This window comes from Alnus glutinosa, chromosome 3, assembly GCF_958979055.1.
Source record: "Alnus glutinosa chromosome 3, dhAlnGlut1.1, whole genome shotgun sequence".
Classification (NCBI taxonomy): Eukaryota; Viridiplantae; Streptophyta; class Magnoliopsida; order Fagales; family Betulaceae; genus Alnus; species Alnus glutinosa.
The window spans coordinates 20,437,844-20,498,791 of record NC_084888.1 but is presented as its reverse complement, the minus strand read 5'-3'; the positions used below and the strand labels follow the sequence as shown (position 1 = coordinate 20,498,791).

The following is a 60,948-nucleotide window of genomic DNA, read 5'->3' as shown; positions in this document are numbered from 1 at the left end:
GGCTTTCTATGGATTCCTTTACCTTAGGGCCCCTCCTTAAGATAGACTTCAATAAACGAGCACAGCAACAGCACAACGCAATAGCTTGAGAACTAATGGATCAGCACAATATCTCCCTAAAATATACTCTCTAAGCTCTAAAGAATTCAATACCGAATTCTGTAAATTGTAGATGCCTAGATGCCTCTATTTATACACTCAGCAGACCAGACGGACAACTGTGCAACCGACTTTCCATAACGCATTTCATACAATTCCATATCAGGGCCGCCGCGTCCGGACAGTGTTGTCCTAGCGTCTAGACCGTTGCACTTCTGCTGCAAGTAATTTTCATAATAAGGACTGGCATCCAGACGATGTTTCCCTGACGTCCAGACGGTTGCAATTCTTCTCCATATCTTGCCTTATCAAGGATAGTGTCCAGACGGTGTAGACCTGTCGTCCGAACGGTTGCAGCTATCTTCCCATATCTGTGCCTGCGAAGGAAATCCATTTACTTGTTGAACACTGACCGGTGTCCGGACGGTATTGCCACGTCGTTCGGATGGATACACTTTGAACGCTGGATTCTTTTCAAATTTTGAAGAGCGTCCAGACGGATGCAAGCTTGAACAGTTTGAATCTTCTAGACACTGATGGGCATCCGGACGCATGTATGGGCTGTTTGGACAGAAGCTTGGGATCCGATTTTTCTGACTAGGAATCTGCACAGAATCTTCTTTGAATTTCTTGAAGCACATTACTGAAATGAAGACTCTGAAATAAGTAATCCCTGATTATGTAGCAACTTTACATGAAAGTAATTTTGCCAAACAGAACAATCTTGTTGTTTTTCAGTTTATTTTCTGTTTTGTATTGCTAAGGGACTAACAATATATAAGTTTAGGGGTGTGATAAGTGTCGAATGATGCACATTCTAGTCGCTTAACTCGCATATGTTAATTTCTTAGCGTTGTTATCTATTTAATTTTGTTTTGTTTTCATGTTTTAGGGCTTTATAAGATAGATGCAAGAATTCGAGTGGAAATTGGACTTAAAAGACATTTTGGAAGCATGCTAACGACCTTGGGATTGAGCGCACCAGAAAAAGTGCTCGAGCGCACCTACGCTCAAGCGCCCCACTAGCAAGGCTCGAGCGCACATCTATATGGGCTTGGGCACACCAGGGTGTACTGTACACGGCAGGAATCCTTTTCCACTTTGGATGGAATTTCATAAAAGGAAAAGAATTTTACTTATTCTACTCAGACTAGGAGACCTATTTACCATTTTTCTAGGATTGCTAGGGCTTCTAGAGTTCCTTTAATTCCTATAAATAGGCCTCTAACCATTGAAGAAAAAACACACAAGCTTTGGGAAAGAATCAAAGGCTACTTTAAGAATGAGGTTTTCTCTAGTATTTATTTTCCTTTATTATTTTCTTATGAGGATGATTTTCATCCAAATTATGTGTAACTAATACTTTAGTTATGGCTCAATTGAAGTCCTAATCATGTCTCTTTAAGTTTTTCAATCTGTCTTGCTACAATTCATATATTGATGCTTAACTTGATTAATTATAGTTTCTTGAATTCTTCGCATGTTTATGTTAGGCTAGCATATTCTTGTGGTATAGATTTGTTATTTATGTCAATTTGGATGACCGAGTCTTGGACATAAATAGAGTAACGAAAGAACCCCGTCACAAGTTCTTGGATTAATCAACATAAAGCCAGCTGGAATAGATACCATGCTCCAATCTGAGTATGTTTATTGATTTCCATAGTTTTATGCTTGAAGAACAACTTAGTAGATACCATGCTAAATCCTTCAAGGAAGAAAATAGTTAGAGTAGATACCATGCCTAACTTATTGCTTAGGGAAATCAATAGCTTTAGGAAAAGATACTATTCCCTTGTGGCTGATAAACATTAAGCATCATGTTATAATTGTAGTATTGTGCATATTGTGAATCTTATTTGAGTCTGATTAGCAGTGGATATCGAAGCCCTACCTTTTCTTCTTAATATTTTAATTTAATATTTTATCTCATCTTATTGAAGATCTTTATTTAGGAAAATCTCTTTAAGCATAGTAAATGATCTCATATTTGCGTGCTATACTTTTGTTTTGATCTTGTGCACTTGCGAGTAAAGCGTACAAGTATTTACCTATTTATTTAGGTAGATATTTGCACAACACTCCTGATTTAATTACATGATATATCATTTCTATACCTTGTGAGTTTTTCATCTCACCTTGCACAAAACAAAGTTTCAGTACATACCACTGAAACACTCAAGCTCGAGCTTTAGGATAATCAATCCCATTAAATCTACATCCAAGGAAATACTCCCTATTGCTTTGTTCCATGACAAAGAATTTAGATTCCTTCTTGAAGAAGGTGTTCCCACAATCCTACTTGCGATCACCCAATGCACAGAAGTGTTGGCCAGCGATTTGATCTCATTCTTGCAAAGTGACCTACACTTTACATTTGAGTTTGCAATCTTCTCAGGATTTAGAGTAATTGTTATAAATCGTCGTGCACGTACATCATTCTTAATCACAGTGCTAAAAGAATGATGACTCACGTAATCTGTTTGGTGCATAGTTCGTTCCATTTATGACTACGAACAGTCTTTTATAAATTGCAAAGACATATGACTATGATGGTCTGTGTGATAATCTCATTACTCACACCTTAGTCAAATGCAATGTAACTTAAGGACCTTACATGTATATCATATGAAATACTCAAACATATATGTTCATGTAAAACAATAATATTAATTAATATATATATATATGTCAAATGTTCAATACTATACAATTTATTGAAAAACAACATTAATGCAATTAGAGTTTTGGACACCAGTCCCAACAAATCAATGCTATGTAAAATCTAGTTGGTAATCCAACAAAGTCTGACTACTTGTAGAAGCACCTAATGCCATTAAAACTCAGATTTTGTAATTGAGTTTAGAAGTAAAGGTTGAATAGATAGAAATGATAAAACCTTCGAAGAAATGGTGGTAAAGAATGATTCTTAGAAAGAAAGGAATCTACTATGAGAAAATTCTTAACCTATAACCTTGTTTGACCTCTATTTTAAGATTAAAGTCTAAGGTTGATTATTTTAAGATAATCACCACGACAGATGTATATGAATGATTCAGTCAAACAAATGTTTTTACAAGGATCTAGAGGCATGTATTATGCTAGATGCAAATGTACTTTGTTGAACTTCTGCATGCACAAGTATTGAAATATCAAGTTTGATCCAAGAAGTCGAATGTTGGATCAAGTACTTGGATATAGCCATGAGTTTAAGAGATATTAAGTAAAATTTTAATATATAGAATTAATAAGACCTTAATCATTGATGATGATGATGTAAGAGTACTATCTGCAGTCAAAATCCAGACATATGATGAATGGATTATTGCCAAGTCTCATAAAGTTTTGTCTAAAAAGTAAATGTGGTTACTTTTGTAGATAGGTCAATTAGTTGGAGAGGTATAGCAACAAATGATTGTTAATTCATAACTAGGCCAAGAATGTTTTGCGATGCAAAAGTTATCTCGCGTGAGAAGATGTCTCTTAAGGAGAGTCTCTCAGGGAGGTAATGAGGAGGCATGATTCTATTGTGATTAAGTTTTGTTATATCTTATTCACAAGTTATTTTCTTTGGTGAAACATTGGATGTTTCATTTCGTGAATAAGGATTACAGATAAGTGGCCAATTGGAATTAAGGACAAGTGGAAGAATGTTGGGACTGGTGTCTAAAACTCCAATTAAATTGATTTTGCTTTTCTATAATTGTATAATATTGAACACTGGATATATATATTATTGTTTTACATGTACATATATGTTTAAATATTTTCATATGATATATGTGTAAGGTCCCTAAGTTACATTGTATTTGACTAAAGTATGAGTAATGAGATTATCACACAGAATATCATAGTCATAAGTCCTTGTAATTTATAAAAGATTGTTCATAGTCATAAATGGAACTTGAAAATCCATTTAGACTATAACATGTCAACCTTAATGACCTATCTTGATTAAAAGAACTAAGAAAGGCTTTGAGTTAATATGTTGGTGTAAGTGCAAGGTAGTGCCATGCATCGAACAAACTATTTGAGTCATCATTCTTTCAGCACTGTAATAAAGAATGATGTACATGCACAACGACTTATAACAGTAACTCTAAATCCTGAGAAGATTGTGAGTTCAGATATAAAGTGTTTGTCACTTTGATATACGAGAATGAGATCAAATCGCTGGTCAACACTTTTATGCGTTGAGTGATCACATGTAGCATTGTGGGAACACCTTCTTAAAAAAGGAATCCAAATCCTTTGTCATGGAATAAAGCGATAAGGAATATTCCCCTTAATGTAAATTTAATGAGAATGATTATCCTAAAGCTCAGGCCTCGGTGTTTCAGTGGTATTTACTAAAACTTTATTTTGTGTAAGGTGAGATGAAATCTCACAAGGTACAAAAAGGACATCATATAATTAAATCAAGAATATCAGGGAAAAGAGGTAGTGAACTAAGTAACGGTGTATTGACTTTGGTTTGACTACGGAATGATTCCATGGAGGGTAATATGTAATAAATAGGTACGCCGCATGATTGATTCATTAATTTGAAAATACATATTAGAGTGTAGTAAATAGGTACGCCGCAGGATTGATTCATTAATTTGAAAATACATATTAGAGTGTAGTCATATTTTTTTTAGTGGAATCAATTTTGATTTAATAGGGTCGTGTGATATTGTCACAGACATATTTAAAGCTAGTTGTATTTTTTTTTCCTTTTGGTCCCTCTTTGAGCTGATGTAAATTGACCATATGCTATTAGTCTCGGTTATGTATTTATTTATTTAGATTTTTTTATTTAATAAAACATGGGCTTAAGCATTTAAGAGTTATGGGCTCGTGAAATTAATTCCAAAATGCTTAAGTAGAGATAAAGAAGCATTGGGTCTAAAGAATAAAACCCAAGCACATGCTGAAAAATTGGTAGCAATGGGCTAGGGTTTAGACGCATGGGGAGATAATTATCTCCCCATGGCCGTACCCCCTATATAATAGAGATTGAAATTTTAGTTAATCTATGACTCCTATTCTATCTATGTTATAGCTTTATCTTATCCCCTAACCATATCATAAGTGTAAATCCAAGTCTATAAATAGAGAACCATGGTGAAGTATTAGTTACTAATTTCCTACTTCCAACATTCACCATCATATTCGGTCATTAGAGAAAAGATATGAAGGTTGAGTCAAGAACACAAAGAACACGTTCTTCACCATTCAACATGCAAGGAGCAAATCAACCAAAATCAATTGGTCGTAGTAGCCTAGGAGAGGCCGATTTTGATTGTAAGTACCCTGAACATTTTTGTTTAATTAATCTAGTCGTGTTTATTTTGAAGAAATTTTTTTGGAATCGGTATTCCGTTGCACATACTTTGATTAGTACATGATCCCCAACATCAGCAATACTACACTTAATGCCACACTATAAAAACTTTTCTTCAACCTTTGTCAAGAATGTCTTCCCTCTTTAACCCTTATTCTCTCCTCAACCTCTAAATTCTCAAATACAATGTAATGCATAAAGAATGGAAGTTCTATGTGAAGATAAAGTTGTGAGAAATGCAATAGTTCATTGTATTTTGAGAAATAATTATTATAAGAGATTGATGGTTTCTAGCATCTCATCTTAAAAGACAAAAAAATAAAAAAAATACACACATTATGAAAGCATATAAAATGGTATATATGTAATTCTTAAAATTTTTTTGAAAGTAAATAATTTGACATTAAACATGTCATTTCTAGTATAAATTAGAAAATATTAGGAATACCACTATATTTTTACATTTTATTATTAATTTATCTGTAATGTCCCGCCTTTTACAAAAAACGTAAGTGGTTATATCTAATAAGCTACGTGACATTACTACTTCAGAGATGATAAATCTGATAGCGGAATATACTTTTTTTTTTTTTTTTTTCAAAAACTTTGGAATATAACCTCTAAACATTTATTAGAAGTTATTAAATTTTTCTTTACACTAGTTACATCAAAACAAGTGCCCACAATAGTCACATAAGCATATATAGAAAGCCTACCTAATACAAACATATCTCTAAACATGTTACATCCAATCATTACTGTAAACACAAATGGTTACAAATAAATACAACCAGCTACAAATAAAAACTCTGACTTTATCCCCACGTCTTTTTCTTCATTGGTGTTGTAGGACTTTAACCCTTAGTCTTTTTCTTCATTTGTGCCGCGGGACTTTAACCCTTGGTCTTTTTCTTCATTCGTGCCTTGGCACTTTAACTCCCGCTCTTTTTATTTATTTATAAAATCAGAGTTTTTATAAAATAATAAGACTAAAGAATTTTTATTTTTATAAATATTAATGTAATCTCATAAATTCCTTAGGGATTAATATTACATCTGAAGACAGTTAATCTTATTAGTTGCTGCCCGATTGCCACATTTTGTGGATCGATTGTCAACTTAGATCAAGCGCCAACTTGTGAATCGATCGCCACCTTGGATCGATCGCTAGAAGCTGAGGATCAAGTGCCAGGTCTAGTCTAGACGTTTTATTTCTATTTTGATTTATAATCATAAACGTACTTCAAATACTAATGAATATTTAATCTTATAAATATTCATATTAAATATTAAGGAATATTTATTCTTGTAAATATTCATATATTGGTTTGTATTATCATTAGGTCTTAAATTCCAATTTAAGATGTTATATTTTATGTCTTAAAATCTAGGCCACTACATTATCATTTTAAACTATGGCACATAAAATGAGATAAAGCATGTTTGACATTGCGATTTCACGAATTACAAGTGGAATTTTAAATCAAATTGCAAAAAAAAAAAAAAAAAAAAAAAATCATTTGAGAGTGTTTTTAAAAAATTACGTTTTTAAAAAATAGAAAAAACTGATTTTTTTCTTTTTATCGTAGGCAAGGGGTGCGTTTTTAAAAACGCACGATTTTAAATACTAAACTACGAATTTAAGGGCCAAACTGCTATTTTACTAAACGCTTAACTGTGTTTTTAAAAATTGCATTTTCAAATCACACGTTTTGAAAACATTATTTTTAAACAGCATGTTTTAAAATCGCAAACATAAACGGACCTAATAATAAATCTATTCATCACACCGGTGTAAGTTGAATGGTCACTTGAGAAACAAAACTTTTTACTTCAATTCAGCTTATGCCATGTGAACTGTATAAAGTGGATGTGACAAAATGAGTATGAAGTGTATCTTTACTCTTATTTTATTTTATTTTATTTTTTTTAAAAAAAAAACTAAAAATTAGTGAAGACACATCACATTAGAACATTCCTAGTAGCCTCATCAAAATAACTTTTTAGTTATTTTGGTGAGCCAATTTAATGACAACACTAAAAAACCAGTTCCAGCAGCCTCACCATTTTAATCAAAAAGTTTTGGTGAGTGAAAATACTCACCAATTTTGATGAGTAATATTCACTCACCAATTTTATTTCTCATTTCTCTCTCACATGATCAACACACTTTTTTTTTTCTTCCCTTTTTCTCTCATTTTCTTCTCCCATCTCCCATATCTCTCATACGATGATATTCTTATTTCATGGACATGAAGGTTTTTTTTGTCCCTGCCATAAACTTTGTGGTTATTTCATTTATCTTTTCTTTCTTTTTTTCTTGAATTTGGTTGAGAAGCAAATAAAAACTTCTGTGAATTTATTTGCAATGGTCTAATCTCACGATGAATGTGTATGGTAGCTTGTTGTATAAAAAGATTAAATATAGAAATAATAAAGAAATCTGAAAAAAAAAAATTATTTAAATGGAATAGTGATAAAAAATAGTTAAAATAGTGAGGTTGCTGGGAGAATTTTAAAAAAGTAACTCACCAAAATAGAGAAAAATAATTTTTAACTACTTTGACGAGACTAATAGAAATGATCTCAAGAAGTAAATTTGCAAATAGACTGAAGCAGAGAGAGAGAGAGAGAGAGAGAGGGAGAAAAAAAAAGAAAAAAAAAGAAGAAGAAATTCCCTCAGGCAGAAAAAATGAGGGTTCTCGCCTTATAATGTAAAACCCTCCCGAGTACTGAGTCCTGAGTCCTGAGGGTGTTCCACAGTGAGTGACTAGCACGGCCCTTGGTTGGTGATAGCAGGTAAATTCCTACGCACGCAATTCTTTGATCGGCTTTGTGGGTTATGAAGCATGATATTCAATTGGGTGGGTGTGTATGTTTGTTTGCTTGTATGAAAGGAAGGAAAGAAAGATGAACAAGGACAAAATATTTAAGCTTGCAAAGGGGTTCAGGGGCAGGGCCAAGAACTGCATAAGAATAGCGACAGAGAGAGTGGAGAAGGCCTTGCAGTACTCCTACAGAGACCGCCGCAACAAGAAGCGTGACATGCGCTCCCTCTGGATCCAACGCATCAACGCCGGCACCCGCCAACACGGCGTATGTTTTTCTTTTTCTGGTTATATACATGATTCTTTTCGTATACTCGCTGCTTCTGGCTTATCAAAATCTTGCTCACTACTATTAAAAGCCTTAGAAGTTGTTTGCGGCTACTTGCTGTTTCATATTCCTTTGTGGGCTAATCATGGTGTGTCTTTTTCTTTATTTATTGATCCAATGAATTAGAGAATACCCATTTTTATGTGGAATGGGAACTTTGTATACCATTTATCCTGATGATGGAGATAGGCTTACAGACAGCTTATATAGATTGTTTCATTCAAAGTTTTTGATAAGTATATGATAAGGTAGTCTTCAAATAAATTCTTTACCATTGTAGCTTGTAAGTTTTTGTGTTGAACTTGGATGAAAGTGTACAACATTTTGAACGATCTAGGATTGTGGTTCGCTAGGGTGGTAGAATTGGACAACTTTTATTGAGCTCCTACATTTGTTTAATTGGTTTAATCAGTGGAATGAAAAATTCTAGAGTTTAATGCAGAATGTTTTGACCTGTTTTCATATCTCCAATTTGTTTTGAGTTCTGCTATAGGCTGGAAATACAGCTTTTTAGATGTAAGATGGTTAACAATTTAAGATGAAGAGAAATCACCAAAATCCCATTTTCAATACCCCAATTACAAAAGATATCTGTGTTTCCTTTTGTTCCCTAAAATTTACCTTTCACTAGAATCCTAGCTCTAACTTCCCATTGAATTTTCTGCAAGAGCTGATGTTCTATTTTTGGCTGACCACCATGCCGAAGCTCATTCTTATTTCTCCATACATTGTATGCTGTTATCCATGACCAGTCTACAAAGATAAGCCTGCAAAGTCTTCTTTTGCCACTTCTGCATTCCCATACGGATAACATCCTCCCAGTTTGTAGGAGGGTCCATTATATTGCACTTAGGCATGACACATCTCCAAATTCTTCTGCTATATCCACAAAGGAAAAGCAGGTGATCTCTATCCTCAATTCCACTTCTAAAAAATACACATTTCACTTCCCCTTTATAGCCCCATTGTAACAACTTATCACTTGTGGTCGAAGCTTCCCTCACAACCAGCCAAGTGATGAAGGCTTGTTTTGGAATAGCTCATGGAAACCAAATCAGCTTCCACCAAGCTACTGGACTCTATTTTTCTCAGATTGCATTCCAAGTTTCTGAGCTCGTGTATTTACCTGATTTAGAAATCACCGGGTGTGTTTGGTTAATGGTTGTGTTGTGGAATTTTTGTTTGAATGGTAATAAGAAGTGATTGATGTGATATAAAGTATAAAAAAGTTTGGAATTGTTTTATAGAAAAGTGAAAAAGTTTTGTTTTGTAGTGGGTTTTTTTATTTGAATAGTAATAAAAAATAATTGATGTGATATAAAAAGTGAAAAAATGTTAGAATGTTTTGGATATGATTTTTTTGGGAGAAGTGAAAAAAAAAATAGAGAGGGAGATAAGAGTGTTGCCAAACACTCTCACCCACTTCGGCTTATCTTCTTCTCCAAGCTTGATAAAAAATAAGTTGCTTTGGATTCCTACTAGTGCTGTGCTGGCCCCCAGTTCCAGTTATCATCCTTAATAACAGTAGATAACCAAGCCTTTGGTTTGCTACATGCATCATAAACCACACGATGGCCATATTTTTCATAAAGCACACCACTTGGGTGCCAATGATCAAACCATAAATGAATATTCCGTCCATCACCCACTTCAAACTGCATAAAACTTTTGGCTTCATCCCAGTTTGAGTAATTTCCTCTAGCTCCAAGTACAAAAGTTGAGGGATTTTGAATTGCCAAAAGCTCATTCCCTTCAATAAAATTTCTTTCACCCAAGCAACCCATAAAGAGCATGCTTTGACAAAAAGGCTCCAAATGTGCCTCATCATAGCAGCATGGTTCCACTCCTCCAGCTTCTTTATCCCTAAGCCTCCTTCTTGTTTAGGAACACACAACATTCTCCAAGAGAATTTAGCTTTTGCAGCACTGCCATCCTTACCTTTTTTTAAGAACCTACTAAATTTTTGTTCAATTGCTCAGCTTTGTTTGCCTTTTCTAGAATAACAACAAAAAAGAAACTGAGAAAAATCATATGTGGGTGATACAGGATAAAGATTGTTACCTAATTCTATGAGAAAAATGAAATAATATAAGTGGTCTATTATGGACTCAAGGCAAGTTTCCAACAGTACCTAGATTGTGATGTTGCCAAATAGTCAGAGTTGGAAAAAATTTAAGGTGGTAAGCCTATGGTGACAAATCTGTGAGGATGGTACAGGCTAATTGCCATGGTGGTCATAACATTTTTCCCAAAAATCAAATGGTGCTGCAGCAATGGTTTCATGGAGGCAATTTTGTATTGTTTATATATCATTGAGAATGCCACTCCTGATTTTTTTTTCCTCCCCAAGGAATAAACTATCAATCGACTGCCATATTTGAGTTCTCAACTACAAAGATATTGTTGGGGATATCAATGTGAATTTCAAATATGAATATTTATTTGAAGAAGCAGAGGAAATTTGTGGTAAAATCAGTATAGGCTAATCACTATGGAGGTCATAACATCTTTGCCAAACATCAATTATGTTGCAGTGATGTTTTCATGGAGGCAAGTTTACATTGTTTATTTATCATTGAAAAATTTGACTGTTTATTTTTTCCTCTCCAAGGAATAAAATATCAATATTAATTTCCATATTTAGGTTCTCAAGTTCAAAGATATTAATGAAATATATATTATAATTTCAAATACTTATATTTATTTAAAGAAACAATGGACATTTGTGGTAAAACATTGAGATTATTACTAAACCATTTTGTCGACTAGTAATGAATAGAAGGACTATGTTTATAATGTAATGCATTGATGACTGATGTGTTTAAGGTGTACACATCAAGTGCAGATTAAAAGAAAATATAATCTAACAATTCTTTTCCCCATGGTAGTTACTATGTTATTTTTTTAATGGATAGGTAGTGACCAATAGTTTGCCAGTACCAAAAGTGTTTGTAAATTAGTTGCTATTTTGCTTAAACAAATACACACACACACACACAAATTAGTTGCCAATAGTTTTGCTACTCAGTATTGCCTTTTTCGTTTTTTTTTTTGTTTTTTTTTTAATGTTGGTTGGGTTAAGATGAAAGCTCTTCTCAATGTGTGTATCTCCTTTTCTGTTTATTAAATTTGTTTTATTTTAAGACTCTTGCGGACACTCACACATGCACAACTAATGAGGAGTGATGATGCAGTACAAGCTAAAGTTTCATGATGTTTTATGAGACAAAGGCTCGAAAGGATGTAGATTGAGGTAGTAAATAGGGACATAAAAACTAGGAGTAATTACTTTTTTCCCCATGAACTACCGACCATTGTCAATATGCCACTACGAACTGACACCTTAACCAAAAGAGAGCATTGAACTACCATTTACATATCAAAACTCCCATTCCGTTAGGTAATCTCGTTAAATTGAACAGAATATTCTATTTTTAGATGTTAAATTTTGTTTAAAGACAGAAATGCCCTCAAACAGTAATTTAATAAAAAATATTAAACCTAATATATATATATATTGAAAAAAGGACAAAGAAAGCGGTGGCAGCCACCCCCCTTAGGGGGAGGGGGGTGGCCTGTGAGCCACCCCCTAGGGCCGGTGGGTGATTGATGATCCATTTGCTTTGCGTTAGTAATCACTTTTTTCTTGATCAAAGCCCTCACGATCACGAACACAAAAGTCGAAATCGACGCTCGAATTACTCAAATTGGAGGAGTTTGATCGGAGAGGATGGTGTTCAACAGGGACGATATCGGATTGGCAAAAATCATGAGAAAATGAAATTCTAGGACTCGTACCCAAACTCGAACTTTCCGAGAAGAGATCAATAACCATTTCTTGAACCTTAAACAAAGCTAAAATGATTGACAGTTGAAACCCAATACCCTAAATTTCGAAGGGTATCCGAAAAAAAAAAAGAAAAAGAAAGAAAGAAAGAAAGATTTGGAGGAGAAAAAAAGTTACTGACAAGTTTGACGTTTTTATTTGCAACAAAGAAGCAATAAAGATTCAAACCTAACAAAGCCAATAAATTGAATGTCACAGCAGTCAAAAAAGAACACCATAAACAACTTTGAATTCTAGAAAACGATTGATATCCAAGGTGAGCGACAAAGGGTGGGAGAGGAAACTGTTATATGGGTTTCGAGGAGATTGGTAGATTGGTAAACTGATTTAGAAAAGATTCAAAGACCCATTTTCATGTGTGTGAGGAAGAAGAAGATAAAATGTGCGGAGAGTTTTGAGCACCAAAGGGGCCACCCCCCTCCCCCTTTGGTACCCACCCCCTTTCTTTCTTTTCAAAGGTGCTAATTATCTTCATTTAAATACATGAGATTAATCTCATATTCACCAGAGATGGTGCAATTTTAAGGGGTTGGAAAGGGTTATCTCTCCTTGCTTAAACTTGTGACCCCATTATAGTGGACCAAAACAAAAATTATATAAATAAGTATATAACATGGTTATGAAAAAAGTTTGATGGCAAGTGTCGGTTTTCTGACTTAACAAAGCTTTTTCTCCTTTATTTATAACATTGGATATAAATCCACCATTAGTTGTAAGTTTTCAGATGATGAACTATTCTTTTGTTTCAATCATATCCTTAGCTGAATTACTGTTTTGTGATATTGGTCATGCATACCTATACTTTTCAACATGGTGTGGGCTAGTATGGTCTCATTTGTATCAGCATTAATCCAGTATACCCCTTAACAAGGTCTAACCATTGATCTAAAATCCTTAGGATTTTTAGATACTGATTTGGTTAAACCCTTAATCCCTATGATTGTAATATTCCATCATGCTTCCAAATTCAACGTTTACGGCGACCCACTCTATCGGCATTCACATGATTATAAACCTTTCTCTTTTGGTAGTTCCACCCACCTATCAGCATTCAATGACTTAACATTATGGCCATACATAATACGACGATATTTTAATCTAGCCTATAGGTCGCTACCTCCATTCCTTGAACCCATAATGCGGTGCCTGCCCTGATACTAATTGTTAATGGTCTAACCATTGATCCAAAAACCTTAGGATTATGAGATACTGATTTGGTTAAACTTTTTTTTTTTTTTTTTGAACATCACCTTCATTAGAAGACAACAGCCCCAAAAGGGGAATACAACAACAGCCCCAAAAGGGGAATACAATCCTCCAGAGGACTTTACAAACCCAGCATAAAACAGAAGGTGAAAACTGACACCCGAAGGGGAAAGCACAGCTCAAAGGCCATCTTAGTGACTAGAGATAAAGAATCTCCACCCACTATGTAAGGATAAAACCTGACTTAAAGCAGCTATCAAATACAATAGACTAATAAGATATGAACCTACAATTTTTAAAGCACAACCCACCCAAAGATAAAGTCCATACAAAATCAGCCTATTGCAAAAGATAAACTGTGAAAAGAAGGAATATACAAAGACCAAACAGAAAACAGCCACTGCCATCGCCAGAAAAAGAACCAACCATTGCTTGAGTCGGCACGTACAACGCACACACCATCTCCCAAGACACCCAGCAGCCTCCAACCACCACAAACCACCATCAGTATCCACAAACCAGGTCTGAGAAGCGAGGCACAACCCTCACGCGCTGATCCGGGAGGCAAGTTCCCCTGCGCGTACGGGCCACGCGCCGGTCAGGGAATAGAGACACGACCGTAGCTTGAAACAGTCAGACCGGAAAGCGGTGGCGAAGACAGCTATGCGGCGCGTGATGGGAGATCTCCAATGAAAACGCATAGATCTGGCTCAAAAATAAAACTTTACCAAGCACTGCCAAACAAAGCGAAAAAACTAGGGACTCAAAGAACAGACTGTTCGAAAACCAACAAAGCCACTGAAGATTTCCTGCTGGAGAAAAGAAAAACTAAACAAACAACACAAAACAATAAACTAAAGAACTCCACAACCCCGAAGGATCAGGAGAACACCAGCCACTAGCGGAACTGGTCCGAGTGGAACAAAACACCCTACCCTAATGGTAAGGACCCAAAAATCCTCCACTGGTTAAACCATGGAGGGACAAAAACTCCAAGCTTAAGAGCTTGGAAGACAAAAGCCCGGGAGGAGGGAGGCGTGAGACCTCCTTCCCCCGGCAAGCAGATTCCTAAAGAAAACTCTCTCTCTAGAAAGTTGGGAGCTTCTCTCTCTAGCAATTACCTTTTTTATTTTTCTAATTGAAGTGATTTGGTTAAACTTTTAACCCTTAGGATCGTAACAATCCCTCTTAGTAATAAATATTTATGTTTTGCGTAATCATTAAATGTTTAATTTTAATAGTTTCGGTGCATAACTAATATAGATTATGATAAATAATTTGGATCCAATTTTTTTCTTCATATAAATTACCACTCACCTCCTTTATAAATGGTTCTTCCTTTTGCATAGATAATCATATATCTACAAACCAAAACAATTAAGTTTACATGAATTGTGATATTTCACTTCCTGTAATGAGCTTGAGAAATATCATGCAGCTTCGTGGGCAATTCCAATTTTCACAAGTTCATGAAGTTGATTCTCCACTGTCATTGGGATGCAGATTCAACCCCTAACCTCCCCTCCTCCTGTAGTGGATTACTTTTTTTTTTTCTTTCTTTTTTTTTTTTTTTTTTTTGTCCTGCACGTAGGGCTGTATTCAAGTCGAGCCGAGCCAAGCTTGGGGCTGCCGGACTTGGCTCGAATACATTACTAGGGAGCTTGGGCTCCGCTCGAGCTCAAGCTGAGTTTGGGATCTATGTTCGAATTTGGCTTGTCAAGAACCTAGCTAAGTTCGAGCTGGGCTCGAACTCGGCTAGGTTCACGAGTTTTGTAAATTTTTAACTTAAAAAATAGTAAAATAAAACTTCTCCAACACCCAACCAATACAAAACCACTATACAAAGGCCTGTGACTGTGCAAGACAACTACCTTGACATGCTTCGTGACCAAAGACCACCCAACGATGGCCACGCCACCAAAGCCAGTACTAAAGACCCACCAACAACCTCCCTCAAATTCATGCTCACCCCGTCGATCCATAGCAGTGACTGCATGCCGACATTGCCCTAGGCCAAAGACAACGACCTATTGCCACCACGTGGCCCGGTGGCCACCGACGCGCCAACATTACTACCCACGGGGCACATCAATGAGCTCTCTCTCTCTCTGTGTGTGTGTGTGTGTTTCCTTTCTTCTCTTTATTTTCTTCTTTTTGTTTTGTTTTGACAGACACATCTTTTATGTCATTATGTGTATTGTCTCTCGTCTCATGCAACAAAGGAGGGAGAAGAAATAATTCAGCCACAACCACACACGTGGCTGTGGCATTATCTAATTTCAAATTGTTCCAAAGAAATGAAATTTTTAGATAAATTATGAATTTAAATGAAAATTTTAGAACCAAAAAGGCTACGTAGGTTAGATGATTTCTCTTATTATATTCTAATTTAGTATTTTATACACTATATTTTCATAAAATATTGTCAAAAAGTAATTAATATAAGATACTAATTAAATAATTTAGTTCATTGAGCATATATTTCTTTTATTATTGGGGTACTTTCAAGTAACATGATCGACAAACTACATATTTTATTTTTATTATATTATTTTAAAAAGCCCATTAAAGCTTCTGTCCTGTGTCAAAAGTTCAATCCAATGAGAAACAACTCCCATGCCAACTACAATGCTCATTGCTATAGGAAAAAAAGTGCAAGCATCTATGAAGAACATTCACCAACAAGTGTGTTTGTGCTGAAAAAAAGGATCTAGGAAACTCTCCGTTGTCTCTCCTCTTTTCCCCGCTCTCTTTTTCTTTCCCGTGCTAGAGGTGGCGCTTGTAGGCGCGTCACGCTAGTTCTAGTTTCTGGCTTGTTTGTGCTGGGTGCGACAGAAGTGGTCTCCTCTTCGATTGGTGCTGGTCTTTGGCTGGTGGTGCTGAGGGGTTGGTTTGTGGGTATGGCTCCATGGGGCATTGTCTTGTAATCTTTCAGGATCGGCTTAGATGGAGCGTTGCTTCACCGTGGAAGCGAAATGCTTCTCTTTTTCAACGAAGGCAGGAGAGCCTGAGCTTCGTTTGGAAGAGAGGAGGAAGGCGTTTAGTGGGTTCATTGTTTTGGGTGTCCAGGGCTCAGCGTGGTTGATGGCCACGGTCGAGAAGTCTTTGAAGGATCCAGATTTGGATTTCGTCAAGTACTTTCGGGAGGATACAAAAGCTCTGATGGTTCGAGGGAATGGGAACAAGGCCGGTCGCTTCCTAAAGGTGGTAGCCTACGCTGAGGGTGGTCGGAAATGGGCTATTTGGCTCCCTGAAGGCCGTGGTGGGTGGGGTTGGTCTTGGGTGGTGGGTGAGTTGAGGAAGCTGCTTTCTTTTCTCGGTTTGAAGGCTCGATCGCTGGGTGGTGAGATGTATTCTTCGGAGGGGACTCAGAAGGGGGGGGGGGGGGAGTTGAGCAAAGTTGTGGATCTTCTGGGAGCCACAGATGGGTCTCCAACAGGTGTTAAGATGGGAAAGGGAACAGGTACTCCGTCGTTCGCGGAGGTGGTGCGCTCGGGAGCTACCGCCTCAGTCTTGGGTTGCCGGTCTGCGGTGCTGAATTCGGGTTGGTGCGATTTGGAGAAGAAGCCGCCACCAGTGGGCTGCTCCGCCATGGAGAAGCAAGCAACTGGTCCTCTGGGTAAAGACCGTTGTGTTGATGAGCGTCTCAGCTCTAGAGATTGCGTCTATTGTTCGGCTTGCATGTCTGGGGTAGCCGATGATGAGGGCGACTCTTCTCTACAAAGGGATAGCGTGTCTGGAGTGTTCGGGCAGATTCTAGAGATCCTTGGGCGCCTTTCCAAGGCTTTAATTTGGGCTTGTGGGTCTTCACATAGAATGGGCTTGAAGTCCTCTGTTGGGCTTAAAAGCAGGTTGGGTTTTGTGGCGGGCCGGATGCTTAAGAGGTGCAAGTGTGCTTTCAAAGGGTCTTGGTTTCGGGCTAGGGCTAAGGTGATTAAGCCCATTGTGAGAGTTGCTGAGTCGGTTTCGAGGTGGGTCTCGGGTCCGGGCTCGAGTCCAAGTCTAGGTTTGGTTCAGCTTTCTTCCTCCCAGAAGGCGTCGTCTTCGGCGGCCATCTCCATTGAGAGGCCTTTGGCGGCGGTTCCAGGTCCTGTCGTTCAGCGCTCTCTCATCCCGGAGGCTTTGTCTCCAGCGCCTTCTGTTGAGCGGCCTTCGGCGGCAGTTCCTGCAGGTCCCGTCTAGTCGCTCTCTGCTCCGGTATCTTTTCCGGCGTCTTCTGGGTGGGCCTCCTTTTCCTCGGCGTTTTCTGTTCTTGTTTCTCCGGTGTCTTCTGCACCGACGGAGGAGGTCTTTCAGTCCCTGGGTTCTTTGAAGGGCTCAAACCTAGCAGAGTTTGGCAAGGCTCTTTCCTTCTCGTTGGCTGCTCCTCTGAATCCGGCTGGGCTGTTAGTGAGTTCGGAATTTTCCAGTAGCTCGTGTGGTTCAGGGCCTTCCGTTTCTGCTGCTGCTCCTCCTCTCTCAGGGGCTTCTAAGCTGGGAGTGAAGATTCGTTCTTCTCCCCCCCCACTTTGCTGCAAATTCAACATTTTCAGCATTATATCAGGAGGGCTAGGGAGTTTAGGGTAGGTAACTCAGTGCAATGGAATGATGAGTTATTATCGGACTCTCTGGAAGCTTCGAAGTTGTCTGCTAGCCTTGTTGTCAATAAGGTGTTGATGCCAGAGCCTCCTGCGGTTAAGGTTGTAAAGCCTCCAGTGAAGCAGGGTATTCTTAAGAAGGGGTTTCTCAACCCTCGCCCGATTGTTTTAGCCCCTTCCGCTTCGCCTCCGGAAGTCATCGATGTCGGGGTGGTAGGACCTTCCTCCCCTCCGAGTGGTTGCATCATTCCTTTCTCTGTGGAGGGAAATGGATTCTCCCAATCCAAGAATTGGCCTGTCGGTTTTGATCATAACAGGGAGATTGTGGTTTTGGAGGAAGAAGATGATTTTTGGGATGGTTTGCCCTTGGATTGGGCGTTGGATGGGGATTTTGCGTTGGATAGGGACTTTGGGGAGGAGGCTATGGCAATTCGAGATGCCATGGAAGAAGAATTTCAGCGGGATAAGATGACTGCGTGCCAGAAGTCCAAAGGAAAGAGAGAGCTCCTGAATCTGCATAGCTCCATCAATTATGGCGACGATTTGGTTCCTTTTAGGCGTAGGAAAGGCAAGGCTCACGTGAAGTAGGTCTTGGCGAGTTGTGGGTTGTTTTTTCTGTTGTTTTTTAGGTTTGCTTTGTAGTCAGGCCTCGGTCGGCTTGGATTTTGGGTCTCTTGTGGTTTCAGTTGGCTTCAGTGGGCTTCAGTAGGCTTGGTCTTTGGGTGCCTCTGGATTTTGGTTGTAGTGGGTGTTTTTTTTTGGCGTTTCGGGTTTTGTGGGTGTTGTTGGGGCTTTCTGCTGTTTTTGGGCATGTTATTGGGTTTTGGGTTTTGGGTTTGTAAGTGCTCGTTGTATACTGCCTGTGTACTGGGGCGCGTTACGCTTTCTAAATAAAATTGTTGTTTACTTATAAAATAAAAAATAGTTGATTTTGTTCAATTTAAGATCTTATTGCAGACACATACACAAAATACACATTTTTTTTTTTTTTTAATAAGTAAGAAAATTTCATTAAAAAAGCATAAGGTGCCCTAAGTACACATGAGCAACTCAGCTTAACCACATGAAAAACCCAAGAAAACCCATAAGAAACTACATACCCACAACACCCAAAACCCACATGAAACCCAAGATACAATAGAAACCCCCCAACAAACACTCAAGATACAAAGTAACCCCATAATAAAATAAAACCCAAAAGAACCCCCCATCTAACACCCAAGATACAAAGTAATCCCCCATAATACAATAAAATCCAAGGTTCAAAAGAAACCCCCCATCAAACACCCAAGATACAAAAGAACCCTCCATGATACAATAAAACCACTAAGATACAAAGTAACCCCCTCATACAAGAAAACCCCCAAACAATACCCCCAAAACCCACACAACAATACCCCAAATACAAGAAAGCAAACCCAAAAAACAAAGAAAAGCCAGAGCTACAGGAGGAAGAAAAAAAAAGAAAAAGCAGTGGTGCGTGGAGCTACAAGCACCGGTGCGCCACCGGCGATACACACATATATAATACATATTACTTTAATATATATGCATATTTAACATTACTTTTGTTTTCTTATAACTTCCATCCTTTAATCATTTGAAAACGCTCTTGCCTCTCTCCTCTTTTCTTTCTAGACTCTTTCACCCCAACGATGGTGCATATAGGCGCGTCCTGCTAGGGTTCCATTCTCTCTCTCCACTTTGAAGCTCGAACGACACATTAGATCGCAGAGTTTCTCGGGTGGTGGGTTTTCACATAGTGCTCTGTTTTTGGTTGTGTGTTCTGGTTTGGTTTTGGCTTGTCAGTTCTGAGCTAGGCTGGTGCTGGAGCAGGGTTGCACATGGAGATACCATGTGGTGTTGATATGGAGAGGCGTTCTCTATGGAAGCAAAAAAATTCTTCTTTTCGGTGAGAGTTGATAAGGCAGACTTTCATTTGGAGGAAAGGAGGAAGGATTTTGTAGGGCATGGGTGGGTGTCAAATGCTCTGTTTGGCTGGTGGATACGGTTGAAGAGGTGCAGAAGTCTCTGGGTAAAGAAGATTTCATCAAGTCTTACCGTGAGGATGAGAAGGTGCTGATGGTCCATGGGGGTGGTAATAAGGCTGGTCGTTACCTGGAGGTGGCCATTTATGCAAAGTGTGGTCGGAAAGGTATCATCTGGCTTCCCGAGGGTCGTGGAGGTGGGATATGGCGACGATTTGTGGGAGAGCTATGTCAGTTATTGGTACCTTTTGAAGCCAAATCTCGGTTGCCGGGTTCTGTTGAGATTTCATGGAGGGGAACCAAATGGGAGTAGGCGCGAAGGCTTCTTTGTCTGGGTGCTCCTTTGCAGAAGTGGTGCGAGCAACAACCAGTTCTGCCACGGTCTCTGGTGAGTTAAAGAAACTGCCTTTGGGTCATCTTGATTTCTTTCCAGTGGCTGATTGTTGAGTGGACGAATGCAGGTGAGAATCTGAGATTGGCGATGGATTGCTCTGAGTTTGAGAAGAATCTGAAGAGGGCGGAGGCTGACTCAATGGGGATTGTAGGGTCAGTGAAGAAGGCGAAAAAGAAGAAGGGCACTCTTGTCAATCACTCGAAGAAAAAAGATTCTAGGGTATGCGTGGAGAAAGATGTGCGATCGAATAAAGGCTGAAGTGGGTTGAGTGGTTGGTTTTGGGCTGGACCAATTACCCTCTCCGGGTTTTAGAGGTGTTCGTTTGGGCCGGTTCTTGTCTAAGCCCAAACCGGTTTGTGAGATGATGGGCTCTGGTTTTGTTGAGGGCGACACGGGTATGGATGTTGGTCTGGGTTTGAGACTCAGTTGCGGGTCCTAGGCTCTCTTCAGATCCCGGGTTCGCACTGTCGCTTGAAGTTGCTATTTCTTCGTTGTCGACGATCATGGCGCTGTGTCTTCATTTGCAACCGAGGATTTGGAAGTTTGCCAGAGTGGGTCTTCTCAGGTGAGGCCTGCTTTTGCCGGTAGGTGTGATTCTGCTTTGGTGGTTGCAAAAGATACCTTCATTGTGTCGGCGATGGAGGACATAGCTCAATCTTCTCAGGTGTTCGAGAACCTTGCTACTCTACTCCAAGGTTTGTCTTTCCTCCCTTCCCGACATCCTCTTCTTATCCTTTGCTTGCTGCTGCTGGGTTCTCTGCTTCGGCAAAAGGAATGATGTCTTCAGCGTCACTGGAAGGTTCCCTCAAGTTTGAGGGGCCAGCTCTGGCATCGGTTAGCAATGGTGTTGGGTCTCTTAAGCTCCGGATTCAGCCCACCTCCACCAGGCAGAACTCGCTTTTATTCGGCAAGTTATACTCAGGGGCGACAAAATTGGGAGAAAGGATACGTCTCTCTATTCCAACGTCGTCGGCATCTAAGCCTTTCTAGAGTTACCATAGGAAGTGCTAGAGAAGGCATAGCAGTGCATTTGGATGAGAGTTTAGTTGCAGAGTCTGTGGCGGCAATGAGGATAGATATTGACAGTGAGACTAGGTCTCTGCAATGCTCAAAGGGGGTGGATTCTCTGCCTGTCGAGGAAGCCTCGGTGGCTGCGGCGCAACCATTACTGGATTCTGGTGGAGTGGCAGTTTCCTTGAAGGTTGTTAAGCAATCTATTCCGGTGAGGGGTATCCTTCGAAGGGGGTTCCTCAATCCCAGTCTGTCTGTGCAACCCCTACTCTCACTATAGTGTTGGTCGCATCGTCATCTTCTCTTGTTGCTAAGGAAGTTGGGGTGGAAGGGATTCCAACCTTTTTGGGTGGTTGCAGCACTCTAAACGATGAAAAGGGTTAGGATTCCAGGATTAATGGCCTGATACAGTCTTAGAAGTGGCCGATAGGCATTGGCCTGGATGGTGAGATCGTGGTGTGTGGGATCATGAAGACGAGATTTGGAATGGGGAGGATGGAGAAATCCCCTTTCCCTTTGGGTATTTTACACCCCGACATGCCCTTGGATTGGGCGATGGATGGTGTTCATGGCAAAGATCCGTCATTGGCAATCCTAGATGCCATTGAAGAGGAGTTTCATCGGGAAAAAATGATAGCGCGCTAAAAGACCAAAGGCTGAAGGGAGCTGTTAAACTTGAAAAGCTCCATTAACTACAGCGATGCAAGTGCACCATCTAGGCGTTGAAAGGCAAGGCTCACATGATATAGTGTTATGTGCCTTTTGTGGGTCTTGAGGTTTTAGGGTTTAGTGGGTTTTTTTTTTTTTTTTTTTTTGTTTTTTTTTTTGGGTTGGTTTGGTAGTTCCTGTGTACTTAGAGGCGTCTTACGCTTTGTTTTAATAAAAGTTTTATTACTTATAAAAAAAAAAAAAAAAAAAATTAACATTACAATATAATCATATATGTTTAATCATTTTTTTTCCCTTAACAAGTAAAGTTTAACATGTGAAATATTTTAATTGAAATGGAGTATACTATGACTATTTTTTCTCTGACATCATACTAAATTATCAGTTATTCTAAAAGCTTAACTTTAAAGAAAATGGTAACATATTCACTAGTAACATACATATTAACTATTAAATAGCAACATATTAACTAGTGACATATAAGTCTAACATATTATAGTTATTAATTACTAACATATTAACTAATAAAGTGTCACATATTCACTAGTAACATAATAACTAGTATGTACATGATAACTAGTAACATGTAAGTTTAACATATTATAATTAGTAACTAGTAACATATAAGTCTAACATGTTATAATTATTAACTAGTAAATAGATCAACTAATAAATAGTAACATATAAATCTAACATATTACAGTTTTTAACTAGTACTAACATATTAAGTATTAACTAATAACTAGTAACATATTAACTAATAAGTTATAACTATAAAATATAGTATATGTCTACACGACTATGTAAGTAACTAATGCTAGTATATTATTATATGTAACTATAGTATAAATATATAACATGTAACCATATAATGCATATTATATAATATAGTATATAACTCTTGTCTATAGGTAACAATATGTTAATATATAGAACTAGAGAGTAGAAACCTATTTTTAGCTGTGTGTGTTATATTTATAAAACACACACACACACACACACACACACACACACACACACACACACACACACACACACATATATATATATATATATATATATATATATATATATATATATATATATATATATATATATATATATATATAAATATATACATATGTATATAAATATATACATATGAGGGAGCTAACGATTCAATCCTAATGAGTCGAATCAAACTTATACAAGCCGAGCTCACGAGCTTTATACGAGTATGTCTCGTTTAATATTCGAGCAGATTATTGTGTTTACGAACGACTTATTTATTATTCAACCTGAGACCGAATCGAATTTAACCGAGCCAAGCCGAGTCGAGTTGACGAGCAGTTAGGCTCATCTAACACCCCCTACTAGGAAGTGAATATCTATGCATAGAAACGTACCCAAGGGAAAAAGAGAAATATTTGCATTGACATGTTTTACCAGCTTCCCTTATTCTATATGTTTTCAGGAGAGAGTGATGTTTTTGTTGCTTCTGTTTATCAGGTTAATTATGGCAACTTCATGCATGGGCTGATGAAAGAGAACATCCAACTGAACAGGAAAGTTTTGTCAGAACTATCTATGCACGAACCATATAGTTTCAAGGCCCTGGTAGAAGTCTCTCGCAATGCATTCCCTGGAAATAAGAATGTGGTGATCCCTCCCAAAAAGGAAGGCATTTCAATTGTTGTGTAATTGGTGATTTAGATCACTCATTCTCTCATTGCCCTTTCAAAGAAAACTGAAAACTGAACCGTTAAGAGTTAGTGCCTTTTTGTTTTGTTTTGTTTTTTGGAACACTACTCGGTGATTTTATTTACCTTTTAAAAAATAAATCGACTGTTTTTTCTCCTCTGTTAATATGAAGTTTGCATTACTGTTCTAGAAGAGCTCCAGGTAGTAGTAGCTTACTAAATTTTTCGCATACCAACACCTTGACTGTCTAATATGAACTTTTGTTCCTTGTTTCTTTAGATGGTTTTTTAGTTGCCTTATCAAACTTGGTTGGAATGTCCCCCACCCCCTATGAAATTGCTCGTGCATTAGAAGCAAAAATCAATGTTCAATTTAGGATATACGCGGAGCATGTTGGATCAATCATATACAAAAGAATTTATATGGAGTAAGATGATGAAAAGATTTGAGAATCATTAAAAATAAAAAGGTGAACTTTTGTCAAAACCTAGTATACTTAGTTGTTGGGATTTCTATTGGAAAATCAACAAGATTCCTTCAATGATTCTTGATTTGTTATTGATATTGAAAACTCCAAGGTCTAGCTTAAATCTTGAACCAACAATGAAGAGAAAAAGAGAGCAAGAAAAAACACGCTGGTTCAAGTTTAGTGCTTTGGAGGGAGCGTTCTCCATTGAGAAATGTGTCTTACTTTTTTTTTTTGTTCTTCTTTTTTTTTTCTTTCTTTCTTTCTTTTTGTGTGTGTGTTGGGGGTTGTAGTGTGATGATGTTTATGGTTGTGTGTGTGTGTGTGTGTGTGTGTGAAACACGCTGGTTCAAGTTTAGTGCTTTGGAGGGAGCGTTATCCATTGAGAAACGTGTCATACTTTTTTTTTTTGTTCTTTTTTTTTTTTTTGTTCTTCTTTCTTTTTGTGTGTGTGTTGGGGGTTGTAGTGTGATGATGTTTATGGTTGTGTGTGTTGATGTTTATGGTCCGTTTGTGTTTAAGTTTGTGATTTTAAAATTTACGATTTAAAATTAAAATGTGTGATTTGAAAAAATATAATTTTTAAAATTACGCGTTTTTAATAACGCATCTCTTTACCTACCATTTGAAAATGGATAATTTTAAGTTTTCAAATTGCAATTTTTTAAAAATGTAATCTTAAACAACTCAATTTTTGCGATTTGATATAAAAATATATTTTTAGTACGTAAAATTGTCGTAGCAAACGCACTCATGTCTTGTTGGAACTCACTTAGATATTGGTTATTTTGAATTTCATCGGTAGGAACAGGAGGCCAAAAGCTTGGTTAACTCCAATATCTCACCTAACTCAACCCTTACCCGTTGGTTCTCCTAAGGCATAGGAAACTTTAGTGGGGTTCTTCTCCCATTTTCTCTCTCTTCAACGATATAATGGGATAGGAAAGTAATTCCCTTACAACCTCTCACACACAACCCCTCTTATATTGTGTTGGACTAATGTATGTGCGTCCCACACATTGTGAGAGGGGATTGTGTGAGAGTTGTAAGAGAATCATTTTCAATGAAAAAAGATGCAAGACACTATATGTACTTCATAACAACCAGAACATTATGACCTCTCTAGTGAATGCAATTTGTATCACAATAGTTATGATTATTGCAATGGACCTTCAATCCCATTCCCGTTGGCCCACACCCGTGGCACAACGGAATGGGAGGTTGCTAAAATGGACCTTCACTCTCATTTCCATTGGCCGATACCCGTGGCCCAAGAGAATGGGGGGCTGCTAGAATAGACGGCCTCAAACCCTAGATGGCTCAGACCCAAACACAACTTCAATACTTACAACGGCCCAAGTGTGCTGACCATGCCCTAGTCCAATCCCGCTAGGACTGTGTAATGCTACACAAATTACTAGGGAATATCACCCCAAAAAGGAAAATGATCTCAGAAGGAAAGGATCATAGAGAATCATAACGCTTGAGAAGAAAGTTATTCAGCCCTAACGATTGACTGCACGCCCCCCACCAAGAATTAAGAAAGGTCATACAAATGTGAAAAACTCGGGAGATACCATAGAGAATCTAGCCGGAAATCACTCCCTTAGACTTTGAGGGAGAAAGGGGTTGTTCTATAAAACCTTAGGCAGAGCCCCAACCCAAGGTACATACTCTATTACACTCGAATACGTTGTTTACTCTTATTTATTGTGTTCTCTTTATTGCTATTTTAATTTACTTGTTCATTGACTTTAACATTGAAGGTGGTGTTGCCGCAGCCATCCCCCTTGCACGACATACCACGCCTGATTTTCAATCTTGTAGGATCCCGAGACCGCTGGCTACTAAGCGTGACAGCTACATTAGTAGTTGGTGCCGTCATTCACAATACGACAAAAGTCACAAATGATGGCCACACGATCCTGGAACCTCGCATGACGTAGCAGGGAACGATGAACGACTAGTTGAATCTGACACTCGATCAGCCAAAGCCAGGCTAGAACGAACAACATGCAATACCAGAAAACATGGCCACATCTCAGAATATCCCCGTCATTGGGATACCAGACAACCAAGCCTTACACTCCCATCTGCATACGGAGGACGCTGATCTTGGTGGAGAGAATCTACCCCCTCCTCCACCGGGAGGCCCCAACAACACACTTGAGACACGCCTCAACGTTCTCGAGGCACGACAGGAACACATCTCCAAAACAATGGAATTATTTCTTCAGCAAAATTATAAGATGATGTGCCGTCAGAACAACCCCAGGCCCAATAGGGATTGTTCTCAGCGGCCCCCCTGAAGACACCCAATATGACAGAAATAAAGATTCGGCATACCATCTGGAGACCTACCTAGCTTACTGGCACTACAAGGGTCTTCAGACGAGATCATGTGCAGAGCCTTCCCGCTCACTCTGAAGGGGATCGCCAGGCGTTGTTTTAGCAGCTTGCCCCCATGGTCCATAGGGACCTTCACTGAGCTAGGTACAAGTTTTTTGTCACATTTTAGTGGTAGCCGCCGACGGTGAAGGCCAATTGCATATTTGCTCACTGTGAAACAACTAGAACATGAATCACTGAAGGACTTCATGGCTCGCTTGAACAGTGAGAAGCTGATGGCCGATGATCTGAACGAAAGGGTGGTGTTGTCGGCCTTGTCAGGAGGTATCTGGCCCCACAACCCATTCATATCGAAACCATCCCAGAGGACCCCAACGAGCATCTCAGACTTCATCACCAAAGTATAAGAGTTCATCGATGTTGACGAGACTATCAGAGCTTTTGTGGAACAAGCCAACCGAGCAAAATGATCAGACTAGAGGAGGAAGGAGTTGCCATGAGTGGACAAAGAAGCCCGACCTTGGAGGATAGAGGAATGCTAACCCGCCCAACAATAGACCTTTGATCTCCTCAAGTACAAGCTGCCAATGTTTTAATGCAAGCCCACAACGAGCTAGGCTTTTAGTGGTCCATTAAACTTTGCCACTCCCCCAACAAGTTTAGAACCAACAAATATTTCTAGTACCATCAAGAGAACAAGCATCACATAGAAGATTGCTACCAGCTGCGGAGTTTGATAGAACAAATGATACAAGAAGGGAAACTGCATAAACGAGAGGCGAAACCTCAAAACCCTTAGCCAGAAGATCAACGGGACATGCCTCGACCAGTTTAAGATCCTGGACCCCAGTGAGAGATTCAGAATATTGCTGGGGGATATGTCAGAGGGGGTCTTTCCAACGCATTGAGAAAAGCCTATGCTCGACAGATATCTAATGGTGAGGTGTGCACATTGGAAAGACCACTGAAGTCCCCCAAGGTTGCCGCCCATACAATCACCTTCACCGAGTGTCTTAGAGGGATACAGCACCCCCACGACGATCCCCTAGTAGTGACACTGTCTATAGCCAACTTCACCACCCGCCGGGTATTGGTCGAAAATGGGAGGTCGGTGGACATTTTGAACTTTATGTTTAAACACCGAAACATAGCATAGTGCTCTTGGTGACATAATGTTTAAACCTAAACCTTTAGGTTAAAGTACTTTATAAGTATTTTAGAGCAATTTATGATTATCCATAAGAATTGTAAGTTAAATAAAGAGAATAATATGAGAATATAAATAATACCATGATTCATGTTTAAGCATCAAAACATTGCAACATAATACTTAAACATGAACCCTAACGAAATATATATAAATATAAGTACTACAATGATTCATATTTAAGCATCGAAACATAGGCGACATAATACTTAAATATGAATCCTAACAATACATATATATCAATTATCTATCAAACAAATCATTGTTTATAGACCCTCATCTCTTTATATTCATTATTATCCATCACTTCATTATGCTGAGACAATCACTTATAACAATCTTAACCTGGATTTATGATTTGATGACGAGGCTATATGACCAATACCACCAAATATGAACTTGAATGATTAAAATATGTCATAAAGATAATAAGAGTAAATACAATCAACTCATGAAAGTCATGAGGGCAATGAAATATAAATACGATCTACTCATAAAAGTTATAAGATCAATCATGAAGACAATGAAATATAAATACGATCTACTCAAGAAAGTCATAAGATCAGTTAGTCATGAGGACAATAAATGTAAAAGTAGTTTATATTACATTTTACTTTAATTCTTTTATCTCTTAAGTTTATTGGGTCTTAAACAATTCATAAAACAAGTAATGAAATCAAATAGTAAGAAAGAGATGCTAAGTGGTTCATAAGATATTTGTTTAAAAGTTTTACGTTCAAACCATATCTTTTGAGTTTTTAAACTCGATATTGTAGAAGTGCATCAAACGCTTTTTTAGGAATATTTAAAAAGTCAATCTATGCATCAAGATCACTTACCAAGTTGATTTGGAAAGAAAAACTTTCACGAACACTAAAGTGGCCGTGTGGTAGAAGTAAGGAAAAAGGAAGAGAAAACCAAAGCAAAAACTTTCATGAAAGTTGTCTATGATTTATGTGTAAAAACCAAGAACATTGCTTGCTTATTTATAGAAGACATGTAGGGATATGAGGTGAAAAATATAATAAAAGTATTAACTTGCTTGATAAGTTTTTGCAAACTAGTCCTTATTTTATTATCTATTTGAATTAGGATTTTTGTCCAAATAGAAAGCAGTCTACTCCGAGCAACTTTTTGATGCTCAAACGTACTCCGATTTACATGAAATTTTGATGGTAGATGAAGGACTTCAAGACAAACACTTTTTTCTTTTTAGTTCGACTCATTTCGAGTTCGTTTTGACTCAGTTTCGGTCCAGTCAAAGTTTCAGTCTACTTTGACAAGTTAAACCAAAATATCTTTAAACTATTTTCTACGCTTGCACTTGTTTGACTGATTTTTCTTTCTTTTCATGATTACACTAATGATATTCTTGAGATTTTTTATTCCTTCATCATTACTCTTGACTTCTACACTCAAAAAATGTTCTAGAAGCATTGTGATATTTTTTTTTACAGTTTTTTGTTTAATTCGACAATTTTATCATTTTAAGCACCGGTTTCGAGTCAAAAAGTCAACTGTTACCAAATTGAATTTTGACTTCATAGGATTCAAGTATTAACTATATATATATTGAATCATTATAAGCTCTAAAAACATATTTATCATGTCCAAATTTAGAAATTAAATGTCAACAAAAAGTATCATTTGGCAACTAAATAGTCAACTCTAAGTCTAAAAAGTCAACCGGTGGACTTTTCACAACGTTTTACCATATGATAGATATTTCTATTGTGAGTATAACGGGCTTTGATTCGACTAAATATGAGTTCGTTTGACCTGTTTTTGGTCAAGTCAAAGTTTTAAGCTAAAAAATTTAACATAAACTTTAAAAGGGTTTAAGACTTAATCTTTAAGCTAAAAACAACTCTAGGCTTAGTTATAGAAATTTATTGATATTGTCTCCTCAACAATATCAATGAGTTTTTTAAGAGCTAGAATTTTTCGGGTGTTACATCATAGCTGTGACAACCCTCAGAAGTGGGAAGACCATTGACAATAAGGTGGGAATTGATGCGACAATACCAGCATCTCCAACTGAAGCCATAACTTCCAAGGTAAGTGAAAAGGAAAAGGTAAATGCACCACCCTTCCCACAAAGGTTAGTAAAGCCAAAGAAAGAAAAGCAACCTTTGGATATTTTTAAGACTTTTAGAAAAGTTCAAATAAACATTCCTTTATTTGATGCTATTCAGCAAATTCCTTCTTATGCTAAATTTTTAAAGGACTATTGCACTCATAAAATGAAGTTTCAGGCTCATGAAAAAGTTACTTTAACAGAAGAGGTAAGTGCGGTGCTATTGAGAAAGTTGCCACCAAAGCTAAAAGATCTAGGTAGTTTCACTATTCCTTGCAAGATTGGCGACCAACTTTTTGATCTTACATTGCTGGATTTGGGAGCAGGTATCAATCTGCTACCATACACTTTGTATGAGACATTGGGTTTGGGGGAGCTTCAACCAACCTCAATCACTTTACAATTGGCAGAGAGAAGCATTAAAAGACTGAGAAGTATCTTGGAGGATGTTTTGGTAAAAGTAGATAAATTTATCGTACTTGTTGATTTCACTATTTTGGAGATGGAAGAACCACTTATGTCATTGCCTTTACTTGTTATTTTGGGAAGACCCTATATAAGAACTACAGATACTAAAATTTGTGTGAAAAAGGGTATTGTGAGTATGAAGGTGAATGGGGAGAAAATTGAGTTCAAAGTTTTTGATGCGTTGCAATTACCCAAGACAATCTTGATTGCTTTAATGACTTATAATTCAAAATGTTGTAGAGGAAATTTTTCAGGTCCATTGATCAAATGGAGGCCACATCCTGCACTGAAGGAGCCATATCCTTTACAATTTTCTATTGGTTTTTTATTTTTGTTTTATTTTCTTTTAATTTCATATTTGTCGTTTTCCTGTTTGGCTGAAGACGTTAAACTTAGCATTCATGGAAGATAACTCATCTTGTAATTTTTTCTTTCTTTCTTTCTCTCTGTTTCTGGTTTCAAATTAGAATTCCTCTCTAGGATCGAGTGTATTTCATCTGCGCTCGAGCAACATCTTCCAAGATAAGTATATTTGGTTTCTCAGGGACAAGTATTCTTATATTCAAGTTTGGGGGTATGCTATGTGCCATGTCTCATTCAGATTTCCTATCTCCGTGGTATGATCTTTCCATTTTCTCTACGCATTGAGGAAAATGTGTAATTCAAGTCTGGGGGTATGGAAAAAACACACATACTTTGTCCAATATTTTTTGAAATTGCATGTTCATGTTATTTTTATGACTTTGGTTGATCTAACAATTGTGATTTGAAATTCATTGGTGAGCTTAGAATGTTGAACACATGATCATTTGAAAAAAATTCTAAAATCCTGCTACTTACTTTTGGCAATTGAGAATCACTTGTTTTGATTTGATTTACCACAAGCACATTAGTACATTTGTGAGGTATGACATGTAAACTTGATTGTGTATGTTTCAATGTCTTGGGTGAAGCTGAGTGACTTATTAGATGAATACCTTGGCATATATTAAAAAAAAAAACAATTTTTTAAGCTTTTACTGAGTAACTGGATTTCTTACCTCATTAAGTAATGAGTGTTCACGTCAAAAGGTGAAAAATTTGGATTGGTTAAAGTCATGGTTAGTTCAATTATTTAGCCTTTTTAATTCGAGTTAGTAAGCTTTTAGAGGTGTTTTCACATCTAGTACCCTAAAACCATCTGGTTTGGGAACATTGGCCTAACACTCGTTACATGGGTCAATTAGAAAGCTTAAGGGAACTAAGCATTGTACAACCTGACTAACCGAGGGCTCGAATGATAGTTATTTTCCCTGGGTAACCGTTTCCTTGCACAAGGGGCGTATTTTTTGGGTACAAGGGTTGCTTCAGGTGTGCTCGTGGGGGCGAATTTGCCGAGAATTTGGGTTTGGATTCTTCTAGATGGTTTGATGGCGTGGCCCCAATTTTGTTCCGGCTTTGTCGTTGTTCCCTGTTGTTTTTGTTTCAGCCTTGTTGTACTATTGTAAGGAAGTTGCTCTGTATTTTTAGATCAAACCTGGTTTGTAAAAGTTATTATATAGCTCAAAATGTGCGTCCTCTCTTCGATCAAGTAGAGGCTTGTATACGTAGATGCATATTCTGTTATTTAGGTTATTTTGTAGCAGCTGTGGTCTGTATTGGTGGTCTAATTCTGACCTTGTCTGGGTAGATGATATTCTGTCCTTGTGCCTTTGACTTAATTTACTAAGAAATTTTTATAACCGTGAACATTAGACTGATTTGGTCTCGGTTCAATCCGGTGAACGAGATTTTTCACTTAAAAAAAAAAAAAAGCGCAAAGCGCGGAAAGCGTCAAACCCCACCAACTAAAACCAAAAGACCAACTCTGGCCGAAGAAGAAAGATAAAAAGAAAAATGAAAAATGAAAAGGAAGACCAACAACAGAGACCTCGTCCTTCTTAAAAGCCCAACAAACTCTGAATCTGATCAGACAAAACTCCTTTCCAACTTTGGAAACTTATCTTACGAATAACAACCGTTTTACCCTCTCTATCCAAGCCTTTTGAACTTCAGTCTTACTAAGAAGAAGAAGAAGAAGAAGAAGAAGAAGAAGATCCCAGTTTTTTACGAGGTTCATTTTTGTTCTCTCCAATTCTATATTGCGTTCTGGGATTTCATTATTACATACTTGCGCTGTTTTCAAATTTTTATTTTTTTTTATTTTTTTATGTTTTAGAAAATTTAATAGATATGAGTGTTTGAAGAAATAGCTCCCTAATAAATAATCCAGGCATGTAAAACTGGATTTGACCAAATACAAACTTGATCATCTGACTACTCAATGCTGCCTTTTTTTTTTTTTTTTTTTGAGGTATCCCAGGGTGTCCATTGGTGGACGGTACCGCGGACTACTCAATGCTACATTTGGAGCTAATGCCTGCTTCTCTTCTTAGTATTTATTGAAAACAAAAAGGAGAACTTTCTTCTCCCTAATGTATAGCACGCACGCACGCACGCACAATCCTTCATGACTAGTTATTATTGTAATTTGCATTCCTACAATGCTGGAAGTGGGCAACACGGAGATTTTTGATTGACTTAAAGACTTGAACCGATGCAAATACTACTTAAAATTTTGAAGACAGTCACTTCTATTTTTTTTTCCTGTAGTAATAAAAGAAATTATTGGTGTTTGCTTTGTTCGGCATGTTCTATCTCATGCACAAACCCATGCAGAACTTTTGGAATGTAGCCCTACTATGTTGATGTGGTGCATTTGGGACGAGGGAAATGATTGAGCTTTTAAGGGGATGGAGCTTTCTCCCACTAACTTATTATGATTATGTTTTTTAGATCTTTATATTCTCAGCTCTCAGCACCCAAGATTTGGAAGTGGCTTTTGTGTACCTGCTCTACACTAGGCCCTTGCCCATTTGCTTTAGCAAAGCTTTTCACATTAATGAAAAGAAAGGATAAAAAGAAAATGTAAATAAGCTCCATAAACAACCTGAGGGGAAAAAACATGAGCGAAACAAGGGAGACAAAACTCTTGCGGCTGGAAAGAAACTTTATTTGGCATCTTCTTTTATTTTTCTTCCAGTTCACTGAAGTTAAACAAATTAAAGTTTAACTTGTTAGATATGAGGTGTAGGATTGGTCCAAGATAAGGTTTTGGGATGATTTGTAGTGTGGACAAGCTGCTAAAGGTAGCTTTTCCAGAACTGTTTAGTATTGCACTGTGTAAGGAGGCATGGGTGCCAGATCATATGCAATTCTTTAATGGAAATCTTCAGTGGAATATATCTTTTTCCAAACCAGTTGATGGAGATCAAGGCACCGCTTCGAAGGATCTCGTTCAAGTACCAATTGAGCCGGTTACGAGAGCACGAGCAAAGAAGTTCAAGGATGTACTCAACGGACTCATCCAAGAGTTATGGGCTCAAGCAAATTCGTGGAGGCCCATTGAGCATGATCCACGTGGGCAACAAAGAATCATCACCTTGATTCAAGTTCTAGAAGGATCCGGTCAAGGCTAAGAATTGGCAAGAATTATTTTGGGTCTATTCTAGAAGGATCGGATTGCATGGCTATTCTAGGCGCCACTTTCTTTCCTTTTATGTTGTCTTTTGTTTCCTTCTATATGACTCTAGGCGTCCAGCTCTTCTTTCCTATTTTAACGTATCTTTTTTTAGGCAAGTAGGGCTTTATTTTAGCTTTGATTAGGAGGGTGGGCGTCCAGCCTTTATTGCCTTATATGTCTTGTGTGTTTTAGGAAGGTAAGAATTTCTTTCCTTACCCATTTTCGGCTTTAATTAGGTTTTCTATGTTAGGGTTTTTTTCTTGTAATATTCAGCCCTTTAAATAGGTGCATAAGCAATGGAAAACGCAGACATTGATTATTCATAAAACTTGTGAGGTTTATTCTCTTTGGTTCTTTGAAGAACTACGCGAACTTATCGGGATTTCCCGTGGTGTTCATCTCGACTTATCAAACGGAGTTTCCACCACCGTTTGTGGCGTCTTCCTTATACCGAGGTTCTTGTTTGTCATAAACAACGGGTCGAGGTCTTCCATTCGAATCTGTCCATAGAACGATCTTGGGTTCCCTTTCGTTGTTGGGTCTCGTTATTCTTGACAGGGTTCACATCACCAGTGCATGATTGGGAGGTGGACTTGGTCATTTCTTTCTTTGATCTTTTGTACTCTATCAAATTGAGACAAGGTAGTCATAAAATACGTTGAATCCCGTCCAAAAAGAGGAAGCTTGAAGGAAGGACCTTTTATCATGCGTTATCCATTCCCGTCAGATGAAGGTTCCTCTGAAAGTGGCGTTCTTTGGGTAGACGTTGGTGTACTTAGGAAGATCTTGACATTAGATAATCTGAGGAAGAGGAATGTCATAGTGGTAAAGTGGTGTTGTGCAAGAGGAGTGGGGAGTCTATAGATTATCTTTTTCTTCCTTGTGAAGTGGCAAGAAAATTATGGGTTTCAATTTTCCGTCTTCTTGGTGTCGAGTGGATCATGCGTAGAAAGGTAATTGAGTTAATGGCAAGTTGGAGAGGTCAGATGGAAAGCCATAACATTTTAGAAGTTTGGAGAATGACATCTTTATGTTTAATGTGGTGCATTCGAAGAGAGTGGAATGTAAGGAGCTTTGAAGATCATGAAATTTTGGTGGTAGAACTAAAGAACATTATGCTTAAATCCCTTTATACATAGACAGCGGCGTACAGAGTCCGCATTTTTCTAATTTTTTATTTTATTTTATTTTTATTCTGAATTTTTGTTCTTCTTTTTCTGGGTTTCTCTTGTATACTTCTTGTGTACTTGGGTTGCACCTCTGTACTTTTAATAAGATTGAATTAGTAATCAAAAACCAAAAAAAAAAAAATCCTCAATTAAGGAGCATAACACTAAGAGAATCGTTTTTCAATAAATACAAGATTTTGAAGTTAGTAGGCTGAATTGCGAATTTTGCTTCAATTTGACATCTGAATCTTGGTAGGATCCAAGGGATTCTAACAAGAGAAATTAGAAAATAGACAAGAAAATAAGAAAAAACAGAGAAGATAATGATCACTTCGAGGGGATATTGATCACTTCAAGGGGATCAAGCCTTTAATATTTGCTTCAAGCAAAGGTAATATTTTCCTTGATGATTTAGCCATAGGCCAAAAAAAGCTAAATGTGGAAATAGGAAATCAGGAAATAAATCATAATAAAGACAAACGTAGTTCACAAGAAAATAGCCCCTAGAAGGAAATTAACGTAGTGACCAAGGGGAGGATTCAGAGAAGGTTTTCGAGAATCCTATCAAATCTGTTCAGTTATATAAGGAGTCATTTTGAAGAGCATTGCTATATGGAACCCCATCAGATTCAGTATAATTATGTGTGGTATACCCATGAATTTACTAAAACTAGGGTATCTATGCTCACAATTTTATTTTTAAATCTTTTGTAGTCTGAATCATGCTCAAACCCTCCAAACTGTATTTTATTTGCTTATGTTAAGTTATTTGTTAATATATAAATGATGTAATTGTGGATAAAAAAGGAAGGGACAAAGGTGTATTCGTTTAAAACTTATTGTGAATATGGACTTCTATATATCTGTCTTGGTATATCTTCATTATAAATACTAAAGGAGAGCAGCTCAAAACATAAACTTCTCTCATCGGAAGTTACTTTGGGAACATACAGTTGGAGGGAATAACTCCTGTTCATAGATTTTGTCCAAGTTTCAAGCAATCACAAGTATCTCATATTCATTGAATAGGAGCAACTTCTCCTTCCTGTCAGGATATTGATCTTCTTCCTTTTTAATTTATCAAGTAACTATCATCCACACTGTCTTGATATCATTGTTTTAGAATTGTAGTTGTGGCTGCAACTGTATTATGATGTCTGGTTAATCTTATGGCCAAAAATAGATAACAAATAATATGCCCTATACATTTTGGCAGCACTCCATGTGGTAAATAATCCTCCATTACACACTATTAAGCAATCTTCCATGTGCATCTATTGTATTTAAGTTAAATCATATGTTTTTTCTCCATACTTGTAGATGGGAGAGGAGGCCGAGAGTTACACTGTTGATGAAGCTCTTGTAGCCCTGGGGTTTGGAAATTTCCAGATTTTGGTGCTGGCTTATGCTGGCATGGGCTTGGTTTCAGAAGCAATGGAAATGATGCTACTCTCTTTTGTAGGACCAGCAGTTCAGTCTTCATGGGGTCTTTCTTCTAATGAAGAGAGCCTAATAACTAGCATGGTTTTTGCGGGCATGCTAGTTGGAGCATATTCATGGGGCATAGTTTCTGATACGCATGGAAGGAGGTTCTTTCATTTTCTTATTATTTGTATTCAATCGCTGCATTATTTGAACCCTCTTCATTTTATAGAACCTGTTTAATATATCAGTTACTTCTCAAGCACCGTTAGTCCTTCAAGTTAATGTAATACTTCAAAATGATTTTTTATTTTTTTTTTGGGTCTGGGCTTCTGCGTTTAGTTAGAATGCACGTGAAGATCTCGCTTTTTGTACTTGTACTAAAATTTGTTCTTTAGCATTCTTCTTTTGCCCTCATGACTTCTTTTTTTTTTAAATGAATAATTCATATCTTATTGGGAAAAAAAAAAGGGTTAAACTCACGTACACGAAGAGTATACAATATGGACTCAACCCTATAAGCTGCTACAATGTAAAAAGTTGATCAAATCAACCAAATTTGTAGAGTCAAAGTTCGGAACATTAACAAGAACCCAACACAAGAGAGAGATCTCAAAAAGAAAGATTTTAGAAAGAGCACGTTAGTCTCACTATCCTCGAAAATACGACGATTCCTTTTTCTCCAAATACTCCACATTAAGAGGGTAGGAATAACTTTCGAGATAGCTTCTTTGGGTTGTCCCCTCCCTTGTACTTTCCAACAATGAAGAAGTTCTTGGATGTTGTTGGGCATAACCCACGAGACACCAAAAAGATTAAGGATCAATTGCCAGAGAGCCGAAGTATAACATAATTCCTTTTATAGCCTTTTAATAGATTTGTCATTTTAATCATGAAAGACATACTTTGAAGGGGACTGCTATGTCAGCAAGTAAGGTCCCTTGATCATCATCCTGGTGACATGGGATCCAAAACTATTTTCAATGGCTGTGGGGAATTGAGGGATAGGGAGCAGAGACTAAAATCCTGTTGTATAAAGCACCTATAACTATCTCAAACTCCAATACTATCCTACTATAACCTTCAAATGTATTGAATCAAAACTCTAATACCATGCTACAATAATCTTCCCGACCATGATTTATTGGTTATAGTTACCTGAAGTCGGGTAGAATTTGCACTTTTAGATGGGCGTTATTGAGATATATTCTTCTTAATTTTACAAGTTACCTACATATTTTTTATAGTTAAAACACTACCCTGATTTTCTGTTTTTAACTTCATCTATTTCAATATAAAAATAATGGCAACACATACTTTCAACAAAGTATCACGCTTTTCAGTTAGCTGGAAGCTTGTACATTATTGCTAGGAATAGCAGTTATTTTTTATTTGAGGTAACTAATCATTGCTAAGATTACTGATGAGCTACTGATATGTGAAATTAGTAGTAATAAAATATTTATATCTACAGAAATTATTGGTACTCACCACTGCTTTACCTTAAATATCAATAGAAAAGAATGCTTTACCATGTTTTCTTTGGAAGTATGCAAGTTACAATTAGGAAAAATATGTGCTTATCAATATCTCCCCATAACTCTTGGTGCATGCTTTTCTAGTTCTTTTCTCTCTGCTATTTCAAGTGCCTGCTTGTCGTTCCTGCTTTCAGCTTTTGCTTTCCAGATTTCCTAAATTCCCCACTTGTTTCAGTAACTTTAGTTTTGCTACTCTTGATAACAAATCACATTTGATTCATTGTTTTCTTGTTACCGTTACTTATTTTTATATCGACTGCACTTTTTAACTCTCTTAACAATTCTGCTTCCTATTTTGTTTTGCTTGATCCCTTCTATTCCTTCAGGAAAGGATTCATCATTACAGCAACAGTTACTGCAGCAGCAGGCTTTCTGAGTGCATTTGCTCCTAATTATATATCATTGATAATTCTTCGTTGTTTGGTGGGTATTGGTCTTGGAGGTAGCCCTGTACTCTCATCCTGGTTTCTAGAGTTCATTCCTGCTCCTAGTAGAGGCACTTGGATGGTTGTTTTTTCAGCATTTTGGACGCTCGGCACAATTCTTGTGGCTTCGCTTGCATGGGTATGCTTTTCACTACCTTCTCATTTTTGTTCTTGTACTACTGTTTCTTACCAGATTTTGGTTTCTTAAACTTTCAATTTATTCTCAATTTCTATAGATAGATTCAAGAAGTTAAAGGCAATTTTTGTCCTCTTAATAAATTTTTTAGGTTGTTTTGGACGGGACATTGAAGAGATTTTTAGGACCTCATGTAGAGGGACTTGTTGGCTAGTTAAAGCTTTCAACTCCCTTCCACTTATTTTATCTTTCTTCTTTTTTTTTCTTTTTCTTTTTCTTTTTTTGTTTTTTGGACATCAATTATTGTTAATGAAATTTATTCTCGCTGTCTTACACTGTTGTGGTTAATCATCTATGTTCTGCACCGATCTTATGTGATGATCATAGCTACTTTCAAATTAAGTTTGGCCACTTGGGTATGTGGGGCTATAACACACTGGTATTTGATCATCATTGTCATCATAACTTGGGAAATCCTGGGGTAGTGAGCAGTGTTGTGGCCATAATGTGGGAAGGTATTCTCCATGTATTAATTATCTTATGGAGTGCTTTCAATGAATTCAGCTATATTGCACTGGAAGATTTTTTGAGAAGAAAGCCTTGTTGTTGAGTAACTTACTCGGGTTCAGATAATTAGATTTTTTCCTAGTTTGGGATTGTGAGTGAAATGAAATGCATCGGCAGGTATCTTCATCTCTATGCTGTGTTATTTGCAGTTTGTCATGCCAAGACTAGGTTGGAGGTGGCTACTTGCATTGTCTTCTCTCCCATCAGCACTTCTCCTCTTTTTCTACAGGGTAACACCTGAATCACCTAGGTATTTATGCCTAAAAGGTAGAACGAGTGATGCAATTAGTGTTTTGGAGAAAATTGCCAGAATGAATGGAACGAAACTCCCTTCTGGCATTCTTGTTTCTGATTACCAAATTGAGCTACAAGAAAAGAGTATCCCATCAGAAGATACACTTTTGCTTTCACCGGGAAGAACTGAAAATTCAACCCCTAAGCAAATAGATTCTAATATAGCGGGCATCTCATCACTGTTGGTGCTTCTTTCACCCAAATTAGTTAGGTCTACGTTGCTCTTGTGGGTAGTATTCTTTGGGAATGCTTTTTCTTATTATGGCCTTGTGTTGCTGACATCTGAGTTGAACAATGGACGTACTAAATGCATGCAGACAAAATTGCAGTCACAGAAGTCCCAGGATGTGAACTACAGAGATGTTTTCATAGCGAGTTTTGCAGGTAACCTGGTCTTCTTATATCAATATCATCTTTCTTGGTTATGAAAAGAGAAAGAAAAGAAAAAACATTTCATACTGACAGATTGCCAAGTGACATTTAACTTTGATTTGCATGAAGAGTTACCTGGGCTCCTCATATCAGCTGCTACAGTAGATAAACTGGGTCGTAAGCTGTCAATGTCAGCTATGTTCTTCCTGTGTTGCATTTTTCTACTTCCATTGGTATTCCGTCAGCCTGAGGGTTTAACAACAGGCCTTCTGTTTGGAGCTCGCATATGCATAACAGCAACATTCACAATTGTATATATATATGCTCCAGAGGTAAATCATAGAATTAGTTTATCATCTTAAGAGTCAGTAAATATCGTAATGTCCTAATCAGTACCTATGAGAGAGAGAGAGAGAGAAGCAAGCCCATGCTTCATTAAGTTTTGTCTTGTATGTTATTGCTTGGATCATACATTTCTCTGACATTTAAGCTGTGGTGAAATATCTCTGAATATTTGAAGCCTTTTTTGCTCAACATGTGTGTGAGTCCCCTTTGCTGCAATGGTTACAAATCTCTATTTAGGACAGTTTGTGAAACCCTAAAACTGGTTCTTGAGGATTGAAACTGATGCATCTACCTTTAATAAAACCCTACCTAGAAGACATAGAATTGTATGACATAGACCCTGACACATGTAGGCAAGGTGTGGCTCACTTTGGAAGCTTTGCTAAGTGCTGCTTAAGAAATTACACACAAATTACTTTTAAGATTTATGTTGACATGGATTTGTAAATTACCGGAATAATATATCATTTCTTTTCTCTTTTTATGTTGGGCTATTTTACACACCTAGACTGGTGATTTTATGGGAGTAGTACCCTACTGTTGGAAGACCCACCTTGAGAGTCAAAGACGAAATTCGTTTACAGTCTTCAAGACATTTTTAATTGTCAAAATGTTGATTGATATCTGGAGAAACCTGCTATTAATGGAGGTAGCCTTACAACACTTCTTGGGTGTTCTCATAAAATTTATAGAATTACCTTTTTCTATTTACTTTGTTTGTGGAATTCTGGTGGTTGCAACTGAACTCAACTTTTTATTTGGATTCAATATCAGATGCTCTAAGGACTACACAAGTTCTTACTTTCATTTATCTAAAGTAAATGTGGTAGCCTATGCAAGAGACATCATACATATGAAGATATGTCAAATTCTTTGAATATTTTCAGGTCTTTGTTAGTGTAGTTTGCATGCATATCCATGAAAGAATTTCAATTAAGGTCAAGAATTTAATCTGTATATGATGTTACTTGAACTGTAGATATACCCAACCTCGGTCCGAACAACAGGCGTCGGAGTTGCTAGCTCGATGGGAAGAATTGGTGGAATGATATGTCCTCTTGTGGCTGTAGGTTTAGTACAGGGGTGTCATGAAACAGCATCCATTCTTCTTTTTGAGATTGTAATTTTCCTTTCAGGGATCTGTGTAGTGCTCTTTCCGTTTGAAACCAAGGACCGTGAATTGAGTGATAGTGTATCCAGTGCAAAACATACTAATGAAATCAGTATGAATTGACCACACTGAATGGGGCTCTCCCTCTCCCTTATTCAATGTTTATTCAAACTAGAATGTAACCCGCGTCTTGCGCGGATTTTTACTACTTAAAACTGTATAAGAATAAAATTAGAAAGTAATAAATAATATTCAAAGTAGTTTTTTTTAAAAAAAAAAATTAGAATGAAAATACGTAAACATATATAGATGTTAATTCAAGAGACCATTTACACATATATAGGAATTCACAAAAGCAAAGAACAAAATAGTACACTCACATCGTTAGAATAACTTGTATTCAATATTTACAAATTGGATAACCTGTATTAAAATGCTACATAAAATTTATCAAGTCTATAAACATGAAATTTGAGAATTTATAATAGAGAAATTGAAATATGTCAAGCATGATCGTCCTCATTGTCGGAGGACTCAAGCAGTGGTACATTTGTCTCTTCCTGACACTCCAAATCAATCATGTGGTGAAAATTAATAACTTCAGGCGTTTGATGCAAGTGTTGGTAGCGACTTGGTGATGTTGTCCTTTTAGGATCAGAGGCGCACACATGAGCGAGTTCCCTGTCTGATATCTCCTCTCGATGCACCTGAACACGTCGTCCCCTCCCACGACTGACGCTAGGAGTCCTCACCATGAAAGGACGCAAACGGAGGACTTCATATTTCTCGCGACACGCCCAGCGTACCAGATTGAGTAAGCGTCCGTTGGGATCTCGTTCATCTTTCTTATGATGTTTGTCTGCCATGCTGCAGTCCAAAATATAGATTAAAGGAACCCAAAAGAAAATCATTTCAACTAAAGAAAATCGCACAATAACCAAAATCGCACACTAACCGTAATCAAATAATGAATAATCATTTCAACTAATGATAGTCATTTTCTATCTATCCAACAAAACTTAATTCATATAAATTTAAAGATGTTAAAATATTTATTCCAATAATAGTAACAGAAAGGAATAGACAGACAAATGCGATGTTTAAACATTCAATTGGTTTAAAAACTGAATAGACTATTAACCATTAATTAGCAACAATTCTAATGAAATGTTTTATACTTAAAAAGAGAAGCTTGACATTTTGCACCATGAAGTGACGTATGGCATTTGGCATTTGCTTTCACAATTTAAAAATGAATTAAAAATAATAATAATAAAAAATACATTTATTAAAACATTGATAGACAACGAATATAAATCTATAATATTGTTGGTGTTATACCTATTACATTCCAAAACAATTAAAACCCATATATATAAGAACATTCGGAAAATGACAATACAAAGAAAAATCAATACAAAATAAGACAAAGTCTTTCAATCTGGATCTGAATAAATTGCATTGCGATCAAAGCTTGAAAGGAAGCATCAGATTGAAAATTAGGGAATTTAAAAAAAAAAAAATTACAAAATAAAGCTTGGATCACCGCAATGTGTAATTCTAATTACAATATTGAATTCAAAAATAAAAAGTTTAAATGCATAATTAGAGAGCCATAAATAGGAAATGTGATTTTATAATGTAAATTTTATCTTGAAATTGATATAAAGTTTGTTCTTAAGTAGAGACTGGCCACTACAACTTTGCAGAAGAAGAACCCCAAAGGTCATTGGAAAAAAAAAAAAAAAACAAAGAAAAAAATAAACTATTCGATTAAAGATAGAAACAAAGTTTGTTTTCACTTTATCTAGTTTTATATAATTTAAGCAAAAGAAAGAAATAGACAAAAAAAATGCGATGTTTAAACATTTAATTGGTTTAAAAACTTAATAGACAGTTAACCGTTAATTAGCAACAATTCTAATGAAATGTTTTATACTTCAAAAGAAATGCTTGACATATGGCACCATGAAATAGCGTGTGGCATTTGCTTTCTCAATAAAAAAAAAATTTTTTAAAAAAAAAAAAAAAACCAAAAATTAATGCCTAAAAATTTGTGTAAATCATACCAATTGGTAAAAATTCCATATAATATTCAAATGAATTAAAATATAAGACCCTTGATTTTAGTTTAATCCATATAATTTAAAATACGTTAAAATCATAGTCCCTATAGGAGTAGTTTAACATGAAACGATGTATAGAGGACAAAAAAAAAAAAAAAAAAAAAAAAAAAAAAAAAAAAAAAAGCAAGAAGAGAACCTGGAAATCAAGTGCATCACATAAAAGAAAAAAAAAATCCCATAAAACATTCAAATGAATTAAAATATAAGACCCTTAATTTCAGTTTAACCAATATAAATTTATTGGTTTTTAATTAAATGAATAGCAAGAATAAAACTTGAATTATGATTATCAAATATTAATAGACAATTAGTTTGAATATTTGATATTGTTGGTGTGATACATATTATATTTCAATATAAATAAAACTAATATAATTTCGAACATTTAATTAAAAAATACAAAGCAAAATAAACAAAGTATTTTTTTTTAAATGGATACAAAATAAAATAAAATAAAATATTTCACTTAACATCTCATTTGGTGTTTAGAAAGTTGGTGTTTAGAAAGTGTTTATGTTCCTTTTTTGCATAATAATGAAATAATTTTGTTCCTTCTGTTACTTTTAAAAGTATAAAAAGTACTTACAAAAAATGCCTAAAAATCTGTCCAATCACACAAATGAAAAAAAGAAGAAGACAACATTTTAAATAAAGAACACCTCAACCAAATATTTCACAAACAAAATAAATACATATTCATGTTCATGAGAGGGAATGGAGAGGGAGGGAATACCTTCTTTTAACATAATTTCATCGAAAAGGCCAAAAGTTTTTGGTTCATTGAATTGTTTTCTGTTATAAGAATCAAATTTTGGCGAGAACTACCCTTCAAATAAATCTGACTCAAATAGTGCAGCGGTTGTCTTTCTTCCCCTCCGTCAACCTCTTCTTGCCTGTCGGAGCCACCTCTCCGTACAGCAACAATGCATATAGCCTTGGCAATCGTCTTTGTCATCTCTGTCACTTTTCCGGCTGACGTGCATGCCTTGGACTCCCAAAACGGTCATCAACTCTCATTTTCACATTTTTTCTTCCACGCCGCGAAAATCCTCATGATTTTTCCGCCGGATATCAAAGCCCTAGAAATGCCTCTCTGCTTTGGTGTCGGTTTCAGTTAGATCTGAAGCATTTTCCAGGTACGGCTCTATCCACTCTAAATATTGCTTCTGCCCTCACTTTCAGTCTCTCTCTTTCTCGCCATCTTAGTTCTTCTCTGAGTTAGATCGACGCGGAAGGTTGGATTTTTGGCTAAAGAACCTGCATTTTGTACGGATCCAGGATGAACTTTTGCTTTCCAGAGCAGAAGTGTGTGTTCTGAAAGCTTTGGATTTTTATTTTTTTTTTTTTTTTTCTGAGTTTTGGACCTTGTAATTAGCTCTGGCTGTGTTTTTAGTTTCTTTTCTTGAAAATGTAGTTTCAACTGTTTTTAGTTGAGAAAGTTTGAGAAATGAAATGAAAATGGCTGGTCAGCTAACTAAGTAATTGCATAGGGGGCCAAGTTCTATGCTTTTTTGAATCCAAGTTTTAAAAAACTAGGCTCTGTTTTAGACCCCCCCAAAACAGAGCACAAAGACTAAAAAGAACCTGTAAAAACCAGGCTCTGTTTTAGGCTCAATAAACAGAGCATAACAGAGCCACATCTCACAATCCTGAGAAATGAAAGATAAAAAGGTTAAAACATGAATTTGGGTATTAAAGTAGATGAGTTGTCTTCAACCTGTGGCTAGGCCTTCACGTGGTTCTCACGATTCCAGGATGAACACAATTCACTGTCACGTTGGCCTCCATTTCCTGCAAGTTATTATTAAAAAAAAGAAAAAAAAGAGAGATTCAACAAATGTTTTCACTGTCATATTGATGTTTTCAAGACATGCACAACAATTGATCAACAAAAAAAAGAACAAAATACCCCTTTTCCTGGTTTTTGCTCAACGGGTTTTTCACTTTTTCCTTTTCTCTGTCCTAGAAACCATGACAAACCCATACAAATTAGACAAAACTAGAGAAACACATGAGAGCATTTTAAGCAACAAAGCTAAGCAAAGAGAGATGTTAGAGTTGCCTTCCACCACGTACAAAACCATGCAGGAAGACCGTGACTTTTATCCATTAGGTGAAAGAAAGGAGAATATATATATATATATATATTATAGATACTTGAAAACGGGATTACAAACTAAAGCTTTGATAAACCAACGCTTAAAACAGAAATAAACCATAATCTAAAACATATCTTACATAGAGACAAACCAAACTAATCCTTCTCACTAACTATTCGGATAGAAGGGAGAGGTGGAGGATAGGTGAGAATGCTGCTAGCTGTAACCCTGGTTGGGGCCAATGCGCTGTGCTACATAATGTGTACAGAAGTTTGCACTTCTATTGACATTCTATGCTGACCAAAAAGAGTCAGCAAGAATAGAGTTAATGGTATGATGGATAGTCGATGAAATTCGTCAATCTTGAGTAATATTTGGATGCTGAAAAGCTAGAATAACAATCTGCGAATCACCTTCAAGAATAAACCTTTGCATATTTAGAAAAATAGCTAATGAAACAGCAAGATTGGCTACTAGAGCTTCTCCCATATTTGGTAGACATTGGGAGCCAATCTTGGTGTCCATTTTGATGAGATGTCCCAAATGATCTTGACACACTGCAGCTTGAGTCGAAAAATAATCTTGTATTGCTGTATCAAAATTGATTTTGAACCATTGCGGTGGAGGTGGCATCCACTTTTCTTCAATTTTTTCCAAGCCGCCATATGCTCAAGAGATACCTTGATAATTTTCCTAGATAGAAGAAGAGCATCAAATGAAAGATTCTCATGATAAGCTTTGTTTCGTGAAGGCCAAAGAAAATCACAAGCCACTAATGCAAAAATTTGGAATCGATGATGATCCTTTGGAATTTTGAGAGTCGCTCCAAGAGAGATAATTACCGTAATCCAATCCAACATGTTGGTGAAGTTGAAAGCCAACGAGTCAATTGGCCAGAAAGAATGTCGCCGTATTACTCAAGCAAAAGTACATTTAAAAAATAAATGCTGGATGGAATCTTCTCCACTTTTGCAAAGAGGACAGACAGCAACAATATCTGGAGAAGAAAAAATAGAATTTATCCGTTCCATAGTGGAAAATAAATTCCATGCTATTTTCTAGATAAATAACATCAATCTATCATTAAGATTCAGCTTCCAAATACTCTTCCAAAAATTAGTAAAAGTTCCTGGAAGCATAGCAGTTACAGGATGATTACTTTGGATATCAAGATAAGTAGAAGATGTTGTAAATCGTCTTGAAGTAGAAAATGTCTAGAAAAATTTAGCCTCCATATTTGAAGAAATATGGATTTTTGCAATCTCTTGAACCAAGGTGCTATCAAAACACATATCAAGGGCTCGATGATTTCACTTTGCAGTTCCTGGGAGAATAAAATCTGATATAAATCTAGTTGGCAAGTTCCGATTATGTGGGAATTTTGGCAGAGGCTTGTGATGTGGTCGTTTTGTGTACAAAAATATTAATAATAAAATTACCACTCGTAATAATACGAATCCTTGTAGGATATGGCTATATTGAGGATGTCGAACTTCAAGGACTATGTAGATGTTGCTATCAAGCTTTTTAAGATTAAATATAACTTAATAAAATATGTTTGAATTTATTTGGTTTATAACTAAGTTAAAGGCATAAACTTAAAGACATAAAAATAAAGATTAGAGTGATGAGAGAAAGAATAGGGGATTTATTTCACCACTCACTGCATAATAATGGTCAATCATAAATTAATAAGGAAAATTCATACTATGCATGATATAAGACTCGTCTCACTCGAGTAGTCAAGAAATTACCTCTAAAGAATAAGTATAATCTATCTTCAGTTGACACGGACCATCCACCTAACCACTAAGATGCAGTACGACCCATCTTTCTTAGGTATGGATTAGCTACATCTTTAATAGGATACACATAATCAATGGAAAAGTATGACCTATCTTCGGTTGGTACGAAGTGTCTACCTAAATTACACTAAACTAGGTTTAGTACAATCCGTCTTCTCTAGGCATGACCTATCTAACCCTCTTGATCATATATTAATTAAAAACGTTGTATAACAATCATTCACATAATCACAGAAAATATGAAGAATTGAGCTCAATCAATATAAAAGACTTTCTAAAACAAGATAAGAAATTCATAATGATTCAATATAAACATTAAGATCAATTCTCACAATTATACAACCATCATGCATATAGAAAATCTCAAATTAAAATACAATTAAACCATTGTTACTTGGAAATGGCTAGATCAACACACTAGTAGGAATTTAGCCGCTCATCATGGTGCTGGGATAACCTCCTGTCATGTTCTTCTCCTCTTTGACTTGTCAAGCCTTCAAGAAGAATTTTCTGTCTAAAGCTAAGCACAAGCACACATTCTCTTGAAGCTTAAGAGTCTATTTATAAAGATTATGAAAGGCCTAAAAGCCCTAGAAATCCAAGAAAAATCGGAACTTAGTCTCTTAGTCCAAGTAAGAGATTGAAACTCCAATCCAAGAAGGAAAAGGATTCCAAATTCGTCCAGATTTGCGGTCTTTTATTACGGGGCGATTTTGACATAGTAAATATCCGAATTAGGGAAAAGCTATTTCTGACATATTTGTTGAATTTTGTATTAACTTTCCAACACCATCAATTTCATTGCAATATGATATCTGAGCCAAAATTTATGATCAAAACACTGAGACGTGTGCAGAATCCAAATTTGAATCCAATCCGATTTTGACTCTTAGTGGAGAAATTCTGATTTAATCATTTCCTTGATTTGATTAAACTTAACTACATCATATAAGTCTTCTATTATGATTGGTTAAGCTTACCAATATCTTTTAGGTCTTCTCAAAGTGTGCTTTAAGCTCAAAATCAATAGAATTAATTGCATCTTTATTTAAAATCTGAAAACAATAAAACAATACAAAATCAAACAAATAACAATACTAAGGAATTAACATATGCAAGTTAAGGGAGCTTGAATGTGTGACATTCACCACTTATCAGCTTATAATGAGGTAAAGTTGGTACCCACAATGTTGTCCAGATAGGAAAATCAGAATTGACAACCACTTGAAAACATGATCCTGATTGAAGAAGAGATTTACACTTCCGTATACCCTTCCAGAACCAAGAAGTCAAAGTAGGAGTTGGGGATGAGAGTAAATTCTCATATTTGATATATTTCTTTTGGAGTAACTGCACCCAAATATTTTCAGAGTTGTTAAGAATTTTCCAACCAAGTTTTGCTATGAGAGCTAAGTTAGTTGATTTCATATCTCGAATTCCCAAACCTCCCTGATTGCGAGGCATGCAAATTGAACTCCACGATTTTAGAGATAGATTTCTTGATTTGTCTTTAAGGAATCCCTACAAGAAATTCTTAAAACTTCTGTCCAGAGAGTTTTAAAGAGAAATAGGAAGCATATAAGTGTTCATTGTATATGATGGAATTGCAGCCGTAAAGGCTTTGATAAGAACAGTCCTACCAGCTTGAGATAGAGTCTTAGTTCGCCATCCTTCAATTTTATTCATCACCTTGTCCATAATAGGTTGAAAAACTTCATTTTTTTGATTTCCCAATGATGAATGGAAGGCCTAAATAACAAGAAGATGAAGAAGCTTTTTTATAAGGAATGATACCTTTAATACTTCGTATTGTTTAATCCATAGTATTTTGGCTGAAAAAGGAAGACTTGCCAGTGTTCACCCACCTTTTGTTCTGACCAAGAACAATATAACTTAAGACTGGATTTAATGGAGACTGCCTCTGTGGAAGTTGCCTTGGCAAAAATAATCAAATCATCAGCAAAAAAGAAGATGAGTAATAGGTGGACAATTCTTTGCAATTCTAATTCCTTTAAGAATTCCCAGACTTTCTTGTTGATGAATTATTCTTGATAAAGCCTTAGTACCAAGAATAAACAAAAAAGGGGGTTAGGAGATCCCCTTACTGCAAACCTCGAGAAGGAGTAAAGAACCCAAAAGGAGATCCATTTATAAGAATGGAAAGGGATGTTGAAGAGATACATCTACGAATCCAATTTATCCAAGTGGAATTAAAACCCAGTTTTGTAAGAATGGATAATAAGAAATCTCATTCCATTCGGTCAAAAGCTTTCTTCATGTCGATTTTAACCGCCATAAGCCCTCCTCTTCCTTTTTTTGATTTGATAGAATGAATCAGCTCATGTGCCAAAAAAGAATTATCATGAATTGTCCTGGATGGAACAAAGGCAGACTGATTTGGAAAAATAAAATGATGGAGAAGAACTTTGAATCTGTTCGCTAGGATCTTAGAAATGATCTTGTAAATAATATTACAAAGACTAATTGGCCGGAAATGATTGACTGAGAAAGGACCCAACCTTTTGGGTATAAGAGCAATGAACGTATGATTCTACTCCTTCAATAAATGATTCTTTATGAAAAAATCCCAGACACAATTTAAGACCACTTCCTTGATGATGCTCCAATATTTTTGATAGAATAAAGCAGTGAACTCATCTGGTCCAGGAGCTTTAGTTGCACCAATACTAAAAAGAGCCTAAAAAAGTTCATTTTCCAAAGGAATAGAACACAACACTACATTTTCTTCATCTGAGATAACCTTATCAAAAAGATTAAGCATTTCCCTAGAAGAAACAGGCAAAGAAGAAGAGAATAATTACTTGAAAAAATCACTAAAGCAATTGCCTATATTCCTTCTATCTGAAATCCAAGCACTAGAAGGCAACTTAAGAAAGTCAATGGCATTATGTCTTCTTTTGATTAAAGTTGACATATGGAAGTATTTTGTATTCAAATCTTTGCAAGTAAGCCAAGTGTCTCTAGATTTACTTTTCCATAAAATTTCTTCTTGAATAAACAGAGAGTCCAATTCCTATTTAAGGAAAATTTCTTCTTGGTGCAAGTGTGGAGAGAAATTGGATTGTTGGATATCATCAATTTGCTGGGAAATAGAACTGATTTTTTTTTTTTTTTTTATGGATATTCCCAAAATACAAATTATTCCAAATCTTCAAGGCATACTTTGTTGATTTCAGTTTTCTTGCTAAGATAAAAGCAGAAGAACCACTAATATAGGAATCACAAGCTGTTATAATAACTATGTTAGTATTTTATATTGGCAACATTCTAGTTAACAAAAACACTTTATGTAAACGGTTGCTTTTTAACAGAATTATCGATTCTATTCAAAGTCTTCATGTAATATGGACAGTATCTCATTTCATGTAAACGGTTGGTCACAAGGGTCTAGAAGATGTCCATGAAGATTCCATCCAGTTTCCAAATTAGAACAGCCGATTCCTGTGTAACCGTCTGGAAGTGCCTTTGAAGGCCTCTGGACGCCCCCTCAATGTCTAGAAGCTTCAGCGTTGCAGCCGTCCGGACAACCGAGCAACACCATCCGGATGCTAGGTCAAGCTACTCCAAGTTCGACACGGAGTTGGATTCAATCAACACTAATTGTGAAGTTTCTGCCAGACGTCTGAAAGACGTGGCAACACATCCAGACGCTACCCAGCATTCCAGAATATTCCGAGTTTCCTTTACGGACGCGGAAAGGAGTAGCAGTGAAGACCGTTCGGACCCTCGGCCAAGCCGTCCGGACGTGGTCCTGTTTTTGGGAAGAATTGGGCTATTCTGGAAAGGCGGTCGCAGAAGACCGTCCAGACAAGGGTAAGTTACCATCCGGACGCTACTCACCAAAGTCCGATTTTGAGCAAAATTAGGTTTTCTGTAAGCCTATAAATAGATGGCTCTAGGCTTGTAATTTATAAATGTTAGTATTTTGTATTAGCTATATTCTGTTTGACAAAATCACTGCTATGTAATGTTGCTGCTTTAACAGGGATGCCGTATATTTCAGAATCTTCACAGTATTTAGAGTTTATGTATCTAATATGGAAAGAGCCTCATTATGACAAGTTGTGGTGTTACAAGCTTCAAGAAGGCTATTTCAAGTGTTCAAGGAAGATTATGTGCAGTTTCTAAGTCAGAACAGTCGGATCCCAAGTTCCTGTATATGTTCGGACGAGGTGGCAATATTGTCCGGACCCCATCAGTGTCTAGAAGCTTCGAACAGTGCAAGGTTGCAATTGTCCCGACGACATGGCAAAACGTCCTAACGCTCTTCAGAGTTCGAAAAGATTCCAGCGTTCAAGTGCATCCGTCCGAACAACGTGGTTATACCGTCCGGACGCAATTCAGAGTACGAGTAGAAATTAGATTTCATGTTCAGACACGGATCGGGAAACAACAACCATCCGTACGGAAGGGCAACACCATCCGACCGCTTTTCAGGTTTCCAGGAAGATTGCTGCACACGTCTCAGTGTTTTTTTTATCATAACCCTCTATTCAAGTATTAGATTGAAATGAAATTAGTGTTGTTGGAAAGCTAAGAAAAAATACAACTTAAGCATCCAGACGGCATAAAAGTGTCCAGATAGCTCACCGTCCAGACGGAAAGAGAGTACCGTCCGGACGACCACCAAAAATTTGAGAAGTTTCAGAATTCCTTTTCAGACACGAAAATAGTTGACCGTCCAAACGCCCTTCGCTTACCAATCGGACGCCGCCCAATGGACTCCGATTTTGAGTAGAATTAGTTTTCTGAAGCCTATAAATAGAGGCCTTTAGGCATGTGTTTTCATAGAGAATTCAATAGTGAATTCCTTATAGCTTTTAGAGGATGTTTAGGGAGATCTGAAGATCCACTAGCTCTCAAGCCGTTGCCGGTATGCTTATTTGGTTTCGTGTGAAGTCTATCTTATGGAGGAGCGCTAAGGTAAAAGAATCCATAGAAGACCCCTTCAAGTAAAAGACTTGGTTGGGAAGCGTTCACGGATAGGTATGTGTTACAGTTAAAGGTATGACTACTGCATGAGGGTATGGGAGTACGAGAGCTTTGTAACTAGCTTTGTCTTCTGATAGAGGAGTTCTTGGGTTTGGCTGCCCCGGAGTGATTTTTCTCTTCATTGAGTTTTCACTTCGTCAACAAATATCTTGTCTATTTTGTTGCACACGAACACACACTTGGTAATTTAGAAGTCATTATTTATTTTCAATTGGTATCAGAGCGGGTATACTCCGTTCAAATGATTTATTTCCTAAATGTGATCCTTATCTCTTTGTGACTTTTTTATTATTATTATTACACCTTTTATCATGGATTACTCTCAGTTATCTGAAGAAAATTATGATATTGAGCTCTCTAAAGTTTTTGCTAAATCGGATAAAATGGTTTCTCCCAAAAAGCTCAAAAAGGTAAAGCAAGAAAAAGAGTATTTGATTATACAATTGTCTGAATCATATGTTTTGATTGACTCTTTGAAATCTGAGAATACCATGTTGCTTAATACTATTAATGACCTTGAGAATAAATTGGAAAAATTCTCAAGTGATAATTTGAAAAGCATGCTTAATATTCACTCAAATGTTTCTAACAAACCTGATTTAATTGTTGATAATTTAAGTACTTTTACTACACATGCTTTTGATTATGAATTAGATTCTATTAATATTAAGTTTGTGATAGAAGATACAACTTGTTTAGATAATTCTTGCTTAACTAATCATGCAATGCCTAAATACAAGGAATCATGAATACAAGGTAAGTTTATTCCTAAGTGTCATAATTATGGGAAGATTGGTTATATTAGGCCAAATTGTTATTTGTTGAAATCTCACAGGCCTTGGATTAAGCAGTATGCTCTGAAGAAAAGTTAAGTTGAAGATTCTTCCTTATCAAAATATGTCCCTCCACATAGGAGACATATAAAAGGTAAAGACAATATTGTTTGTAAGAATGCTAACAATATTTCTACAAAAAAAGTTAAGCAGCATTCCAATAAAAGAAGCCTGCCCACCTGTCATCACTGTGGCATCACCAGTCACACCCAACCCAGATGTCCACAGCTCCAAGCTCAGAAGAAGAAGGCTCAGAGGAAGTTGCCTACTAAGACCACATCAGGTACTTTACCTTCGACAAGACATCAGGTTTCACGGCATCAGCAGCGACAACAGCTATTTGTTCCAAAGAACACATCAAGGCACTACAAGAAAAAGCCGCAAAAGCCCGATAGCAACCATGCCTATGAAGGGTTGCTGAGCTTGTTAAAAGGTATGCTGAGGAGAATGGACAGTATGAGCAATACCCGATCACATCTACCACGGGTACACCAGGTATGGGTCAGAAAGGATGAGACCATTCACCCCTTGAGGGGGAGTGGATTCACCTAGTATAGGTGCAGTCTCACCATGCCTAGGATTTTGGTTCCTAAATGCTAGTGCATACCAGGTATGTTTGCATTGCATTGATTGTCATATCTTATATATCTTATTTTTGCCTTACATTCTGTTTGAGGAACCACATTTTCTATCCCTATATTTTCTCTTGGTTGCTTTGATAAATTTCTACATGTACATTCTAGGGATGATAGAGAAAACATGTCACTGCTTTTCTATCTTGGTATAGTCAAACCTCTCTTCCTGAGATCAGGTTTGCTCTTACCTACATGCTTTGTCTAGAAATATGTTCTTTTCCTTTTAAGCAGGTCTTTGTTGTTTTTGTCTTTTATTTTTCAACCAAAAAGGGGGGGGGGGGGGGGGATGCAAATTTTTGTTGTTCCCTTATATAGCTTCTCAGATATCTTATGTATGTTTAACTGTTGTCTCAATTCTTGATGCATTAATTATTTTTGCCTTTATATAACTGAGAGTTTATACTTGATATCTGCGAAGTTTTCCTGTTGCATCCATACTAGATAGTTGTTTTTCTCATACGATGAAAAAAGTGCAATATCCAAGGCTCCCCTAAGGTACACTTTTTATCTCTGATTTTCTGATTTTGAAAATTCTTTAAGAGAGATTTTTGTGTGCTAAGATGGTCAAATTGACCAACTCGTTAGTTGAACCTAAACCCCATAATTCTGGCTTTCTCTTTAGGTTGCAGCACTAAGTGATACAATCAGTTATAATTCTGTGCTTATTGATATATTAATAAATTCACTACTTCTATGCTGACTCGGCTATTAATCTTGTCATTCATGGTGCAAATAAAAAGAAAAATAGCATTGCTTCTTAGGGGGAGAGTATCAGATGAGGGTGACTAGGCCCTAGTAAGATAAGGTTTGACTTTTGACTGATCTAACTATGAATTTCTCTCTTAGTTAGAAGATTTAGTTGCTTTAAATCATATCAGCGAAGATTATACCTTATTAAGAAAACTTTTACACAAATACACGCATAGCATGAGTTAAGTTTACTATTGAAAAATTTCTATCTGCAAGGAAATTTTTGTGCTTATTAACTCTTAACTCTCAATTATATCTTGGTATATTTTTTAAATGCTATTTGACTATTTTATTAGTTATTTATACATGCGTGTTCTGAAGCTAACGTTAAGAAAAATTATTTTTCTACATATTTCCTTCTGTTTTTCAACTTCTAGTGTGAAGCGTCCGGACGAACATGTTCTTGCGTTCGAACGCTCTCGGCTCTGTCGATCTCTTATCTGACAGTATGCCGTCCGGACAAGTATGTACCACGTCCGGAAGCGAGCCTTTTGCTTTCTTTGCCAAACACACTACTTTTTTCTTGTTCTATCATATTGTGTTGTGTGCGTTTTCTTTCGGAATTCTCCCAAGATATAGATATTCTTTGCACATCCTTCCTCATTCCCAGGTATTTCCTTTGACTTTCCTTATTCTCTTAAGTTTTGGTTCTTTTTAGAATATTGGAATATTTGATTGATTGGAATGATGATTTAAGAGATTGTGGATCTTGTTCTGTCTTTATGTTGGTTGGATATTGCTAAATTTGTGTCCTTTGGATTGCTATATCTACTTTTGTATTTCTTTGTGCATCCAATTGATAGTCTTCATAATACCACATTCTTTTTGAATTAATAAGATATAATATTTCCTTGTGGTGTTATTTTTATATAGATTTCTGTTTAAATATTTTTAGGAATATGTTGTCCAATGGCTTCTAGCATAGTGTTAGACAGAGGGCTCTTTGGAAAACAGATCACTGTTGAAATCATATGTTCCAGAGATCTCAGAATTTAGATGAGCTCCTTCCCCCCGCTCATACAAAGTCTTTCATAACCTTTTCCTCCAGATCTGCATCAGCTAGAGATTCAGTGGTGAATCTCATTTATTATCTTGCAGACCAGTTGTTTAAAGCATTTCATTCTGCAGATGATCGGTTTCGGGCGAGAAGACTCAAGTAACTGAAGATTTTCAGTCTATGTTTCCCGACTTCAGGAGCAAGAAGCCGAAGTAGCTCAAATTCAGGAGATGTGATGAGGTGTCCTCTTATGTTTATTCAAGCTTTTCATGAGACATTTTACTATTAGTCTTGTTTTGGATTTTAGTGATTGTGTTTTTCTCTAAATACTATGTTTACCCTTTGTCCTTTTGAGACAAAAATAGAGGGTATTTTTATATTTGGATCGGGAATGTATTTTTAAATCGGTCAAAGTGATTTTGTCACAAAATGGCTAAAATGGGAGTTTGTTAGTATTTTGTATTGGCTACATTTTGTTTAACAAAATCACTACTATGTAATGTTGCTGCTTTAATAGGAATGTCATATATTTCAGAATCTTCACAGTATTTAGAGTTTATGTCTCTAATACGGAAACAGCCTCATTATGACAAGTTGCAGTGTCACAAGCTTCAAGAAGGCTATTTCAAGTGTTCAAGGAAGATTCTGTTCAATTTCCAAGTCAGAACAGTTGAATCCCAAGCTCCCGTATACGTCTGGACAAGGTGGCAATACAGTTCGGACCCCATCAGTGTCTAGAAGCTTCGAACAGTGCAAGGTTGCAACCGTACGGACGACATGGCAACACGTCCGGACACTCTTCAGAGTTCGAGAAGATTCCAGCATTCAAGTGCATCCGTCCAGACAACATGGTTATACCGTCCGAACACTAGTCAGAGTCCGAGTACAAATTGGATTTCATGTTCAGACACAAATCCGGAAACAACAACCGTCCGGACGGAAGTGCAACACCGTCCTGACGGTTTTCAGGTTTCTAGGAAGATTTTTGCACACGTCTCAGTGTTTTTTTCATAACTCTCTGCTTAAGTATCGGATTGAGACGAAATTGGTGTCGTTGAAAAGCTAAGAAAAAATGCTACAACCTTAATGTCCAGATGGCCCACCGTCCAGACGACCGCCAGAAATTTGAGAAGTTTCGAAATTCCTTTTTAGACACAGAAACAGTTGACCGTCCGGACACCTTTTGCTTACCATCCGAACGCCGCCCAGAGGACTCCAATTTTAAGTAGAATTAGTTTTTCTGAAGCCTATAAATAGAGACCTCTAGGCATGTGTTTTCAATGAAAAATTCGTTACTGAATTCCTTATAGCTTTGAAAGAGTGTTTAGGGAGATTTGAAGATCCGCTAGCTCTCAAGCCGTTGCCGGAGTGCTTATTTGGTTTCGTGTGAAGTTTATCTAATGGAGGAGCCCTAAGGTAAAAGAATCCATAGAAGACCCCTTCAAGTGGAAGACTTGGTTGGGAAGCGTTCATGTATAGGTACGTGTTACAGTTAAAGGTATGACTACTGCATGAGGGTATGTGAGTAAGAGTGCTTTGTAACTAGCTTTGTCTTCTGACAGTGGAGTTCCTGGGTTTGGCTGCCCCAGAGTGGCTTTTCTCTTCATTGAGTTTTCACTTCATCAACAAATATCTTGTCTCTTTTATTTTTTGCATTTAAGATATTTTGTTGCACACGAACACACACTTGATAATTTAGAAGTCATTATTTATTTTCAGAAAGAATTCAGTATAAAATTTCATAGTGCTTAGAGAGGGTGTTTAAGGAGAATTGAAGATCTGCTAGCTCTCTAGCCGTTGCCGGTGTGTGCTCTTTGTTTCGTGTGAAGTCTATCTTAGGGGTCGGCCCTAAGATAAATGATTCTATTAAAGACCCATTTCAAGTAGGAGACTTGGTTAGGAAGCGTTCACGATGAGCTTTGTGTCAGAGTTAAAGGTATGACTACTGCATCAAAAGTATTTGAGTACGAGTGTCTTGTAACTAGCTTTGTCTTCGGTATAGTGGATATCCTGGGTTTGGCTGCTCCGAAGTGGTTTTTCTCTTCATGGAGTTTCCACTTCTTCAACAAATATTTTATCTCTTTTATTTTCTGTATTTAAGATATTTTGTTGCACACAAACACACACTTGGTAATTTAAAAGTCATTATTTATTTTCAATTGGTATTAGAGCGGGTATACTCCGTTTAAAGGATTTAATTCTTGAGTGTGATCATTATCTCTTTGTGACTTCTATTTTTTAATTACACCTTTTATTATGGATTTCTCTCAGTTATATGGAGAAAATTATGATATTGAGCTCTCTAAATTTTTTGCTAAATTGGATAAAATGGTTTCTCCAAAAGAGCTCAAAAACGTAAAGCATGAAAAATAGTCTTTGATTATATAATTATATGAATCACATATTTTGATTGACTCTTTGAAATTTGAGAATACCATGTTGCTTAATACTATTAATGAACTTGAGAATAAATTGAAAAATTTCTCAAGTGATAATTTGAAAAGTATGCTTTATATTCACTAAGATGTTTCTAACAAGCCTGATTTAATTGTTGATGATTTAAGTACTTTTACTTCACATGCTTCTGATTCTGAATTTGATTCTATTGATATTAAGCTTGTGATAGAAAATACAGCTTGTTTAGATAATTCTTGCTTAACTAATCATGTGATGCCTAAATCCAAGGAATCATGAATAAAAGATAAGTTTATTCCTAAGTGTCATAATTGTGGGAAGATTAGTCATATTAGGCCAAATTGTTATTTGTTGAAATCCCACAGGCCTTGGATTAAGCACGATGCTTTGAAGAAAAGTGAAGTTGAAGATTATTCATCATCAAAATATGTTCATTTGCATAGGAGACATATAAAAGGTAAGGGCAATATTGTTTGTAAGAATGCTAACCATATTTTTGTAGAAAAAGTCAAGCAGCATTTCAACAAAAGAAGCCTGCCCATTTGTCATCACTACGGCATCACGGGTCACATCCAACACAAATGTCTACAGCTCCAAGCTCAGAAGAAGAAGGCTCAAAGGAAGTTGCCTACTCTAACCACATCAGGGACTCTACCTTCGGCGGGACATCAGGTTCCATGGCATCAGTGACAACAACAGTTGTTTGTTCCGAAGAACACATCAAGACACTACAAGAAAAAGCCGCAAAAGCCCAATAGCAACTATACCTATGAAGGGTTGCTGAGCTTGTTACAAGGTATGCTGAGGAGAATGGACAATATGAGCAATACCCAATCATATCTACCACGGGTACACAAGGTATGGGTCAAAAAGGATGAGATCATTCACCCCTTGAAGGGGAGTGGACTCACCTAGTATAGGTGCAGTCTCACCATGCCTAGGATTTTGGTTCCTAAATCCTAGTACATACCAGGTATATTTTCATTGCATTAATTGTCATATCTTATATATCCTATTTTGCCTTATATTCTATTCGAGGAACCACCTTTTCTATCCCTAGATTTTCTCTTGGTTACTTTGAGAAATTTCTGCAGGTACATTCTAGGGATGATAGAGAAAGTATGTCACTACTTTTCTATCTTGGTATAGTCAAACCTCTCTTTCTGAGATCAGGTTTGCTCTTACTTACATGCTTTGTCTAGACATATGTTCTTTTCCTTTTAAGCAGGTCTTTGTTGTTTTTGTCTTTTATTTTTCAACAAAAAAAAAAAGGAAAAGAATGCAGATTTTTATTGTTCCTTTATATAGCTTCTCAGATATCTTATGTATGTTTAACTGATGTCTCAGTTCTTGATGCATTAATTATTTTACATTTATATAACTGAGAGTTTATACTTGATATCTGCGAAGTTTTCTTGTTGCATCCATACTAGATAGTTGATTTTCTCATGCGATAAAAAAATGTGCACTATCCAAGGCTCCCCTAAGGTACACTTTTTATCTCTGATTTTCTGCTTTTGAAAATTCTTTAAAAGAGATTTTTGCTAAGATGGTCAAATTGACCAACTCGCTAGTTGAACCTAAACCCCATAAATTATGGCTTTCTCTCTAGGTTGCAGCACTAAGTGGTGCGGAATAAATTGGACCCTTAGTTTTATTTAAAGTATTAGTTTTATTTTTATTCAATTAGGAGGCTTGACCCAAAATCTTATGTTTAATGTATTTCAATATTGGACTTGGCTCAGAATCAGTCATATTAGTTTAGTTTATGTGTAATCCAATAATGGGCTTTGCCCTTAGTCAAATTAGGGTTAGAGTTAGGATTTAGTCTATGAGCCTATTTAAGTATAATGTTCTATTATAGCAGACAGTTTATGATGAATTAAGAAAATAGTTTTGTTCCTATGAGGTGTGACTCCTCTCTTATTTCTTAGTGGTGAGACACTGCCAAGGCCAATAAGACACTGGATTGTTCTATTATCTTCGTTAATTTGGTAAGACTCTGAATTAACATAGATTTATTTTTATTTTATGTTCTTTTGTTTTTCCTCCTGCATCAATTGGTATGAGAGCATTTGCGATTGTTTTCTATCAACAATTGCGAGATCCAATTCTTGTATTGTTCATGAGTCAATGGCACCCTCGTTGGACTTCATATAGGTATGATTAGTACCCCCACCCCCCAACTCGTTACGATTACAAACATGCCCTTCTGGGGGACATATCTAATCACTCCACCACTACCAAGCAGAACCATGAAGCAGAAAATCAACCAAAGCCACAAAGCCTAAACCTTGCACCCAACTTGGTACCGTCACAGACCATCTCCCTACAAACCACACCAGATTCCACCACCACAAAGCAATCCAAGGAAGCCGAAAATCAAACAAAGCGACAAAGCCTAAATTATGCATTGAACCAGGTACGCCTTTGTACTGCACAGCTCGATGATGGTATCACAAACATGGAGTGGTACGTCTTTTCTAGGAAACCGGCAATCATTGTCGTTCATAAACCACACAAGCATCCAAGCCACTACCGACGAACAACCAAGCGTTCGGTCTGTCACTTGCTCCACCACCCCCCATCCCCACAAATCACACAAATACCCAACCCTCAAACAAAACCCTATCAGACATGCCGTCACAGACCATCTCCCTACAAACTACACAAGACTCCACTACCACAAAGCCGAACCACAAAGCAGAAACCCAACCAAAGCCACAAATCCCCAATCTTTTAGCACACCCAATATCGGCAATGCCCAAATCCCACCAACCCTTGATCTCCACATTGCCAAACATCCCAATCCACCTCGAATCATCAAGCTCAGCC

General features: G+C 36.8%; 2 protein-coding genes across 3 annotated transcripts; both read left to right on the top strand.

Annotated features, from left to right (window-relative positions):
* The first annotated feature begins 8,068 nt into the window (after positions 1-8,068).
* On the top strand, positions 8,069-24,118 carry LOC133863970 (uncharacterized). 2 transcript variants are annotated; one of them, XM_062300143.1, is made up of 3 exons: positions 8,069-8,224; positions 8,323-8,521; positions 23,762-24,118. In XM_062300143.1, exons 2-3 carry the CDS (start codon positions 8,336-8,338, stop codon positions 23,951-23,953), a joined length of 378 nt encoding a protein of 125 aa, XP_062156127.1. In that variant the 5' UTR covers positions 8,069-8,224; positions 8,323-8,335; the 3' UTR covers positions 23,954-24,118. The 2 variants fall into 2 exon arrangements, with proteins under 2 accessions (XP_062156127.1, XP_062156129.1); XM_062300145.1 differs by having other exon boundaries at positions 8,070-8,224; positions 8,327-8,521.
* Positions 24,119-32,368: 8,250 nt separating this feature from the next.
* Positions 32,369-41,568, top strand: LOC133863976 (organic cation/carnitine transporter 7-like). The gene is made up of 6 exons (XM_062300153.1): positions 32,369-32,612; positions 36,551-36,819; positions 38,517-38,754; positions 39,468-39,996; positions 40,114-40,316; positions 41,309-41,568. The coding sequence occupies exons 2-6, from the start codon at positions 36,551-36,553 to the stop codon at positions 41,561-41,563; spliced, it is 1,494 nt and encodes a 497-aa protein (XP_062156137.1). The 5' UTR covers positions 32,369-32,612; the 3' UTR covers positions 41,564-41,568.
* The last annotated feature ends 19,380 nt before the right edge of the window (positions 41,569-60,948 follow it).

Excerpts from the sequence above, each read along its gene's own strand:
- LOC133863976 (XM_062300153.1), top strand. The coding sequence starts at position 36,551 with ATGGGAGAGGAGGCCGAGAGTTACACTGTTGATGAAGCTCTTGTAGCC. Across the intron at positions 36,820-38,516 it reads TCTGATACGCATGGAAGGAG|GAAAGGATTCATCATTACAG; the intron begins GTTCTTTCATTT and ends CTATTCCTTCAG. Across the intron at positions 40,317-41,308 it reads TATATATATATGCTCCAGAG|ATATACCCAACCTCGGTCCG; the intron begins GTAAATCATAGA and ends CTTGAACTGTAG.
- LOC133863970 (XM_062300143.1), top strand. The coding sequence starts at position 8,336 with ATGAACAAGGACAAAATATTTAAGCTTGCAAAGGGGTTCAGGGGCAGG. Across the intron at positions 8,522-23,761 it reads CCGGCACCCGCCAACACGGC|GTTAATTATGGCAACTTCAT; the intron begins GTATGTTTTTCT and ends TCTGTTTATCAG.